Source organism: Muscardinus avellanarius, assembly GCF_963383645.1.
Source record: "Muscardinus avellanarius genome assembly, chromosome: 9".
NCBI lineage: Eukaryota > Metazoa > Chordata > Mammalia > Rodentia > Gliridae > Muscardinus > Muscardinus avellanarius.
The window spans coordinates 103,080,950-103,153,038 of NC_137795.1; the positions used below are offsets into that span (position 1 = coordinate 103,080,950).

At 42.5% G+C, this 72,089-nt stretch overlaps 2 protein-coding genes across 2 annotated transcripts; both read right to left on the bottom strand.

Annotated features, from left to right (window-relative positions):
- Window positions 1-17,678: 17,678 nt before the first annotated feature.
- On the bottom strand, window positions 17,679-34,991 carry TCAF2 (TRPM8 channel associated factor 2; the record flags this gene model as incomplete). Its single annotated transcript, XM_080701127.1, has 6 exons — window positions 17,679-18,034; window positions 19,293-19,532; window positions 19,962-20,175; window positions 21,597-21,694; window positions 21,993-22,984; window positions 34,369-34,991. 6 exons carry the CDS (start codon window positions 34,989-34,991, stop codon window positions 17,679-17,681), a joined length of 2,523 nt encoding a protein of 840 aa, XP_080557253.1.
- Window positions 34,992-51,495: 16,504 nt separating this feature from the next.
- On the bottom strand, window positions 51,496-71,097 carry TCAF1 (TRPM8 channel associated factor 1; the record flags this gene model as incomplete). The annotated part of the gene is made up of 7 exons (XM_080700997.1): window positions 51,496-51,750; window positions 53,459-53,796; window positions 55,184-55,423; window positions 55,730-55,943; window positions 57,268-57,365; window positions 57,640-58,634; window positions 70,478-71,097. 7 exons carry the CDS (start codon window positions 71,095-71,097, stop codon window positions 51,496-51,498), a joined length of 2,760 nt encoding a protein of 919 aa, XP_080557123.1.
- Between the last annotated feature and the right edge of the window lie 992 nt (window positions 71,098-72,089).

Here is a 72,089-nt window from a genome sequence, read left to right on the forward strand (position 1 = left end):
TTGGTGAGGTTGTGGCATGAATAAAAAATATTATTAAAAGAAGGAGTGTGAGCACTAAGGAAGTGTCAAAAGTTCACTTAATACAGAGCTGGATGCTCTACCTTCAGTAACACTTCAGCCCTTCAGGAACATTTTTGTGCTGCTCTTCAAACTGCAGTTGTCTAAGAGCCACAAGGAAGCCTGAGAAACTCCCACTTTGCCATGACCCCACCTTTACATGGTTCTTCCCAAAGGTCTTTGCTCTCCCAGGGGGTCCTTAACTCACTCAGCCTGTCCTGGCTCTGAGCAAGGTCTCCTACACCTTGCTTAGAATTATTAACCTCCATCTCCTTCAGATTTCATGGGAGAGAATGGAGATGGCTTTTCCAGAGGGAAAGGACCCTGGGATGTACCAAAGCTGGCCAATCCATTTCCCCAGGCACTGAGAGCTGGGTGCTGGTCCCTATCTTCATTCCACACCTGAACTCATCTCAGTAGTGATGGGGGATGCCATAGGAGGTAGAAACAAGGGAGACCTTCCACATATATTCTTGAGACCTGAATCACAGGACAATAATAGTGCATTTGATCCAATTCTATGGTTATGAGAAAGCTCATCACTTGTCACTGGTGGGGGGAGGTACCCTAGGACTTTCTCTGGTGTCCTCACTACACTGCTGTTATATTCTCAACCCAGACATAGGCCTGTACCCAGGGTCCCACTCTGCTCCTGGGGAGACAAGACTTGGATGTAAGGCTACATGACTGACTCATATTCCATTTTCCTGCTATCCCTGGAATACAGTGACCCTCAGTTTCATCCAATCATCCATTCATTAATCTATTCAATGCTGATTTAGCACTTAATATGCCTAGTATTGCATAATTTATTCATGACATAATGGTAAACAAATGAGACATAATTTTGATATCCCATGGACTTTGTAGATATTGTCTCTATTTACCAACTACTTCTTTCTAATGTTTCATAATTGGAAGACACAACAGTAAATAAAACAGAAAAAATATCCTGTCCTTAAAGTACTTAGTACTCAGTCTATAGTAGAGAACAGTACAGTATATTGCCTCTTAACTAACACAGTTTTTAATTGCATATGTGATTTTTAATAATTCAACTCTATAATGACCAGTTAGTTCCTCCTTCACTAGATTAGAAAATCCTTAAAATGTTGGCAAGGATGTGGAAAAAAAAAGAACTGATACACTTTTGGTAGGAATGTAAATTAGTAGAGCCACTATGGAAATCAGTATGGAGGTTCCTCAAAAGACTAGGGATGGAACCATCATATGATCTAGCTGTATCACTCCTTGGTATTTACTCAAAATAATTAAAGTCAACATACTATGGAGATATGTGTGCACTATACTCATAATAGCACAATTCACAATAAACAAGTTATGAAACCAGCCTAGGAACCTGTCAACAGATGAATGGATAAAGAAAATATGGCATATAAACACAGAGGAATTTTCTTCAGCCATATAAAAGAACAAAATGTATGTTATCTGTAGAAAAATGAATAGGACAGGAGCATCAAGTTGAACAAAATAGTTCAGTTTTTAAAAATAAATGTAGTATGTTCTCTATGTCATGTGAAAGCTAAAGAAAACAATGGACAAAAGGAATCTCAGAAAAATAAAATAAAGTTCAGTAGGGTAAAGAATGGGAGTGGAGAGAGGAAGGAAGAGACGGCAAAGGATGGAACTGGAGAAGAAAATCAAACTATGTTATATGCATGTATAAATATGCCTCAATGAAACCCACTATTCTGTAGGATTCTTATGCCCCAATGTATATATTTTTAAATGGAGAACAGGGCTGCTATTTAACATGGATCAGATTCCCCCTAGGGAAACATCTGATGTGGAGTGAAATCTTGGGCACCTTCTCAGAGACCTTGAAATTGCCTCTTTCTCCACAGATGTCTGCAAAGTACACATTAGCCATGATTGCCACCTGGTTTCAAGGAATATTGGACAGCATCTTGTCATGGCTGTGCTGACTGGCTCAATATCAGGCTGGCCCCCAATAAGCAGGTGGACCTCTTTCCACGTTTCACAAACTGGATCATCTCACAACTCAGAATTGATGTAGGAACCTTTCACTGGCTCCCTGGGTTCTGGCTCAGTCTGGACTTCAATCCCAGAGTCCTGCAGGAGGTTGACTAGTGATGCCAGACATGGGTGCACTCCAATGGGAGTCTCTGGGGAGGAAGAGAGCCAGTCCACTGCATTGAGAAGAAACAGAGCCAGAAGAAATGTAGCCCACATGAGATACAACCCTAAGGCAGCCTCGGTTGCAGAAGGCAGCAATGAGCACCTGGCCTTGTCACATAGTAATTCCTGGGAAGGCGGTGGTGAACCATCCCAGCTCATTCAAAACCGCCGTGGTTCTATCAGCTTCTTCAGAGGAAAGCAAAAACTAGGTGTGGTGAATGAAGGAGCAAAAACTAAATACATAAAAGCAACGGTTACCTTCTTTCCTATAGAGTCCTGGCCAGCAGAACCTGGAGCCAGACCTACAAAATTGTGGAACTGGGTTCGTTTAGTATCGCTGTGACCAAAATAACTGACAAGAACACAACTTAGGAGGGGGAAAGATTTATTCTGGGCCCTGCTCTGAGAGAAGTCAGTCCATGGCTGGCTGTCTCACGTGTTTTGGTCCTGGAGTGAGAGAAAGGGCTGCCTGTCTGATTCTCAGGGCCTCGGAATGTCAAGATGCTGAGGACATGTTGCTTGGCTTCTTCCCTGGGTCATGGGTGGGTGTGCAGGGCTTCCTGTCTGATTCCCAGGGCTTCTGTAGGCCATGCCAACCAGTGCTTGCTTCTCACGTCCTTTGTAGGTGGGATGTAGGTGGGCGAGTAGAGCTACCCGAAGGCATCTTTAGGCAGAGGGGTGGTCAGTGGGGCTACCCGTCTGCTTTCCTTGGGTCTCAGCAGGTGGAGATGCTATGGAAAAGCTCCCAGTCTTCCTGGGACCATGGCAGAGGGGTCAGGCTACTCAGCTAGTTCACAGGGCTGGGTCAGCAGAGCTGGTGGCTGGGATTAGCTGACAAGCTGGCTCATAGGACCACAGGCAGTTCAAGCATCACAATGGCAGTGTGGCCCAGACACCTGAGTAGAGAGAATACAACACTAGCTGGGGTTTTTCTTTGATCACTAGTATTATACAGCCTGAAAACTTCCTAAAGCTGGCTCAGGCCCCATGGGAGCTGCAGAATTATTATGCAGCAAATGTTGCAGGTATGTGTGGTGTGAGTGGGTCCTCCTGAGCACCCTAGGCCTGCCTAGTGAAGTCCCTCTGGGTTCAGAATGAATCTTATGAGATAGGATGGAAGATTTGCTTAAGTCCCTTTATTATGAGGCCATCACACATCTCTGTGCTCTGTGATGTCTCTGCCACATCCTCACTGTATTCTCAAGCTGTGCCTCAAACTGCCCAATGAAATGTCTGCTGTTTTGGTTCTTTATTGTGGAGGGAAGTGTGCCAGGAACCTGGAGTCAGCCATTTTGCTGACTAAATCGTATATATGCACATATTTGGCTAGTATCAACATAGGACTAAAATTTTCTTTATGTGTACATTTGGCCAGTTTTGTATTGATTGGTCTATATTTGCATGCAATATTATAGATGTCTTGGATGTGATCCCAGGACCAGATCATTGGAAGTGGCAAAGGAATTCTCTGTGTACCTAATTCTTTGACTTTGCAGCCTCTCAAGATCTCCAGGGAGAACACAAATGTTACATTTGGTACTGCCAACATAGATGAGGGCTCTTGGCTTTTAGTGAAAGAGAGGGCCAAAGCAGTCTATACATTATGCTTTGGTATGAAGTTTGAAACCAGAAATTCAGAAGTAAGTAAGTAAGCCCCATGAGGTGAGAAGCTTTGGATTTAAGGGCAGGGTCAGAATTCTCTGATTATGGCTCCTATGGACTGAGGTAAATATTGACCCAGGTGTGGATTAATTCATGATGAATTGAGGTTTATTGTATTTCCTAATATACTTTTTGCATTGTTTGGCAGAGCTTTTGTTAGGCTTAACCACTTTGTGGCTAGAGAACCTGTCATAACTCCTCTGTTTTTGATGAGTAAATTGTAGCACTTGGCTATGGTTTGGATACGGTTTATCTCTCTCCCAAAGCTTCATGTGTTGAAATTTAATCCCCATCCTAAGGTATTAAGAAGATAGAATCTTCATTCAATTATGATATCTAAAGGTGGGGACTTTGGGAGGTGATTATGATTAGATAAGGTCTTAGGATAGAGCCCCCAAGGTTGAATCCTACTGGCTTTATAAACAGAAGGAGAGCGCGCATGCGTGCGTGCACACACACACATACATACACACACACACACGCAGCTGGAATACCAGTAAGAATGCCATCACCACATCATCAGATGTAGTCCCTTGACCTTGCATCTCCAGAACTATGGTCCAATTAACATCTTTTCTTTTGAAAGTAGCTGTCTCTAGTATTTTAGTAGAAAAACAGACTACTACACACTTGATATTATTCTGTGAGTGGAATTGTTTTGTTTTGTTTTAAACAAGTGCTAGAGGCATGTGGGTCAGCCCAAAAGAAAGTTTCAAGTGGCCAAATGGCTTGAGCCAAATGGAAAGGCAGTCAATATGGTGGCCTGAACAGTTTCTGGGCATATTATTAGTTCTTTTATTCAATAGAAGTTAGCTAACTTATGCATGTGCCAAATGGTTAGATTGTAGAAGTCTTTTAAAATATTAGATGAGGTACCTTTAGTACTTAAAAATACAAATGACTTTCTGTATCTCTTTTTTTAGAAGAGGAATTTAATTCTTTATCTTAAAACAGGGTCTCACTAAGTTTCAGAGGACCTTATTAAGTAGCTGAAGCTGGCTGAGAACCTGAAATCCTCCTGTTTCAGCCTTCCAAGTACTGGGATTACAAGCATGTGCCACCACTCCTTGCAAAGAATGAAAAATAGGGCTGGGGATGTAGTTCAGAGGAACAATGCCCCTGGGTTGAAGGAGAAGAAGAAGAAGAAGAAGAAGAAGAAGAAGAAGAAGAAGAAGAAGAAGAAGAAGAAGAAGAAGAAGAAGAAGAAGAAGAAGAAGAGAACGAAGAGGAAGAGGAGGAAAAGGTGGAGGAGGAGGAGGAGGAGGAGGAAGAGGAGGAGGAGGAGGAAGATGTTTAAATGAGAAAGGTAATGTCTGCTTGGGGGATATTTCGCAGTAGTCTAAATATCTCTGTGACTGAAAGTTGTTAGCTTCTGAAGGTTCAATAATTTACTTTATAGAAGTCATAAATATAATAAGGTGTTAATTAAGACTCTATATATGTAATTGGTAAAGTCAAAATTCTGCAGTTAGCCAAGAATCTAAGTTCATTTTAGCATGGTATTATGACCTAAAGAATGGTTTAATGTTCCCTCCAACTAAAGGAAGATTGATTTGGGAGATTTTTATGGCAAACAAAAAATAAGAACACATTAGAAGATCAGTTGCTTCAAGGTAAGGGCAGCGTAGATATATCTTTTTCACTAAAACTAGGGCAAGAGACTGACTTTGCCATGATGGGAACGATTTTCCTGTTAGAGTGTATATGCAGAAGCTCTAAGGTTTTTCTAAGTGGCCACAAGGGAGAGACAAAGAGCAACCTAGGTGACACAGAATGTATTCAGTCTGGGCTTCCTTCAAAGTAGAAATTACTTTGATCCCCTTTAATAGTGTTTGTTATTTCATTTTGACAACATTTTCCAGCAGTAGGAGCTTTGATGGGCCATTTAGTGTGATCAGCCAGTAATGTTCTTTTTTTTTTTTTTAACTAATGGTCCATTCTTCTGACAAGTTAGTGGCTATATTGCATTCAGGGAAAGAAATAGAGACAGGTTTTTTTTTCTCTTCCTTTAAAGTAACCATTATTACTTCCCTGGGGTGATTTCTTTCCCTGAAATTGTATCCAATTTCCTAGGAATATAGGTTTTTTTAGATATTGGGTTTAATATTCTCTAAGAAGGTATGTGTTTCCTGTTCCAATCCTCTGATGTGATGATAAGAATCAAAGTATCCTTAAGAAAGATAAAAGCTACAAGCTTAATTTGAGACTAACTTCCTCCAGGACTTCACCAAGCTCTTACTTTGAAGAATGGAGTCTTTAAAATCCTGTAATCCATATTGGACAGGGTCTTGGAATCAGAAATCATTTATGTAATCGGAAATTAGTTATGTAGTCAGAGATCAATGTATCTGAAATATGTTACCCTTTATCATTAAACAATTGGTTTTAAGTAATTAGGAATGAACTGACTTTCAGCAATTTGCACCTGGTCATTCTATGAAATCTTATCTATACACAGTTCAATGCAAGTAGAGCTATGGGCCATGGCATAGCCCAGAACCATGTAGCATTAATGAGAAATCTAAGAATAGCTGTATAATCTTAGCAGAGGTTGGTCAAGAGCATAGGGTACAGCTTCCAGGGATAGAAATGTGGCTTCATGATTTACTAGCTCTGTATCTCTGTTTTCTTTTCTGAAAAATAGGACAGTAATAATACTTAGTAGAACTATCGTGGGCATGAATTAAAAGCACTTGAAATAGTTCCTGGCAAACATCAGCTTATTGATAATTACCTGATCTGTGGTGGTGTCTTGGGAGGGAAAGTACTGTGCTATATACATTTTTAGGTTTTTTGCTTTGAACTGGATTATATAAATTCACAATACTTTTTTTTTATAACTCTCCTATTTTGATCGTTTGCTGACTTCTCCCATATATAACAAATTCAATTTTGAGTAATTCTCAGTGGGCATATATTTTAACTATCTGTTCAAATTCTGGGGGTTATTCAAGATAAATAAAAGTACTGTGGTTGAGGGCAGACTGCACAGGCATAGTCAAGAAAGTAAGGCAGCTCAAGTACACAACTCGTGTTTATATAACTGAGGCACATGTGTCACCGTCAGGTATAGAATCCCTGCTAAAGAACTCATGTGAGGGTTGTAATCTTATCAGCAGATAAATCCATTATGAGAGATTCACCACAGCTGGAGAAGGTGTGTCCTTGGGGATGTGGCCTTAGGAATGGTGCTTGTGTCTTTAAATCACCTTGCTTACTTGTTTTCTCTGCTTCTTGCCTCCATGATGTGAGAGCAGAACCTGTGCACTCTCCTTCTCTCTGCTTCTTGCCTCCATGATGTGAGAGCAGAGGCTGTTTGCTCTTTCTTTTTCTGCTCCCTGCCACCATGCCTTGAGATTCATAGACCCTGGTCTTATATGGACTGACCCCAGAATCTCCAAGAAACAGTGAGCAAATACATCTTACTTCCTCTAAATTGTGTGGTTGTCTTTGGATTATAGCAGGGAGAATGTTGACTGAGACAACATAGCACCTTAGCTCCCAGTCTGCAGGCCCAGAAAGATCAATTTGCTTGAATCTGTTGGTGAGGACAATTTGTTCGTAATCATTGTGACTGTCCTCACATGACTTGATTTTCCTTAGAGGAATCAGTTATGTTGGACTAATCTCTAGAACTCCACTAAGATTTTTTTTTGTAATAGAGAATTAGTAGACTAAGGACTTTTAAGGGACTAGATATAAAAGGCAGTAGCTTTTTGATGTTGTTGTTATTTTGGGGAAGTATGTGGGGGGTACTGGGGATTAAATCCAGCAACATTCTACCTCTGAGCTACATCTACAGCTCTATTTTACTTATTTTTTATTTTTGAAACAGGGTCTTACTAAGTTGCAGAGGGTCTCATTAAGTTGCCAAGGCTGGTTTTGACCTGTTATTCTCCTCTCTCAGCCTCCCAAGTACTGGGATTACAGGCATATGCCATTATGCTCAGCTGTTGTTGTTATTTATAAATAATTTTCTTCTACCTGTGACCTTCAAGAAAAAGGATGGACTTTTTTTGGGGGGAAGTTATTCTTCATGAAAGGACAATAAATTAAAGTAGTGTTCACAAATTTGTTGTTAGACTAGAAAAATATGGGTCCTTCTTAATGACTTCTAAGATAGAAATGGCTTATCTAAGTGTTGTCTCGGTGACTTTGGGCTGTTTTCCCCTTGATATAAGGCAGTTTGACACCTGAAGTAGCCATTGGGCAGTTGGCCCCTCAGATGGGCTCTTGATTCCTCCCCAAGGTGAGGAATTTTTTCTCTCCGCTGATCTGTGGCACTTCCCATTCAGCTTTATTCCCTAGATATCTGAATTTAGAGATGGGTTTCAGTTTCAATTCTAATCATTATTTCTCAATCCCTTACCTCCCAACCTAATGCTTAATATTTTACAATAAATGTTACCTCCTTTCATCCTCTTTAGGAATTTATAGAGATGTCATTTTTATTTTTTATGATGAAAAGTTTCTCTCCCAATCAGAAAGTGAATTAATACAATTTCATATAAAAGGCAATGTTATGGTTTAGATTTAGAATGTTTCTTAGAGACTCATGTGTTGAAAGGTGGATACTCAAATGTAGCAGTGTTCAAAGTGGGGCTCCTGAGAGGTGACAGGGTCACAGGACTCTGAACTCATTAGTGGATTAATCTGCAAGTGGATTAATCTTAATTAGTGGATTAATCAAGATTAGCATTTCTTGAGACTATTGGGAGGTGGTGGAAAGCATAGTAAGTGAGCCCTAGTAGAAGGGAATGGGTCCTTAGTGACATGTCCTTGGAGAATATTCTTGTCCCTGGCTCCTCTCTCTGTGTTCTGACTACCATGATCTTCCAGGTATGCTTTGCCTCAGGCCCAAAGTAATAGAGGCAGCCACTCTGGACTGGAGCCTCTGACATCATGAGCCAACGTAAGTCTTTCCAGCTTGTAAGTTGTTCATGTCAAGTCCTTTGGTAACTGTGGTAGAAAGTTGACTAACGTGTAGGTTTTCCTTATCAGAATCAGAAAGTATTCCACAGCTGTGCAAGAGGCCTTTTCTAAAGGGAAGCCAGGCATAGTATCAAACACTTTATATCAGGGACATATAATGAAAAGATTATTCCAAGTATGAGAGAAATCAGGCCATCTTGTTAGCAAATAGCATCAACTGAAAAGTATCTGTCCTTTTTTAGAAACCTTGAGCACATCTAACACCTTGACTGACTGCTTGTGGTTGCACAGGCTGTGAACTGCTGAGATGGCCGGGGGTCTCGGATCTCAGTAGAACAAGCTTCCCGGGGGTGTATCTTAGCTATACTCAAAGAGATCCGGCTTCTATTTAAAAGCTCATGATTAAGATATCCCTGAGGCAGAAGAAATAACTTCTTATCATAGGAATCTATATATCCAGTGAATGGGACAAAAATTGGATGCAGGCTAACAGAATCATTTTGTTTTCTTTTATAGAAACAGAGATGAACAGATTAGAACAGAGGTACCTGCGTGGAACTGCTATGGATAGGAGCCTTAGTTGTCTTGCTTTGGAGCTGGGAAGCCATGTAAAAGTTACCTATTTTTTTCTCTCTATTAATTTGGCAGAATTCTTATCCTTGTCACAAAACCTTGCAATATGACATAATCGGGAAAAAGTTACTTCAAAATAAAGTATCTGTTTTAGAATTAACTTTGGCTAGAAATATTAACTAGAATAGGAGATGATTGACATAGAAATGTGGTCAAGTCATAGAAATATGGTCAAACATAGCTCAGGAAATTTCAGGCTCTGGAAGTTTGAGAAAAATAACTTTCTCAGGCCGGGCGTGGTGGCGCACGCTTGTAATCCCCGCGCTTGGGAGGCGGAGACAGGAGGACCACGCAGGTTCGAAGCCAGCTGCGCTGGCTTAAGAGACCCTGTTTCCAAATAAAAATATAAAATAGGTCTGGGAGTGTAGCCCGGAAGTAGAAGGGTTTCCAGGAAACCCAGTACCACCAAAAAATAAAAACAACTTTCTCAAAACTACTGAATGACTTGGCGTGGTGGTGCACGCCTGTAATCCTAGCGCTTGAGAGGCTGAGACAGGAGGATCGAGGCCAGTGAAGACCTTCAGCAACTTAGTGAGACCCTTTGGCCGGGCGTGGTGGCACACGCTTGTAATCCCCACGCTTAAAATAGTTTAAGTTCATTGTGTTCTCTGAACTAGGTTTCTGGGAAAAGAGGAAACAAGACTTAATGGAAAATTTACCCTCACTGTGCAGACTGTATTCAGAAAATGAGAGAGAGAGAGAGAAGAGAGAGAGAGAGAGAGAGAGAGAGAGAGAGAGAGTGTTTTTTATCATCCAGCTAAATGTCTGTGAAAATAGAAAGTAATTTTCTTCATAGAGAAAGAGATAATTGAAGTATTTTTAAGATCCTGAACTGATAAGGCAGTTGGCCACTCTCTTCTGGTCTTTTCCTACGGTGATTCAGTCTTGTTAGCAATGTGTTAATGCAAGAAATGCCCACTGCAACTGATGTGGGACAGGCCCGCGCTTGTAAGACAGATATGGGAGTATGACACCTGTAACAGTGAGGAAGAGGCACACAGTAACCTCAACATGATGGCTGACCAGCAAGGGGAATGGCAGTGTGTGTGGGAGCAGAGCACGATGGCATAGGATCTGTAGGCTAAGATCTGAAGATTAAGGGAAAACCCTTTAAGGATATTGACACACCAGTCAACATTAATACAGAGTCTTTTTCCCAAAGCCTTCATTAGTTGAGCATGTCTTTGTGTCATTTAGGAGAAACTGCTCTTGCAGCCCGATGGCTAGACGGCGCCATCTAGTGGCCTTTTAGTTTGGCACATTTGTGTGGAGTCCAAATGGCGCAAGCAGTGCCCACTCCTTCACAGGGAAGGCTTTCATTTTATTAAACGCAGCATAAACAGTACTGATTACTTCACTGACAGTTGGGTAGCAGATAAGATATGTTGTAATTATTTACATTTCATAAAGATTACAGACCATTCATGTTTAAGGTCTGGTTAAAGTTCACAGAATGCTTAACTGAAAAAAAAATATGAAAATGTTCCAATGTCCTGTGGTCAATAGAAAGGGTACACTATAATTCTTCACATCTGGAAATATAATTTTAAATAACACTATTGTTTAGTTGATTTGCTATTGTTCTCCCAGGAAAGCAGCCCAAGCACGGGCAACTTCTTTACCCTTTTGTGGAGTGGAGGGGAGCCCAGACAGAGGCAAAGAATGATACAGGTGCTCAGAGCAGTCTCCGGGGATGAAAAGAGGTGCATCTGAGAACTGAAGGATGCACTCAATGGCTGGAGAAAGAAAAGCAAGGGAAAGGGCAATAAGACACACGGTAGAAAAATACACAGGGATCAAACCCTGGAGACCACGTCCACGAGTAAGCTGGATAAACATTTGAGTATAATTTAAATTTATTTTATTTAAAAAAGTATGAGGGCCGGGCATGGTGGCACATGCTTGCAATCCCAGCATTTGGGAGGCTGAGACAGGAGGATCGCGGTTTGCAGACAGCCTCAGCTACTTAGTGAGGCCCTTTGCAACTCAGTGAGATCCTGTTTCAAAATAAAGAATAAAAATAGGGCTGGGGTGTCGCTCAGAGGTAGAATGCCCCAGAGTTCCATCCCCAGTACTGCAAAATAAATAAATAAATAAATAAATAAATAAATAAATAAATAAATGTATGAGGGTAGTACATGGTAGAAATAAAATAATGAAATACTAATGAAGAGCTTAAAAGAAAAGCAATAGGAGTCTGTCCAAACTCTTTATCTCCCTTCTCCCCCACCCACTGCTCCACTCTTTTGGTACCATTCTTCTTAAGAGATAAACCTTTGAAATTTTCTTTTACTGCATAGATACAAATACTTCTATCATTACACTTTGATTATAAAATTCATAAACATATTCAAAAGTTGAGCAATGATCCTTGTTATAGTTAGATATAGGATAGCTCCTTGAAGAGCTCATAAATCGGTGGTTGAAGTTGACGTAGTTAAGTCTTGAGAGCTGTAATCCCAGCAGTGGAGAAATCCATTGTAAGGGGCTTATCTGGGTGGTGGCCTAGGCCAGAAGGTGGGTCCCTGGGGTGCAGCCTTGGGGAGTATATATGTTTCCTCCTCCCCTTGCCCCTTCTCTTGCTTCTGGCCTCCGTGATGTGAGGCGCTCAGCCCACGTCCTCTCCTTCTCTTCCTGCCACTATGCCCTGAGATTCTGTGTCCCCAACCTCACTTGGACCGAACCCCAGGATCTTTATGGAAAAATGTGAATTAATAAATCTTTCTTCCTTTAAGTTTATAATCTAAGTCAAGTCTTTATATTTTAGCTGTGAAAGTGCAGACTAATACAATCCCTTTAGTGTTTTCCGAGGTGGAATAATTGACATCTGATTACATTATACCTTCCCCTCTGATTCTCCAGGGCCAAAGGTAATATGTGTCTTCTAGGATATCCAGTGAAAACCTATGTGCACTTCATTAGCCTGGAAGGTACCCCCTTCACGTCATCACTCAAACCACAGAGGTCAGAAGACAGAAATGATCAAATGAACCAGGCCTGGATTCTGTGCCCTCTTCTGCTACCAGTGTGGGTTAAACCCTTCTAAAACAAGGGGGCTCTTTGTACTAAGGTTGGTGGCCACAAAGGAACACTGATGGGGCTTTTACCAAAGTAATAAAGTGTCTTATGAGAGTGAAAAGCAAACCAAACCAATGTCCTTTTTTGCCTAAAGACTGGGCAAAAAGGATATAAGAGAAACCAGGAGAAGAAGTTCTAAAGTTAGACAAGCTTAGACAAGCTAGATTCAGTATTTATCCTGTTATTCAGAAGAACTTTTCTTCTAATAAATTTTCTAAGATTTAGTACTATAAAATTATGAAAGTAAACAACAATCATGGATTATCCCACCATAGGCAGCAAATTAGTTATTGCATTTTTAAGAATAACCTGTGGGGCTGGGCATAGTGGTGTAAACCTGTAATCCCAGTACTTGGGAGGCTAAGATAAGAGGATTGCAGGTTCAAAGCCAGCCTCAGCAACTTAGCAAGATCCTGTTTCAAAATAAAAAATCAAAAGAGCTGGGAGTGTAGCTTAGAGGTAAAATGCCTCTGGGTTCCATCCGTAGCACCAAAATAAATAAGTAAATAACCTGTGAGAGTTGCAGTTATAATTAACTTTGAACTTAAAAACAGAGAAAAAGCTACAGTCTCTTTGGATTAGAGAAAAGGAACCATAGGACCCTACCTCCTATGAAAGAGGGTGAGGACAAACTTAGGTTTAGTCTTTGTCTCTTGCGCAACCTATTAAACCCAGCATTTTCCAGCCATTTAACCCTCCGTAGAATCATGGCTATTAAGAACCAGTTCTGGAATTGAATTGCCTGGGTCCAGTTCCAGAATCGTTTCTCTGTCCAAGGATAAATTACCCAATTATCACATGCAGAAGCAAACGGAAATCAGATACCAATACCATTTGGGAGGTTAGATTTGATATTTAATCAAAAGTCTATAGTGAACACAGAAAAATCAGAACTTTACTGAACCGCTTTTCATCCATTTTCATTTTATTTATTTATTTATTTATTTATTTATTTATTTATTTATTTTTTGGTGTACTGGGGTTCCTGGAAGCCCTTCTACCTCCGGGCTACACTCCCAGACCTATTTTTACACTTTTTATTTGGAAACAGGGTCTCCTAAGCTAGCAAACGTGGCTAGCTTTGAACCTGCGCCATCCTCCTGTCTCCGCCTCCCAAGCGCGGGGATTACAAGCGTGCGCCACCAAGCCTGGCTTTTTCATCCATTTTCTAGGTAATTTTTTTTAATTGAAAAGATCATTCATGGATGATAAGTCCCACAATTGGTCACAGATATTGGCTTCAGACAAGCCCTGACTTTTCCTCGTGTTGTCTTTAGGGCTTCAGAAAAGTTTTTAAAAATATCCCTAAGTGTTAGTTTTCTCATCTATGAAATGAAAACGATAATAACACCTACCTAAGAGGTTTGATGGAAGATTATGGCGATTGTGGTGCATACAGAACTCTTCACACAATGCCTGGGACATACTGACTGCTTATTAGGTGTCAGGGGTCATTACTGTTCTTTCCCTTACCAAATGTTGCCCGAGCACCTTGCATGCACAAAGCACTAGTCAAGGGACACAAGTGAAATAAAAGGAAATTATCTTAGAATGAAGAAGGATGTGCTGATGGGATTCATGAGACATCCTCTAGCTCAGTCTCCTCACAAGGAGCCTTCTACTCTCTTCAGAGCTTTTGGAATGACTTATAAAACAAGAACAAGTATGGTTGAGAAAAATCCCCAGGCATACATCCATTAATCCTGGTGGCAAGTCTCCAGTGAAACCCCCAACTAAACAGGGCACGGTGGCGTTTGTAATCCCAGCACTTGGGAGGCTGAGACAGGAGGATTGCACAGGTTTGAAGCCAGCCTCAGCTACTTAGTGAGGCTCTCAGCAACTTAGTGAGACCCTGTTTCCAAATAAAATATAAAAACAGGTCGGGGATGTAGCCCGGGTGTAGAGGCCCCTGAGTTCTATGCCCAGAACCGAAAAACAAAAACAATCTGATCAGAGGGTCTGGAAAGGTACAAATAGATTATGAGAAAGAGTGGGTGAGGATCTGTTCTGCTGCCCCCGATCCTCTCATGCCAAGGTGAAGCCTCCATGACTGTGAGCCTCTCACATCAAGACAGTGCCTTGATTCCATGTAACCACAGGACTCTGACACGTGTTTTGTGCTAAGAACAAATAGGCTTAGACATGGGAGGGATGGCTAAAATGACATTTCTCTTTGGTTGAAAAAGAAAAAGTGCTGGAATATGAAACTAACCCAAAAGACTAAAGCCCAGCAGCTCTGTACCATTTGAGTGTATATCATTTCCTTTGGATTAGGTGATACCTGAGAACCCTTCCAGAGGTAGGAGAAAAAAAAATATAGGCTGGGCTAGGATTCTAACAACAGCTATCTTGATTGACCTGGGAACAGCAATGATGTTCTCTAAATATCCTTATACAAGAACCTAATGCTTACTCCAGGGGTTCAACATGGATGTGAGAACCTGTTCAGGATGTCCACACTGAACAGGACCCTCAGGCTACTGTGAGACCCAGACAAAGCCAGGGGCTACTCTTACATGTGTGGCTTGTATTGGTGCACAAGCACAGCCACCACCGTTACACAGCACCCTTGCAAGGAAGGCATTTTTATTTTCCCATCATGGATAAGAATATAAAAACACAGAACCAGTAAGGAACTACCCAGAAAAGAAGGCTAGCTCAGGGCTCTCTCCACCATACCCACCTATCTCTCCTGCTGTTAGGAAACTTCTCAAAGTGATTTCAGTTTATTACGGTAACCCATGATCATTAGAACCACTGTAGTAAAGTAGAAGCCCTCAGGATGCCAAGATAAAAGCCCTCTGCTGCAGGTTGGTGCAGCAAGCTCATTGCTGAGAGCAAGAGTAGAGGGAAGAAAAAAAAAACTATAAAAAGAAGCACATCCCTGAGAAAGTTGGTCCCATTCTGTCCATCATTCTAAAGGCAGGCTGGGAAACAGGGTGCCAGCTGAAGGCACTGAGCCTCCCAGGCTGAACACAAGGGTGGAGGTAGAAGTGCCACCCTCCTTCTTCCTCCCCGTCCGCTATAGTTCCCTCACTTCTGGGCACTCATGTACATTCGCAGGGGATGTTCCCGCCACTCTGGCAGGCAGGCCAGGCTATCAGCCACTTCCTTCTGAACTGGCCAGCCCCAGGCTTCAAAGAAAGGGACCAGGTTCTTCTGCACTGCTTCAGAGAATTTCTTTACCCATAGATTCATCTTGCTGGCCTTGTCCTTGGGGAGGCCGGAGAAGGTCTGGTAGTCAGCAAAGAGCTGGGTGAACGGCTCCCACCCAAAGGCCTCCTGGAGCTGGAAAGAGAAACATGGGATGGGATGGGTGTCACGTTCTCCAAAGCACCTGAAACGTGTGTGTTTATAAGTGTCTTGCACTTACAGGGATTTCTTCCCTTTCCTCATTAGCTTTATCCTTTTTTTTTTTTTTGGATACTGGGGATGGAACCTGGAACCCAGGGGCATTATGCCTTCGAGCTACACCCCATCCCTATTTTTAATTTTGAAACAGGGTCTCACTGAGTTGCGAAGGGCCTCACTAAGTAGCTGAGGCTGTCCGCAAACCTTGATCCTCCGGTCTCAGCCTCCCAGTGCTGGGATCACAAGCGTGTGCCACCACGCCCGGCTGAGTGGCATCCTTTTGATTTGCCCCTGTCTCCCCACCATTTCCTACACATTCATGCAACTTTATTAGCCACAGAGATACCCCATAATTTCAGTAGATGGGCTCACAGAAAAGTTAATGTCTGAAAAGAGGTAAATATTAAACAAAGAACAGTTACTATTATTATCACGTGTGTGTGTGTGTGTGTGTGTGTGTGTGTGTGTGTGTGTGTGTGTGCTGGGAATTGAACCCAGGAACATTCTACCTGCAAGCTATAACACCAGCCTGATTTTGTTTTTAATTTTGAAACAGTCTCACTAAATTGCTAGAAGCCTTGCTAAGCTGCTGAGTCTGGCCATGAACCTGCAGTTCTGTCTCGACCTTCCAAATATTGGCTTTAAGGGCAGGTGCCAGCATGTTCTGTCTTATCGTTAAATTTAAAAACATTATTTCCATAGATATTAAGGATTTTTCTAGGCATCAGGACACGTTTGGGCCTGACTAAGATGAGAAATGATCCTAGCCTACCTATTTGGTCTACTGAGCTCCCAGAGCTGGAGATCTCCAAAACTTACCACACATGACAATAATATATATATTAAATAGTCATCTCAGACTTGTGGCTATCTAAGGCACAGGAGCCTGAACCAGTAAGATGTACTTGTAACTGTAAGTGGTTTGGCATACCAGAGGATAAATATGGAGGTGAGAGCATTGGGAGACACTGGCAAAAAACCGACCATGAAAGGCCTTCTAAACTCTGCCAGGCAGATTTGACTTTATCCTGAACATAACAGAATATATATATATATATACACATACATACATACATATATATCCTATTATCTATTATCCTGAACATAAAAGAAATATATATATATATATATATATATATATATATTTATGTATGTATGTATGTACATATGTATATATATATATATATATGTAGTACCAGGGATTGAATCTAGAGGTATTCAACCATTGAACTACTGGGGATTGAACCCAGGGGTATCTTACCTTCTAGCTACACCCCAGCCCCTTAAATTTGTTATTTTGAAACAGGGTCATACTAAGTTGATGAGGCTGGTCTTAAACCTTCAATCCTCCTGTCTCAGTCTCCCAAGTACCAATATTACAGATGTGTGCCACTCCACCTGGCTTAAAAACAAAACAAAACAACACCAAACCCCAATAAAACAACATTTATGATAGAACACGTTTTTAGGGGCCAAGAACAAAACCAGTGAGTGGAAGAGCTGTGATTCCATCTCAGAAATGTCTAAGAGCTTCTGCTCTTAACCAATATGCCATATAACGTAGATAAATGGGTTATTTTTAATAATGCTTTTCATTTCCTATTATACTGCAGAATCTCGGGGGGTAGTGAGACAGGTGCCACTCTCACCGCACAGGTGTACCATCTGAGAAGCACCACCATGCAGCCCGTCACCCATGTCCAGAGCTGGTGGTGATCTCAGACTGGCTGGAGCCATGAAGGCCTTGGAGATCTTCCAGGAGCCAACGTATTACGTGACTGAGGGCTCTGGCTAACCTATCTCCCTCAATTTCTGCTCAGTACCTGCAGATATGTTTCAAGAGCTGTCCACACGTTCCAGTTACGCAGAGGAGCTCCTTGCTCCAGATACGTCTTGATTCTCTTCTCTCTTTCTGAGGGGCTCAGAGCAGGGTGGGCCTGGGCCCTGGGGATGCCCAGGACCGTCTCATGCACGTAGACTGACCAGAGGTTGCAGGTGGCCTCCGTGGTGTGCGGAGGGAATTCCCACCCTTGCTGCTGCTGGTTGTGGCCGAGCTCGTGGATGGGCCCCCACAGGCCTTTGCGTCTCATGTTGGTCTCGCTGATGAGCCCCTGCGCTGACTCCAGGTGACACATGACGGGGTATCCTGAGTGCATCCAGCCTGGGGACACAGAGGCAGAGACGGAGTAGGAAGGGTGGGGCAGCACCAACCTCCTTCCTTCACTCCATCTCCCCGTGGAGCTCCTTCTCACCAGCCCACTGATTTCTGAATTTCAGAATCTCTGCACTGGTTGGAAATAGATCGCTTCACTGTAGAACCTGCTACTGTAGCCAGGTTCTCCTACTCAGGGGCCTGAATTGCTCCTCACTCTGGCCCAAGCCCGGGGATACACTTTATAGAGCTGTCTCTGCTGAAGTTCCATGCTTTGTCAGTCTTTTAACCCCATATAAATTCTGTGGCCCAGATTTGCATCTAGGACAGAAAATTTTGTCTGTATTTAATTATTTAATTAATTAATTGATTAATTAATTAATTTTGCAGCACTGGGAGTGGAACCCAGGGGCATTCTAGCTCCAAGCTATACCCCAGCCCTGATTTTTATTCTTTATTTTGAAACAGAGTCTCACTTAGTTGCAAAGGGCCTCACTATGTAGTAGCTGAGGCTGTCCTCAAACGGCCTGTCTCAGCCTCCCAAATGCTAGGATTACCAGTGTGCACCGCCATGCTCGACTCATTTTTGTCCTTTTTAAAGATAAGAGCCGGGCGTGGTGGCGCACGCTTGTAATCCCCGCGCTTGGGAGGCGGAGACAGGAGGATCGTGCAGGTTCGAAGCCAGCCGCGCTGGCGTAAGAGACCCTGTTTCAAAAATATAAAATAGGTCTGGGAGTGTAGCCCAGAGGTAGAAGGGCTTCCAGGAACCCCAGTACCACCAAAAAAAAAAAAAAATAAATAAATAAATAAATAAATAAATAAATAAATAAAATAAAGATAAGAAAACTGAGGTCCAAAGGAACCTTCCCCAAGTGAAAACCCAAGTTCCTGATTTCCTGTCCTACATTTCTCTTTCCTCTGAACCACTCAATACCAGACACAAGCCAGTCTGCTCATTTCCCCTCTTAATTTTCAACTCTGTCTTATGTTTGGAAGAAATAATTTTTGCTTGCTCTCTCTGAAATGTCCCTCAGTGACGCCTGTAAACTCCTGGCACCAATTTGCCCAGATTGTTACACCATCCTACGTCATCTCACCTTGGAGATGTCAATGGTTGACCATTTACCTGAAAACAACATCTTTCATCTCTGTCATGGCCCATATCTCCTAATGCCTTTTCCCCCTTACTTTCCACTAATTTTTAATAAAATTATGTTTCCCACATCTTGTACATTAAAAGAAAGGCAAAATAATAGTGTCCACCCACCGACTGAGATCTGCACATCAGTGACAATCCTCTCAGGTCTGCGGAAAGGGAAGGGCTGGGCAGCCAGCCTGGCTATAGCCTGCATCATCTCATCCCAGAGGCGGAGCACAGGCGCGGGGTCCTCCAGGGCCTGGAGGTTTGCAGTGGGCACCGTCAGGATAATGTTGTCTGTGGCCAGCTCTCCCCAGGGAGCCGGGTTTTCCTGGACACGGCTCCTCCATTCCTCCGTGGAAGTTTGTCCTGGGAACATGAGACCTGCCAGCCACTTCCCCAATCTCTCTTTGAGCTAAAAAATACAACTTGAACTCTAAAAGAAGAATACTGAAATAATGTGATACGATCAAGGGTTCTACAGCCTGTGAGGTGAAGGACAGTCTTCTAGACCTCTCCCTCTGTACTGCCTTGAAGTCTCCATGGATTCACAGGATGCTTGTTCTGAATCTCCTGTCTCCACGTTTACCTCTGATAGTTCTCCCCTCTTCTCTCTACTGACCCTTTTCCTTCTCCCCCCTTAGCAGCCAGCCCCTCTCTTGCATCTGCAGGTCTCTCTCTCTCTCTCTCTCTCTCTCTCTCTCTCTCTCTCTCTCTCCCTCTCCCTCTCCCTCTCCCTCTCCCTCTTCCTCTCCCTCTCCCTCTCCCTCTCTCTTTTTGAATATCCAATCTACTTACCCAGCTTGTAGTAGGGGGCAGGCACGGCTCTCTTGATGGTGACAGACACAGGGCCAAGCTGACTGCCCTTGGGCACAATGATGTAGATGAGGCCACCCCAGAGGCAGGAGACTGACCGCTGGGTCCTGTCCATGCAGCACTGGTGAGTCACCACAGGGGCTCGGGAGAGCTTGTTGGCCTTGGTCAGGTCATCGGTGTGGCAGCCAATCTGCACCTGGACAGGCAATTCTACCATGTGTCAGGGGGACTAGAGACCCTGTGGTGTGGGTGTGGCATTGGGGGGGGATCGTGTGGATGGAGGGCACGAGGCATGAAACTCCAACTTCCTTTTTCCATATGACACCTGTGAAATTGTAGTGCTCCCAATCATACAAACTAAAAAGTACATGTAATCAGTTTTCTAGGGGTGTTAATGGCCCCACGGTGGCTCTTCATCAGATCTGAGGCACAACCTCAAGGCTGAGACTGAGCAGGGGCTCATGGTGTCTTACCAGACCAAGTCCTGGGCTGTTCTAGCAGGTCCAGGCAGTGTGGAGGTTCCAATGTGGGGTCCCACTCTGCCCCTTGTGAGCAGACAGGAGACCCAACTGGAAGTGGCCTATCTGTCCTGGGGGCAGAGGATTGATTCTCTCCCTTTGGGGCTTTCCTTCCTGTTTTGTCTGGAATCCTGGGCTTGATTTTCTTAGTTCTAATATAAGTGAGTTCTAGGGAGGATACAGACAAAAAAGAGATCCTAACTCTGTTGGGAAAGTGAGGAGGAAGAATTTTTTTTTGTGTGTGTGTGGTACTGGGGTTCCTGGAAACCCTTCTACCTCCGGGCTACACTCCCAGACACCTATTTTTTATATTTTTATTTGGAAACAGAGTCTCCTAAGCCAGCGCGGCTGGCTTTCAACCTGCACGATCCTCCTGTCTCTGCCTCCCAAGGGTGGGGATTACAAGCGTGCGCCACCATGCCCGGCTGAGAAGGCAGAATTTAAACTTCGAATGAAGGGCATAATTTTATGGATTAAGCAAACCCTTCAAGAACAAGGCAAAGAAGTAAAACTCAGGTCTGTGCCATCAGAAAAATAGGTGAGTGTTGACAAGTCATTGATGCCCCTTCCCACCACCATCCTCGTCCACAAGTAAAATCACCATGAGTATCAATCAGAAGGCTCAGGGGCCAGGTCCAGATTTGGGATCAGCAGCTGGGACCTTCAGTCACTCCTGTAGGCTCCCTCAAATTGAGCTGTTTCACCTGTACAATCTAGGATGGGCAGAATGACCCCCCTCCCCCAAGTCATGCTGCTGGCGGGATTGCAGAGGCCGGATCAAAACAGGCGAGAATGAACTAGGTACAGTGATGCAAACCTGCAATCCCAGTATCTGAGGGGCTGAGACAGGAAGGTCCCAGGTTCAAGGCTTTGACAACTTAGCGAGGCCCTCAGTAACTTAGGGAGACCCAGTTTCCAAAAAAAAAAAAAAAAAAAATAGGGTTGAAGGTATAGCTTAGAAGTAGAATACCCCTGGGTCCAATCCCCAGTACAAAAACCCCATCCAACCAAACAAAAACAATGACAAAACCAGGTGTGGATGGGGCAGCTCCAGGTGGGCAGTGTGCACAAGCATCGACAGCAAGGGTTCAGTCTTTACCTTGAGGCCAGCAGAGGTAGCAGCTTCAGACAGACAGACTTCTGTGCTCTGTCCTTCCAGGAGGTAGAGCCCAGTGCTCACCCAGGAATCGCCTTTGCCTGATAAGCCACAGAGAAGCCTGAGTTCCTTGCCCCTATCCGACTCCCTTCTCCACCTGGAGCCTCCCAGTCCTCCCACAGGTACAGCCCTCCCCAGTGAGCCCCAAGTCATCCATGCTCTCTGAATCCATCCCTCTTAAACCTCAAGCAGACCCCAATCCCTATCTTTTTGACAGTACCCAATAAAGCATGGTGGTGGCTCTCCTGAGAGTCAATAGCGGCCAGCTCCTGAGAAACAGGCCTAGTCCACCTGCCCCCTGGCCTAGGATGCTCTGGCGGTTCCCTGCTCACTCCATACCTGGATTGTTCCCATTAATCTCCACGGTGATGGGGTCTTCCGAGGGTTGCAGACTGGCGGGGCAGGTCTGGGAGCCCTGCCTCTGGGCCAGCTGGGAGCAGTCTGTTCCAGAGTGCGCCAGCTCTGTGGCCAGACAAAGCACTGTAGCCTCACAAGAGTCGCTGGCGACTGGATTCTCCCTGCTCACAGCAGGGAGACCTGACTGTCTCAGCATCTTCTTCAGGAGCCGGTGCAGGGATATATAAGCGGGAACTCCCTGTGCAGGAATCTGTAGGAAGGCCGCGCCATCTACTCCCAACTTTGCCAGACAGCCCTTTTCCAAGTGCCCATCCCCATGGCTTAACACCGCCTGGAATTCAGACAGTGCCTTGCGGAAGTGGTAGCTCCTCATCTCCGGAGTGGGGATAGGGAAACAGCCTGGGCTGAGAGTCCGAGGCAGGATGCTGAGGCCAAAGCAGTTGAGGATGACGTTTCCAGGGAAACCAGCCAAAGCAGAGCAGCCCGGGTTCTGGGAGGCCCACCACCAGGCCTGTCCACCGATCAGCAAACCCCCACCCTCGGCCACAAACTCCCGTAGCGTGACGGCCTCCTGGTCTCTGTAAGCTGAGCAGCAGTACACTTGCAAGTCACTGGCCAGATGGGACTCTAGGCTGCTCCCCACGCCCTGTTTCAACAGTAGGGGACACAGGTTTTTCAGACTCGTATTCACCCCAATTTTGCCGTTCTGACCTCTGTCCAGCCAGCGCAGGGCATTAAGCAAAAAGGGTGTCATCTTGGGGGCACAGAGCATGCCCTCATGGGCAGCCAGGACCACCCGGCCTCGGCCATAGTGGGCGGCGGCTAGGAAGCAGCCGAGGGAGGCGTCCAACCCCAGAGGGAAGGCCAGGGCCCCGTGCACCAGCAGCTGCGAGGGGATTCCTCCTGTCATGATATCCAGCTCAGAGAGTCCATCCAGGAGCTGCTGCTGGTCCTGCTTGAGCTCCTCCCCACACCTGGAGAGAGATCAGACACAAAGGTGCGGTGATGTTACAGAGCCACTAATTAGTACTTACCCGACACAGAAGTACTGGACCACATGGTTCGTGCCAATCTTTGTTTTTTTTTTAAAGTGGCCCAGGATGCAAGAGGGGTTCATCCCTCCTGTGCCCAAAGCAATCATTTGCTTCATAGAAAAGCCTGTGTGACTCACCAATCCATCTCCATGTTTAGTACCTGGATTGTATTATACAGGTTTTTTTTTTCTTTTTAGGCACTGGAGACTGAACCCAGGGGCATTTGACCTCCGAGCTACACCCTCTGCCCTATTTTTTTTTATTATTTATTTTGAAACAGGGTCTAAGTTGCAGAGGGTCTTGCTAAGAAGCTAAGGCTAGCCATGAACCTGAAACCCTCCTGTCTCAGCCTCCCATGCACTGGGAGCACAAGCATGGGCCATCACGCCCGGCTCTCAAATGTGTTTTACAAACAAAAATAGTTTACCAGCCACATTGTCGCCGACTAATCTCAGTTGGGTCCTTATTGTCAGCTCCCGGTCAAATCCTCAGAAAGATGGGGCAAAAGGCAGGTGGTGTCCTGCAGAAACTTATCTGCAGCGATTCCTTTCCCTCTATGAATTCCCTAAGTTTTTGGGTACGACGCTTGGGAAAGAAATCTGAGGTGGACAAAGGCTTCTTGAGCCAATGACACTTTATTACAAAAACTCCAAGAAATTTATACCTTTCACCAGTAAAGTTAATAGTAAGAGGAGAGGGAGGTGGGTGTAATCATTGTGAAGTAATAATGAATGACATGTAAACAAAGGTAATAAAACTAGTCCTTCAGCTGACTGTTGATCTTCGAGAGATATTGACTTCTGACTCCTGATTCTTTTCCAAGGTCTTTGCAGATAAGCAGTCCCAGGGGGCCACTTCCCAAAATAAACAAGCATGGCCAAGGCTTGAGGGTTTCTCGGGGAATCTTCTTTGGCTTTCTTGGAACTTTCCATCTTTTGGGCTCAGTTCATATAGCAAGTGTGGGGAGATGTGGTGATTCAGGTGGATGTGATAAAGTTTCTCCAGGTGTTGGCATTTTATCTCCTACATCTGAAAGCTTAAGCAAACTCACAACACAGTTTTGCAGACAAAATACCACAAACAACACCACAAAGTTCTTGGTTTTAATTGTCAGATATATTTCCTCAACTGCTGAACACTCTTCTTTAGACAATAAGCCTATTAAAAGTCTAACCATCTTTAATAATCCATTTCTCTGTCACAAACCCTCTGCAACTTGCTTCTAACTTTCTAATTCCTTTCTTTCCCAGTTGGGACTTTCTTATGATAAGCTCTTCTTCATGCAAAAATGCTTTTCTTACTCTTACACGGTATTTCCTTTCCTTCATACATATATATTTAGAACGTCTGTCCTTTATTTTGTCATATTCATTAACCATGCGATCAGCCTCTCTGTCTTCAGGAATATTTACACTGGGCGTAAAAGTCACCAATCTTTCTCCTTGAGTCTATTGTATTTGGGCAACTAAGTTGTTTATCAACTAAATTGCTTTAAGGTCACACACAAGGTTTTTATCTTCTCTGTCTCTAGGCAGGATCTCAAGGGTAAACAAAGTTTCCTTAAACTGAACTACCTTACCTGAGTTAATAGCTTAACCTAAGTTAGTGATAGTGAGGGTCAGAGACCCTTTGTAATTGCTGCAGCTGGAATGCTTATCACAGCATCTGAATTCTGGCCAGTTTTTATTATTATTGAACAAAGCCAAGGACGTTTATTTCCACGGACTCAGTTTCTATTTATAGTCCTAATTTCACATCACTGGAGCAATTCGTGTAGAAAGTTAAAGGAAATATTAATAGTCATGAAGGGTAAAAGTGGGGGATATTTTGGCCAGAGACGATACCTCTTTCTCGGGGCGTTCTGCCAATAACTATGTGGAGTGGGGTCTCAACACATAGATGCCGAGGCAGCAGGATGTCTTGGCACCACATGCTTGTAATCCCAGTTCTTGGTAGGCCAAGAGTTCTTAGTGAGACCCTCTTTCAAAATAAAGAATAAAAAATTGAGTTGGGGGTGTAGCTCAGAGGTAGGATGCCCCTGGTTTCCATCTTCAGCACCACAATAAAATAAAATAAAATAAAAAGTTTACTCATTCAAGTAGCATTGAATAAAAGTGCCTCTTGTACCGATAATTTCTTCTTAATTTCTTTTCAGCATGAAAATGAATAGATGTCATATTTTGATTTTTTCATTCCATTTTTCAAGCAAATATGGCAAATAGAGTACAAGTATCAGCCGGGTGGTGGCACGTGCCTGTAATCCCAGTATTTAGGAGGCTGAGACAGGAGGATCGAGGGTTTGAGACCAGCCTCAGCAACCTACCAAGACTCTGTTTCAAAACAAAACATAAAAAGGAATGAGGTATAGCTTGGAGGTAGAAAGACCCCGGGTTCATTTTCCAGTGCTATCGAAACAGTAATCCCAGCACCTGAGAGACAGACAGGAGGATCGCAGGTTCGTTGCCAGCCTCAGCTACTTAGTGAGGCCCTATGAAACTTAGTGAGATCCTTTTTCAAAATAAAGTATATGAATAGGACTGGGGGTGTAGCTTGGTGGTAGAAGGTCCCTTGGGTTTTACCCCAATTACCACACACACACACACACACACACACACACACACACACACACAAATTCACTAAGACTCCAGGCAGGCCCCTGGCAAATCTCAGCTGATGGTAGAAAACTTCAAGTGTGGAGAGCGGTAGTTGAAGCAATCTGTCACCTGGGCTTCATGCTCCAGTGCTTGTAAACACACAGACCTGTATTATCCAGGGAGAGGATCCCACCTGTGCTGTGGTTTTGACTGGCCAGGATGTGAGCCCGCAGCTTCTGGTAGCAAAGCAGCCAGATAATTCTGTGGAAATGATTTTCCCTCTCAAAGTCACCATTTGCTCACTTATTAAATAAAGTAACAGTAACAAACTGGCTAATACAGTTAGAATCTGATAGTTACATTTTTAACATGGTGATTTTTTTGAACATATAATAATATCTGATGACTGAGACCTTTATTGTCCCCCCCCCCCAATTCATTTGTTGAAGCTTTAACTCTCAGTATCTCACAGTGTGATATTTTTTGGAAATAGGATCATAGCTAAATTAAGATAAAGCCACATTGGAATAATGTGAGCCCCCTGAATCATCATAACTAGTCTTTATAAAAAGGGGAGACTTGGACACAGACGTGCACACAGGGAGAACAACACCAAGAGAAGGTAAGAGCAAAGATTAGTGATGTGCCCACAAGCCCAGGAATGCCAAATCCTCCAGCAAAATGCAAGAGGCCAGAAGAGGGGAGCCATGGGACAAACCAATTCTGTTGATGCCTTTGCCCCCAATTTCTGTTTTCCAGAACATAGGAGATGCCAAAACTTCTATTATTAAGCCACTGGTGCTTTGTTACAGCAGCCGTAGGAAGCTAATACTGTCTCTGGCCAGGGCTTAGCAATGTGTAGCATCACCATAAAAATCCTCCATGTCCAGTTGTTTTTCATTCATTTTATCAGACTTGGAGATAACAATGGTAGAATCTTATTCATTTCAGTCTTCACCTGGGAATTCTCTATGTTTATGGATCCTATGAAAACAGAACTATGTTTCTTAAAACCTGAAAGTCCTTGGACAAAGACCTTCCTACTGACCAGGGCTACAGTGAGGGTAGAATGAGATAATATACAATATTTAAGAGGTTCATCCATACAAGCTACTTGTTTTTGTATGCATAGCTTCTATTATGTTCTAGAAATGATAGATTATATCACCTGTAAACTTAAGGAGCTGTGGATGATATGAGGATTTTTACCCCCAGACTCCTGTCTTGGTATAAAAGCAACCAGTGCCTTCGGATAGCCTTTGAATATCAAAGTCAAGTCACTGCTGTGCTTGCCTCAGTTCTGTAGACACAGGTGTACAGCCAGGTGTCAGCCTTCTGGACCGGATTCGAGAAGATCTCTTGGTGAGTAGAGACTGTCCCTCCTTTTGGCGGACAAAGCTGGGGTGGTACAAAGGACAATCACTTAAGGAGTTTGGGGCCTCTCAGGAAGGATTTGACATAAGGAACCTGCTAGGTCAGTTCATGGGCCCTTAGCCAGGCGGTTGGCAGGAAAGTTCCTTGAAAACCTCCGGGGAACTTCCTTATGAAGGAGGAGAGATGTGAGCGGGGGCCCTTCGTGATCAGATTGGTTGGTCAGCTCCGGCTCTGTTGGTGACCATGAGTTACCAGATTCCATAATATGAAGTTGTCTTTGGGTAGAACCCTAGGATAATCAGCCACCCTTTCTCTCGTCAGGGTTTTGGACAGGTATTCATTCATATTTTTTCATTTATTTACACAGTTTACAAATATTTGTTGATCTCTACTGCTTCATTTACCCAGGACTGAGGATAAAGGAGTCACACACATCCCAAAGTCCAAAGCTCTGCCTTCCGGTGGGGTCGACAGCATTAGCAAGTGGAGAGATGAGATATTTACACATCCTGAGAGTCAATATACAGGGAACAGATGGAAAATGTCACACAGTTAAATAGGCAGCATTGTTGGAGTCTTAGTAGGGCCATGGGTGGAGACTCCTTGGAGGAGATATGTTTGAGTTGAAAATGCGTAAGGAGAGTAATCTGGCCTTTCAAGAACTCAGAGAAAATCCAGACTAGAAATAGGTATTTGCAAAATGAGTTTTCTGATATTAGACTGCCAGAGATTTTTTTAAATCCCCAGTACTGCAAAAAAGGGTAGATTTCCAAATATCTTGATATCTTATAAAACAATAAATCTAATGTTACATGTTGTAATCTTTGCATTAAGGAAGAGTTTGTAAATACTTTCAAGATATATTGGGCTGATGTATCCATGATAGGCTGCTTCCCTCAAAATCTCCCAAACTAGACAATATCCAAATATTCAACCAACAGGTAATAGTTAAAGCAAAGTTATGAAACTTATATTATGACTAAAAATTCTCATTAAGATTATTTGTAAAAATGGAAAAATGTTTTTAAACAGCATACAAAATAGGAGTATACAGTCACGGCTAGCAAAATAAAGTATGGTGATAGAAGTCATATAAAAGTAAATATTTTGTTAGGGACATTATGGAAATTACAGATATTCCATTAATGTCATTTCCTTTTGTGTTTTTTTCAATAAAAGTTTAATAAGTAATAAGAACTAGCAATGTGGAAAATTAGTTTTGTGTGCTATCACCTGGACGGTCACCACACTTCTATTAGCTATACAGTATATAGATGAAAGTTAGATATTCTAGTAATCCCTGTATCTAGAATAGTGTGTAGAACTTAATATGCACTCAATACATTTTAGATGAGTGAAAGAGCAGATACTGGGTACTAGAAACATGGGGAATGAATATCTTATGAAAATTCATTTATTTTTTATTGAAGGACCAATTAAAACAATATAAATGACATTAGGTTGAAAGCAAATAATTTTAATGTAATCTGGAGATCATTTTCCTATTATTTGAGGGCTTTACGAAGGCAAAAAAAAGTAATGCAAAGACATCTGTTTTTCAAGTTATGATTACAGAAAATTTGCAGAGGATAGAAATATTTGAGGATTAAAATACTCATTATCAAGTTCTAGCTATACACTGTCAATGTATTTTTCATCTAGTGTTTTGTATTGCTACCTATATATGCATTGTTTTAATGAATTTGGCATCATTTGACAGCTTTATGTCATACATACGAATCTATACTGTCATGGTGCCTTGCAGTCTCACAGAATGTCGCTCAGTGTGAGAGGACATACACGCACACGGCACTTGGGGAACTTTCCCCCACCTCCTCCTCACTTCCTCCCTCCTCACACGTGATATTGAGGTTGGTATTGATAAGTTCACATATGCACTGAACGTCAATGGAAGTGCTTCCTGCATTAATTCTCCATCACAGCTTCCCCCAAACCCCCTCCATCCCTCCACTGGGGGTTTTCCTTTACCTAAAGTCCCTCTTGTTTTTGAAAAGACCAACAGATAGACAAACCTTCAAGTAAATAAAGAAAAAAGTAAAAGTAAAAATTACTAAAATTAGAAATGAAGGCAATATTGCCAGTTTAAAGAAATAAGAAAGGCAAAGAGAATCATGCAAACAATTGTATACCCCCCAAAACTGGATAACATAGAGGAAGTAAATAAATTCACAGAAACAGAAGAACAAGACCAGATTGTATTAAATAAGAAAAATAAAGTCCTTCTTGTATCCTGATTATTCCCTAGGTCCCACATAGGAGAGAAAACGCCTGACTCTTGACTTTCTCATTCTACTCTCTTATCTAAGCCACTCGTTTGCTGATGGACACCAAGGTTGGTTTCACAATTAGGCTATTGTGAACTACACATGTATTTCCCATCATTCCGATCAATTCCATTTCCAGTGATATGGCAAAAGTACAAAGTACACTAAGGTATTCATTGCAATTTATCTGTAATTACAAAAATACTGGAAAAATAAAAAGCACATACTGGAAACTCAAATGTCTGTCAATAGGTACTTGTGAAAAAACTATATTATATCCATAGACTGTAGTATAATAGATTATGTGGCACATCTCTATGTACTATTAAGGAGCCATATTCAGGAAAAATTGTTGAGTGGAAAAAGAAAAGTGGAGAAAAATGTATAGAGCATGCTACTCTTTTATCCAAAAAGAGAAGTCTATTCATAGTTGTGTATATGTCTGCTAATATATGAATCAATAATTGAGCTTTAGTCCATAAAAAGGTAGAGAGGGGATTGTATGAATGGAAGAGGAATAGAATATAAGTTTAAAATTTTTACTTTGGATCCATATAACTATTTTGCATAATTGCAAAACAAAACGCAAAGCAATTCTCTAAATCAACAAATGAATTAGTATTTATATCCACTTAGTGTTATAATCACAAAAAGAAAAACTATTCTAAGGACTTTAAAGGATGGTAATTTGACTTTATAAATACTTAATAAAATATGTCATAAGGACACAAATCACTGAAAATTACCTTTAATTATTACAGTAGTTATGTCGCTAGTAGTAGGAGTAGTATTTGAATCTTACAACTGTTGTATGTATATTTTAGGACAAAGCAAAGGGTTCATCATGCTGGTATCTTACAAAACCACAACTTTTAATAGTGAGAATAAAGGAGAATTTAAGATTGTTGAAATTAAATAAAAACCCATTAGCCCTGAATTAGAATGAATTGCATCAGTATGCGCTCTGCATGAGCTCTTAGTAGTATATTTAGCTTAAAATATAAATAACCTGTTTCTTAGTTTTGCCCACTCAAAAAGCATAGAAACCATGACCAACCCATTGACAGTAAACACCTCTAACACTGAGACTGTGGTTTCTACATAGCACTTCCACTAAAAGAAAGAGATCTCTAGGGAAATGACTGATCCTCAGCCTGGGACAGGAAACGTCCAGACAAGACTGGAGCCTCTTATTATACCAAAAACACAAGGAAGTCTACCAAGGGTGGGGTAAAAATATTCAGGAGTTAATGTGAAATGCCTCATAATGCCCAAACATTTGAAAGTTTTAGCATTAATAAAGATAACAAATGAAGTGCACTGTGTTTCAATCATGAAAAGAACAGAACAAATTAAAGCTCTTAAGTGATCTTTGGAAATATGAAGAAATCGATATTTTGAAAACTGATTTTAATATGGGAAATAACAGTACTTATCTTCCTCTTTTCTATGTAAACTATACCTCAGAGTAAGCAAACTGTTGATGAATTCAAATTTACTTTATAGAGTACTAAGTAATAAATGCTAGAAGTTTGAATCAATTATTTTCTAATTATTAGTGAATTAATAGATCTAAAGGATTAAGAAATTATTATTAAAGGCTATTAACATGAGAGAAAAAATTAGACATCGTGTTTTACCAGTGGAAGTACACACTGTCATCTATAGAGTTAGCCCCAAATTCAAACATGAATCTGATCAGGCCTCCAGGTCAGCAGTAGGGAACCTTTTCTTAAAGAGCCAGATGAACATTTTCATGTGTCAGCCTTATTGTATCTGCTGAAATGATTCTGCCACTGGACTTTGAAAACAACCACAGAACAACTGGAAATTAATGGACATGGTTGTGTTCCAATAAAACTTAAAAAAAAAATAGAGGGCTGGGCCACAATCATTAGGTTATCAATCCTACTGTGGATTCTAGATTTAACTTCCAATTATAGGAAGTAGAGGGGGAAAAAATGTATTAAAGAACAGTATAGGAATTCAGTCAGTAAAGTGTAGACTAAAGGAAACTGTTCATGGCAGATTATCTAGTGTCTTGAAAATACTCCAAGAAATCAAAGTTGGAAAGTTGATATGCCTTTTTTTAAGAGGCATAAATTTTTGATCAAGACATCAAAATGTTTGATTTTTATTTAAATACCAATTTCAACACATTTTAAAAAAAATAAAAGACAATCATAACATTAATAGTGATATTGAGAAAGTTTTATTTTAGATGTGATAATGGTGCCTGGTAGTTATGTGTTCTGGAGCTCATATCTTTAGAGATATGTATTGAAATACAGATGAAATTATATGATGCCTGCTATTTGCTTTAAAATAATCTAGGGTGTGGAAGGGTGGCGCCGTGAATGAAATGTAAGATTGACTACGAGTTGACTATAATTGGTGTATAATAGCTTTCCAGAGGTTCAGCGTACAATTCTACTTTTGTGAATTTTTGAAGTTTTTCATAATTAAGAGCTTAAAAATCCCACAAAACACATCTCAGATTCCGTGGCAGAAATGGAAAATGTAGGTTAGACGAAGAAAAACAGGTTTAGTTTGTCGAGAAGAAAAGTCCCTTGTAGCAATTAAGAGAAATTAAGTTGATGGCATTTAATCTGCTCCTTAATATTAGAATCAATAACAAGTTAGAGCAAATCGGATCCACCCAGTGTCCCTGGTAACCATTTCACCTCCAACTCCCTCAGAAGGGAAGGAATTCCAAGTGTGCCAGGGCTTGGCGCTGAGTGCCTGGGTACTGCCAGTGCTCACTCAGTATTGAGTCACCCCTTCTTTGTGGTAGGATCTTGATTTCTTCAGATACCTATGCCCATTTAGAAACAGGACCTCAGATTCCCTGATAGTTCTGGCCACTAGAATATAAATGGAAGTCTAATAGTCAGGGCTTCCAAAAAAGATATGATTTGCTGAACAAGACAGACCCAGCAGGTGTGTCTCTTCTAACTTGGTATTGCTTGGGTGTAATTGTAATGCCTGGAGTAGATCCAGCCATCCTGTAGTCATAAGAACAAAAGAAAAATCCTGAAAGAAGTGTGAAATATTCAGGGGGATACAGAGAATGAACCTAGGACATCATGAAGTCTCTGCCACAGGCCTAGACTGTATACACAGACTTCATGTTACAGGGGAAAAATTTCTCTTTCATGGTTAATCCATGCAGTAAGGCGTTTGCCACATACAGATAAACATAGTCACTAATATCTTGAACTCCAAATACCCAAAATTCAACTTTCAATCTCCTCCAATCTGTCTTCTTTGTCTTTCTCAGTTCAATGAAGGGTGACACTCAATGTAAGTCACTTAGATTAACATGTCATCTCCTCTTCTGCCCATATTCACGCCATCAGCCAAGACCGCTGGGCCTTACCTTTGAGGTGCATCCACAATTTGACCTCTTCCCAGCGGCCCCACTGTCAGCTGTTCCCTGGTTGGGTCGGCACCGCCTCTCCTGTGGTCTCTTTCAGGGCCCCTTGAGATCAGTTTCCTGCTTCAGCCTTCCTACAGTCCATTCACTCTCTGTCGGGGGTTTCTTTTGAAACGTCAGTCAAATCATGGCAAGCAATCCCCTGTATGAATTCCAAATAGTCTTCCCCGCCCAAGATAAATACTATTTATAGCTAGCTATGGGCTGTCCATTGGTACTCACCTCCTATCCACTCAGCCCTCATTTGCTCAGCTCCAATCATTCTGGCCTACCCCATGTTGCTGAAACCTACTGAGCTGGCCTGTTTCTGGTTTTTGCCCTGGCTCCAGGCTCTGCCTGACAGGTGTCCACAGGGCTCATTTCCTCCCTCTCTTCAGGTGTCTTTTCAAATATTAACCTTCCCCAGTCGCGTCCCCAGGGGACCAGCCACTTGCCTTCACTCACGCCCTTCACCCACTCTCATGGGTCACCCTCCGCACTTCACTTCCTGGGCTCCTGACCCTCAGATCCTGGTGGGTTCAGCCCAAGCAAGGCAGAGGTTGTTGGCTGAACGCAGGAAGGAAGAAGGACCCAAGGTGTGTTTCCTCTTCCGGTTGTATCTATGGTAACCACTGGGACTTCTGAGATTCCAGTTCCCACCAGACCTCACCTTTGTGATCCCAGACCTGCCAGATGGATGTCAATTCAGGTGGCCACCACATCTGGGCTCCAGTGACACTACCACCCCCCTCTGCCTATCCCGCTGTTGCTAATGTCCTGGGTTTCGATTTTTCTACTACCTGTATGATCAATCCTGTATCCTTAATCTCTTCTGTTTGAAACACCGTGGAATCCTGACTCAGCCTGACTGATATGCCTTCCCCAAAGACCCTAAATAAAAGAGCCTCCACTCCCCTCCTTGACTCATTATCTACAAGCCCTGCTCCATTTCCCCTTGTATCCCCTATCGATACCTGAGAGAGAACTTGTCTCCTCGTTTCCTTAATTGCCTAATTCTCCACTGGAATCAAATCTTCATGACAACATGGTTTGACTGTTTTGATCTCTGCTAGACATGTACTGTCCAGAATGGGGCCTGGTCAATGGCAGGTGCTCACGCCAATGGATATTTTTTTCATTGACTTAAATACTGCAAGCCAGGCGTGATGGTGCATGCTTGTAATCCCATCATTCGGGAGGCTGAGACAGGAGGACCTCGGTTTGTGGACAGCCTCAGCTACTTAGTAAGGCCCTTTGAAACTCAGTGAGACCCTGTTTCAAAACAAAGAATAAAAAATAGGGCTGGCAGTGTAGCTCAGAGGTAGAATGCCTTTGGGTTCCAGCCCTAGTACCACACAGACACACAAAAGAAATAGTGTATAATACCATCTGCGTTCCAGGTACTAGACATGGAGATGGACTGGTGAATCACACAGGCTTTTCTATTAAGCAAATGATTGCTTTGGACATGAGAGAGATGAATTTCCAGGAACCCCTCTTGCATCCTGGCCCACTTTAATGATCCTATATATTTTTTAATATTCTACTGTTCCAAAACTACATGGAAATCACTTCTATGGAAATGGAAGCCCATTGAAAAGGGAAGGTCAACTCTCCATCATGAACTAGATTCCCTAACGGGAAAGACACACTCACCTGACGTGGAGTGGGATCTTGGGCACCTTCTTAGAAACCTTGAACTTGCCTCGGTCCCCACAGATGTCTGTGAAGTACACTCCGGCCACACTTGTCACCTGATTCCCAGGGAAACTGGACAGCACCTTGTCACGACCATGCTGACTGGCCCAATACCAGGCCTGGCCCCCGATGAGCAGGCCCCCTCCGCGTTTCACAAACTGGATCAGCTTCGCGGCCAGGCTACCACTGTAGGCATTGACGCAGTAAACCCCAGGAGGATCCCTGGGCTCTGGTTCGGCCTGGGCCTCAACCCCAAAGCCCTGTAGGAGGCTGGCTAGTGATGCCAGGCATGGGTGCACTCCAACGGGAGCCCCCGGGGAGGGACGGAGCCAGCCCACTGCATTGAGAAGAAACGGAGCCAAGCCTGCATGCATCAGGTAGCCCTCATGGGACAGGACCACCAGGCGGCCTCGGCCATAGGAGGAGGCAGCGATGAGCACCTGGCCCTTGTCGTTCACCATCACCGGGAAGGCAGCCTCCCCCACGAGAAGGAGTTCACTGGGGATGGGGCCTGTGGGGACATCCCAGCTTGTCACTCCATTCATGAGGGCCTCGAAAGCCGCAGCAGGTGTTGTTGGCATGGTTCTATCAGCGGCTGCAGAGGAAAGCAAAGTCACGGGTTGCTCAGAACAGATGGAAGAATGAGCGAAAACACTAAACAACTAAGAACATTCACTTGAGAAACCGTGCGGGGCATCCCGCTGCGTGCTCAAGCCCTGTAAAGCCAGGGGAAAAAAAAAACGGGCAAGGACCCTGCTTTCATGACTTGAATATTTTATTTTATTCATTTTTTTTTTTTTGCAGTACTAGGGATTAAACCCAGGGGCATTCTACCTCTCAGATACATCCAGCTCTATTTTTATTCTTTATTTTGAAACAGGGTCTCGTTTAGTTGTAGAGGGCCTCCCGAGTTGCTGAGGCTGGCTGCAAGCCTGTGATCCTCCTGTGTCAGCCTCCCAAGGACTGGGATTACAGGTGTGTAACACCACACCAGGCTCTTCCAACCTTCCAACCACCTCTGTGCCAATACTGCCTCCAGGTAAGTGAATTCCCAGGAGGGCATGTGGGTGGTTTTAGCTTAGGCTATAGATGGAGGAAGAGCAGCAGAGAGTGATTCTGCTAATTACCTATGAGAAGATAAGCAGTCTTTCACTTCTCCCTAGTGTGGAGGGAAAAATAAAGAAAAATCCAGATGAGTAATCTGTTCCAAATGTCAGCACCACCACTCCAAAGCTAAGGACAACACCGTGCCACAGGCATATCTGTCAAATTCACAACTTAATTCAAAGTGGGGAGACAACTAGCAAATAGTACCAGACTAACGAAAAACAACAACAACAAAAACAACCAAAAAAAAAAAAAATCCTACACCTTGGGTGAAAAACTACACCTAGTAAAGTGCTTGGCGCAAGATCCCTGGTTCGATCCCCAGCACTGACAAAAAAAAAAAAAGAAGGAAAGAAAGAAAGAAAAGAAAAAAGAAAGAAATGAAAAAAAGCTTGAAAAAGCTACACCCAAGACAAGAGACACCCCTCCAAATGCCAGTATTACGACTAGCATCCTTCTGGCCCCTTAAGGCTCCTCCTCGGAGACTTTCAGGGGCTCGGCCACCGCCCCCACCCAAGGAGGTCGTTGATCTGAAATACTCACGTCTCAGAGGCTAGGATTTCTGGGGAGTGGCGCTGAGGAGATCCGGCCGGCCAGGCTTTCCGGAGGTGGAGCGGTCCGGAGACTGGACTCTGCCGAAACCCAGCCTTCCAGAGGCGGGGCTCCCCAGGGGCGGGACTTTCCTGGGATGGGACTCCCGTGTGGCTGTCCAGGAGCGAGGCTGTCCGGGAGGCGGGCTTTCCTGGGGCCAGCAGGGCCTCTGGAGCGGGGCCTTCCAGAGGCTCGCAGTTCAGAGGCGGCTCCGTCTTGGGGCGGGGCTGCCCTGAGGCTGTGCTGGGATGGAGGTGTCCAGGGTTGGGGCTGTCCATGGACGGGGTTGTCCAGGGTTGGGGTTGTCCAACGGCGGGATTGTCCCGGGGTTGGTTTTCCAGGGGCAGGGTTGTCTAGGGACGGGGTTGTACAGATGTGAGCTGTTGTCCAGGGGCGGTTGGTACAGGGGCTGTGCTGGGTGCTGTCCAGGGAAGGAGCTGTTGGAGGTGGGTCTGTCCTGGGCCGGGGCTGTCCTGCAGGCGAGGCGGTGATGGAGACCGTCTGTTCAGAAGTCGGCCGTCCAGCGGCGGGATTGTCCCGGAAGGGGCCGTCCAGAGGCCGGGCTGTCAGTCCGGGGACAAGCTGTTCTGGGAAGGGCTGTCAGGGAAGCAGGCCCTTGACAGTGCAGGATTCTCCCTGCACTGGGGCCGTCTTGTAAGCCGGATCATCCCGGCGTGTGAGCTGAGCCCCGGCCAGGCGTGCACTCTCTCCCCAGCGGCCAGCCTCTCCTGGGGCGGTGCTGCTGCGGGTGGAGGCCCTGCCCGGTGCGCGGCCTCAGAGTACCGGGGGAGAAGGAACTGCGCAAATTCACGGCTGCACTTTATGACAAAAGAAAAGTCGGATTCTCCAATCACACCACATCCGGGCCAACAAACCCCAAGCGCAGCGTAACCCACCTCCGCGAGTCTGCTGCGTTGGGCGTGGAACCTGGCTCTGGCCCCTGGGTCCTGGGTGTAGCGTCGAGGGCCCGCGACTTCCCTCTGGTGGTCAGCACCGGCAGCGCACCCCAGGGAACTCGACCAAGGGGATGGAGAACTTTCATTCAGATCTGCAAGTTTAGACAAAAATATTGTCCAGCGACAACAGTTGCTGGGGAAAAAACACCCATTACTGTGACGTCACCAAAGCAGACCCGACCAAGAATGGAGAAAGAAGCTGACCTTATAGGCTGGCTGCCGCTAGAGTTTCTCCCTCAGCGTGAAACTGGAGAAGGATGGGTGTGGCCAGGAGGTTTGCAGCGAATCTGCTTTTGATCAGCTTTGCAAAGCAGACAGTTTTACTTTGCTTTGTTTGAGGAGAAGAGAAAATACAGGAAGAGGTGGAGAGGTATTATGACTTATACCAGGGTTGGAACCCAGGGACTTTCTCCCTCCCAGCATCTTGTTGGATTGCTGACGGTCTTGCTGCTGACTTGACTTCCGAACTAGCCATGTGCGTTGGTTCAGTACTCTTTCCTGCTTCTGTATGTACGCGGGTCATTTTTCCTTACATTTCACACTCTGCTCTGCTAGGGATGCCAGTCAAACTTGGAAGCAAGCCTCTACCTACACCACTCCATTTATTCCCCTGGCCACCAAGAAATGGACTCCTTCCCTACCTAGGCTCCAGCTCCCCCGTTGGCTTCAAGGCCGCTGGCTGGTCAGACTTGCTCCCTAAGTCCAGGGCCTCATCACCCAGTGGTCAGAGGCTGCGCTCTGGGCTTTCTGTCTATAAACATGGCCTGCCCACATTGCTGGGTGGAGCTCTCTGAACCTATCCTGCCTCTGAGTGCTGACTGATTCATGAATCATTGTTTTCTAAGATAAACTCGAAGTTTAATTTATGTAAAAGTGTTCACTCTGAAGCAGGGTTTTTTTTTTAACCTTTGAGAATGGGGAAGATGAGGAATGTAATTTTGATACTTTAATACATTGTGAGATGCTTCTTGATAGGGGTTGAACAGAATCTCTCCAAAATCCCTATGTTGAATTCCCAACCCTCAGAACCTCAGAATATAATTGTATTTAGAAAGAATGTCTCTAAAGAGGTGATTAAGTAGCCAGGTGTGGTGGCACACACGTATAATCCCAGTACTTGGGAGGCTGAGACAGGAGGATCACAGGTGCCAGGCTGGCCTCAGCAACTTAGAGGCCCTCAGCAATTTAGCGAGACCCTGTCTCAAAATAAAAAGTAAAATAGGGTTGGAGTGTGGCTCAGAAGTAGTATGTTCCTGAGTTTAATACCCAGTATCACCCCAAGGTGATTAAATTAAAATGAGGCCATTACAGTGGATCCCTGATCTATATGACTGGTGTCTTCATATGAAGGGAGACACCAAGGATTTGCATACACAGAAAGACCACTTGAGGATACAATGAGAAGGGGCCCTTTTGCAAGTCCCAGAGGGAGACCTCAGAAAGCTCCAAACCCTGCTGCACCCTGACCTCAGAATCAAGTCCCCACACTGTGAGAAAATGGATATCTGTGTTGAAGCCACCCAGTGTGCGACACTCATTATGGCTGGCCTAGAAAATGAATACTATATGTCCCTTATTCCTTTCCTATAAGCAAGTTATAGAACTTCAAAGAGATGTTGCTTAGGGAATCCAGGTAAGTCGCTTAGAGAGAATATTATGGTCTAGGTTTGTACAGACCCAGATACTTAAAAAAAAAAAAATGTGTCCATTTATGGGTTTGTTTTTAGAGTTAGAAACACATTTGGGAAAGTGACTTTCATAACAAGCCTTATTTTCTTTTCATTTCTTGTCAGGCAAAACCAGTAAATAAATAAAGCCTAAAAGAGTAAATAGTATTGGTAGTAAAAATGTGAAAGGGTATAAGCTCTCCAGAAGATAAACTGGGGGGAGTGGTATTCATAAAATTTAAATATATCTCTATCTATCATCTATTATCTATCTATCTAGCCATTTTCTTTATGACCAAGCAATCTTGATTTTTAGAAATTTATTCTACATAAAAGTATAAATGGTTACATATCAGATGTTCAGTGCGGAAACTCTTTTTGTATGTGTTTTGCTGCAGATCGAAACCAACAAGGGCATTCTATTTCTGAGCTACACTCCCAGCCCTATTTTATTTTATTGTTTTTATTTTAAAACAAGATCTCACTAAGTTGCTTTGGGCCTCACTGAATTTCTGAGACTGGCCTTGAACCTTTGATCCTCTTGTCTCAGGCTCCCAAGTGCTGTGATTACAGGTGTGTGCCACCATACTCAGCTCAGAATTATTTTACATAGATGATTCAAAACTACTTAATACAGCCAGGCGTGGTGGCGCACGCTTGTCATCCCCACGTTTGGGAGGCGGAGACAGGAGGATGGCGCACGTTCGAAGCCAGCCTCGCTGGCTTAAGAGACCCTATTTCCAAATAAAAAAATATATATAAAAATAGGTCTGGGAGTGTAGCCCAGAGGTAGAAGGGCTTCCAGGAACCGCAGTACCACCACCACCAAAAACAAAAACAAAAAATGACTTAGTAAGTTCAATCCACCAACAAGTTAAGAATTGCATTAAGATATAACATGCAACGAAGCACTTTTAAATTGTTTAAAATTTAAGCACATCTGTAAGCAATAACATGGAGATGTTTACATTTATTGGTGAATATATGTTGATTTGAATATTATCTTGTTAACATAGGAAAAAAATCTTACATACACTGTGTGTGTGTGTGTGTGTGTGTGTGTGTGTGTGTGTGTGTGTATGTGTGTTGCACAGAAATGAAAGGTGGCAACTCGAAGTCTTTGGTAACCGTGGTTACCTCTGATAAGTGATTCAGAAGTGTTTGAGAGTGAGCAGGAACATTCTTTTCTTTTTGCCCAAGTGTTTTTCAAGAAGCCGCACACTGATAGCTCTAGCAGAGTCAGTCCACACCCACAGGAAGCTTGCGTCCTAGTCTCTCATTGGCTGATTGTCCATTCCTCAATCCGTTCTTAGATTTCAACTACAGCCAGCAAGTCCAACTACCTACCCCTTGACAACCTCTCATCCCCTTCTCTGCAGCTCAGCAGCCCCACCAGACCGTGTTCATTCAAAGCTCGGCACCAATAATGTCAGCCCCCTGTGTGAAGCCACTAAAAGCCTTCCATCTCCTTCACATCCTTCTTAGATACTTGATGCTCCTTCAGTGCCACTGCAGGCCTTTTCTTCCCAGTATGCTAGCCCCAGGGATTTTCTTTTTATTTTCTTTTAAGTTTATGGGATATGCAGCACTCCTTTCTTTCAAAGTACAATTTCCTTCTAGAGAACTACTCTTTTTTCTTAGCTTAGCTCAGTCATCGCTTCCCCAGGAGAGACTTCCCCAGTCTCTTGACTTTACCAAACCTGCCTCCTGAGTACACCAGGCACATCCGCTTCGTAGTTTTTATCCAAGTCATAATTTTAGGTTTGTCGGTAAGATTGGTTGAAGTGGCCTGCTCTGGCCAAGTGGTGCTCCCAGTAGTGAAGGCTACCTGTGTTGTGTCCACCATTGGTTGGGTCCGCATTACCTAATTTTGTTTCTGACAAGTAGGGAGCTTTAGTTCCTTAATAATACATAGTAAGTATATGTATTATTACATAAATAAACACACAATAAATAATACATAAATATATAAATATGAAGTGACTGTCCCAAAGATAGCTGTTGAATTAGTGAATGAGTAATTGACTCTTTGAAGGATTAGTGGAAATCTGTTTAGCAAAGAAATGCATTCAGGTTTTAGAAAGAATGAGTGAGGAGGAATATACGATAAAGATTATTTGTGTGTGTGTGTGTGTGTGTGTGTGTGTGTGTGTGTGTGTGTGTTTTACTGGGGATTGAACCCAGGGAATTCAACCCCTGAGCTACAGTCCCAACTCTTTATTTTATTTATTTATTTATTTATTATTTTGAAACGGTCTTACTATGTTATTAAGAAACTATGCCAGGCATGGTGGCACATGCTTGTAATCCCCGCACTTGGGAGGCGGAGACAGGAGGATCACACACATTCGAAGCCAGCCTTGCTGGCTTAAGAGACCCTGTCTCCAAATAAAAATAGATCTAGGAGTGTAGCCCAGAGGTAGAAGGGTTTCCAGGAATTCCAGTACCACAAAAAAAAAAAAAATAAATAGACCTGTAAAAAAAAAAATAGAACTGGGAGTATAGCTCAAAGGAAGAATGCCCTTGGGTTCAATACCCCGTACCAAAAAAAAAAAAAAAAAAAAAAAAAGTCAATATTCTCATTGGGAACACATGCTTTGAGGTAGACTGGCAAACAGAAATGATGGTATGGTCAATAAGTCTAAAGTCTTTAAGTCAGTCAATCTAAAGAGGAGAGCCGACATAAAAAGAAGTATAATATCAAATCTATTTATCTATTTATCTAAGAACACAAATTGGCCACAAATAAAATGCAAGGAAACAGAAAGAAAGGTGCAGTCATTGCTGATCACAGGATCAGGAAAGAACTTGTAGAGTGGGTGGCATACAACCTTAGCTTTGAAAAACATAAATATTTGTGGGCAGAGAGGAGTAGAAGGCATTATAAAATCAAGCTGTATCATATCCCAGAGGATGGAGATAATACTGTCAAAAGTTTCACTTGAAAGAGACAAAACTCTCCTTGTCACTGAATTTTGTTAACAACACTTGAATAATTATAGCTCTAAAGAGACATTTGAGCCAGGTTTTGAGACTTGTCCTACCAAGGAGTGTGATTTATTCTACAAACTAGAGATACTTAAGAAGTACCTTGTAGCTTACACTGTGGCCCATCCATATTGTCTTAGATCATCAAATTCTTTTTTTGAGGGGGTACTGAGGATTGAATCCAGAGATATTCTACCTTTGACCTACAGCCCCAAACCTATTTTATTTTTTTTATTTTGAAACAGGGTCTCACTAAATTTCTAAGGGCTTCACTAAGTTGCGGAAGCTGGCCTTGAATCTGCAATTCTCCTGTCTCAGTCTCCCAAGTACTGAGATTACAGGTGTGTACCACCATATCCAGCTCAAGTCCCAATTTTGTTCAGACAATCCACCTCTCCTTTAAAAGGATCAAGAAAAAAATGAAGCCATTTTTAGATCCAAGAGTAGATAGATATTAGCATAAGTAGAGGAACAGGCTGTCTACAACCCTTGTTCTGCCATGACTGGTTCTTTCCAGGTTATAGTATATATATCCTTATACTTACTATTATACTTAATAATGGCATCCACAAGAGGCGTACCAAAATCAGAATTCCAATTTTTACCAGTAGTACATTTGTTCATTTTTTTCTTAAATAGAAGCCAATCCTTGCAATAAATCCCATTATCACTAAACTAAATGCAGGGGTTACTTTGTACATATACTTTCTAATTGTGGGATAATATGAATAGACCCCAGCCTCCTTCTTTGGTTATTTTTAGTCATGAGTTTAACTTAATGTGGTCCTGACAGGTGTCAACAGCTGTTTGAAGAAGAAGTACCGCGGTGGCCCCGAAAATGCCACTCTCAGATTTCCAACCTCAGGGTAGCTAAGTGCCAGATGGCCCCAGCTGGTGTGTTCTGGAATCCCTGGCGCCAAGGCCATGCTGCCCAAGGGCTTCTCTAGCCAGTGATTAAGCATGACAGGATCACAAGGCAGGCCTGTTCCCGGGAGACCTGGGACTCTTCTGCTGGGTAATTTTGGCTCAAAGACTCCTCAGTGGCCTTGAAGAAACTTTCTGAGACCTTCACTGCCATGTAAGCAATTCCTTCCTTCTGTCTTTGTAGCCCAGGAGTGAGACCTGCGCTGTAGTTGGACGACTCCCCCAGCCTACCTGGCTCCCACTCCGCCTTCCTTCACAGACATTGGCTCCCCCTCCGCCTTCCTTCACAGACATGTCCCTTAATAAATCTCTTACTTCTTACCTCATCTTGGCTTCTGCCTCTCAGAGGACCAGAATAACACAAGTACCATTATAATTATAACTCCTTACCATTAAAACACTCAAGTGAATTTATTAAAATTATGTTGTAGTGGGAGCACAGAGCAAAGCTATTAACTTGAGAGTACTCATGAGAGACTCCCCCACTATGCATTTCGTTCTTCAGCACATTTATGATAACTCGATTTAATTTATTGCACAGTCTATCACCAGACAAGTTCTGTCTGCTTCTCCATTAAAAGCAGTGAAGCTGGAGTTCTCTCTCTCTCTCTCTCCCTCTCCCCCACATTGGCAAATTAACAGATGTGAGTGACATCAGTGGGAGTGTTTCTTTCATTAATTGTCCCCCACCCCGTCTCTATCCCCCCTTCATCACTCCACTGGGGTTTCTGCTCCTGTATCTGAAGTCCCTCTTATATCCTGATTACAAACTTCTCTCATTACTGGGTCCATTAGGCCATTGACACAGGCCCAGAAATTGGTATATAAAAGCATAGGATCATAGTTTACTTATTGTTTGTGTGTGTGTGTGTGTGTGTGTGTGTGTGTGTGTGTGTGTGTATGTGTGTGCATGTGTGTTACTGAGGATTGAACCCAGTGATATTCTAACTCTGAGCTACATCCCCACCTCTTTTTATTTTTTATCTTGAAAACAGGGACCTCCTTGTGGAGGTCCTAGTAAGTTGTTGGGGCTGGCTGCAAACCTGTGATCCTCCTTCAATGCTCTGGTCTCAGCCTCCCAAACACTTGGATTAAAAGTATGTACTACCATGCTTGGCTTAGAGCCATGTTTTTATTCAATCCTATTGGTAGAGGGCACAACAACCAACAAAATTAGCCCCCTTTGACCTTTATTCATATCAGAGAGGAGAAACTACAAGATTTACTGTGAAATGTCACTGGATTTTGAAGTTTCAAGACAGACACCCCAAAGTTGTGATTTTCCCTTAGGTCTGTGTATTAGTCACTAATAAAATACATGAGATAAGCAACTTAAAAAGGAAACTCTTTATTTTGGCTCATGGTCTTAGTCTACTGTCAGCTGACACCATTGCTTTGGGCCCGTGGGGAGGCAGTGCATCATGGCGAGGAGCACAGGATAGAACAAAGCCACTCACCCTGGGGAAGCCAGAAGCAGAGAGATGCTCGGAGGGGCCAGTGTTCCAACATCCCTTCAAGGGCATGCCCTTCACAGCATCACTTCCTCCCACTAGCTCCAACCTCCTGAAGGTCCCAGTGCCTTCCAGCAGAGCCAGCAACTCAAGACCACAATTCAAATACATGAACTTTTGGGGAGCAATTACGATTCAAACCATAACAGTCAGTGAGTCCTATTATAAGCTCCAACCAGAAATCTGTGATCAAGACTTACATTTGGGAAAGTAGATACTTACTGGAGGGATGAAATTCATAAATGTCTGTCTAGGTATTTCTTCAGCAAGCCTCATATAATTTTACCTCCCTTTGCTTTGAATTATTTCCATGATTTGGTCTAGTTTTCTTTTTAGGTGATCAAATGTCACTTTATCAGAGAGGTTTCCCTGGACTTCATTACATAAAATAGTAACATATCCATTATGTAGTCCCAACCCAGAATGCCTTCTTCTCTATTCTTACCTACTTCTATTTTTCTTCACAGAACTTAGCACACCTGATACATGTTTTCTTGTCGATTTTTTATGTTCAAATTGAAATATAAGCACCATGAGGGCAGGAGCTTTCTTTTATCTTGTATGTCCAGAATCCAGAATAGTGAGTAGCACTGCAATAAATGTATATTGAATGAATCTATAGGTGGCCCGATTGCTAGATTCCAAGAGGATGTTCAAATGTGGCATCTTGCAGAAGCCAAAATTAATTTGTAATGATTTTTGTGAATGTTTAAGAAACATTCCAGTAAATGTTCCTTAAAAGAGTACAGATAAAACAAGAATTCCAATGTATTTTGAGAAGACAGTTTCTCTAGTAGCTTCATCTAGTTTTGTGCTAAAAAAAATATGAGTATCTGGGTGAGGGTGAGGCCACAGATCTTTATTAGCTGAATTTCCTATCACATGGGGATTATAAATTTAATGAGGTGGGTTTGAGCACTACAGAAAATGGTTGCTGCTTTTCTTTTAAGCAAAACAAAATATTCTAGGGCAAAGAAACATTACAGTTTCATTCTCAATTTCGGTTCATTCTTTAAGGCTATATTATAGCAGCTGGAAAGTACATGGATGGCACATAGTCATTTCTCTTAGGTAGAAGCAGATGACTGCCCCGTCACTTTTTCTTTTTCATTCTACCCCAGGAAAGGTAGAAAGGTTATCTTTTAGATATTGACTCAAAGCCAGGTGTGGCAGCACACACTTGTAATCCCAGCCTTTGGGAGGCTGAGACAGGAGGATTGAGGTTCACAGACAGCCTCAGCTACTTAGTGAGGCCCTTTGCAACTTAGTGAGACCTTCTTTCAAAGTAAAGAATAAAAAATAGGGCTGGAGGTATAGCTTGGAGGTAGAAATCCCCTGGGTTCAATCCCCAGTACTGAAAAAAAAAAATATTAATGAGGATGGAGAAGAAACAACTACTAAGAAAGTAAGGATAGCAGCACACAAGAGCCTTGGTAGCCTGAAAATTTCCATTAGTTGTTGACTGTTTCTCCCCCGTATGGAGGAAAACTAGCTGAAAAATAGACTGCAGTGTATAGAAAAAGTGGCAAAGAACACATCACAAGGATTGACGTGGGTAGAAATCCTCTGACGCCACCAGCTGGTCTCAGGCGCGACTAAAGCTTGTTAAATTATCGCACGCATACGAGTGCAGAAAAGTTCACAGCCCCATATGTTTCTTCTTGAAGTGTTTCCCAAAATAGGGGCAAACAGCACAGGCCCCAGGAAGAAACATAAGTTGGCCATCTTCAGCCAGTGCCCTTGTGAGCAGTTGAGCCTTCTTTCATTCAACAAATATTGCAAACCTGCTAGACAGTAGGCTTAATCCCCAGGCATGCTGAGATGGGCAGATGGTTTTTGTATTTGGTGGAATACCTATAGAAACCAGAGTAGGGGGAGGATGCTTGAATTGTTGGCAGATATTCCCAGCGGCTAGACCTACAGAACAATGATGAGAATAACCTGGACATATCATACGCCAGGTTAAGGATTTTGATTCAGTTACACCTCAGGCAATGTGTGAAGTCACCGAAGGATTTTTATTTGCATTTATTAAAAACTTTTCAAAGTGATACATGCACAAGGTAAAAAATTAAATAGTACAGAAGGACTTAAAATGAAAGTCAGTTTCCCACCCCACCCCTTTGAACCCTAACCCCATTCCTTAGATGCTTTTTAACAATATTTATTTTTGAATCTTCTGGTAGCTAACTTCCTACTTTTAAATAATATGTTTGAACGATAATTTCTCCATGTATTAACTTTAGACAGTCTTTGATAATTCACCATTATAAAAGATAAGGATTTAGCTTACACTATCTTCACTTTTCCATTGCCCATCCTTCTCCAAATATTTGAAAGATGTGTCATTTTTAATATCTCCACTGGTTTAATTTATAGCTTTGATCAATGCACTAATCATCTGGTTCTCTTTTTGTTAACTGAAGATCTTATCTTTTCATCTTCATTTTAAAGTATAAGTTACCTTACACTTCCTTCCACTTCTCTTCCACCAACTAATTCTCTACCACTTTCTCATTTCTTTTTGTTCTTAACCTTGTCAGCATTGCTTTAAATTTCAGTTCTGGATAAAAAAAAAATGCTTTTAAGCTTAGTTGATAGGTTGACCAGAATGATGAAAACCAACAAATGGCATTTACATTATTTTGGCTATGAACATAATTTTGACTAAGATCCAAGTAGAAACTAGGGTGTTTTCTTCACTACAGATCCAATGTCATGATGTCTGGATCACTGAAAAGAAAATATACCTACCGTCAATGTCAAATCCAGTCTCCTTGTACTCTATGCGTGATCAAATCATGCCCCACTTCATTTTGCTTCACAACTGGACCTGCATTTCATTACTTATTTTTAGTTTGTTTTTCTTTTTTGTTGACGAGAGATTTTGTGTCTTCTCAAACATCCCAACTTCTCACTGACACTATCTATAGCACTAAATGCACATTCTTGAGAACCTCCCAAGGTTGAGGGACCGAGTGTTCTCATCCAAAATGGGTCTGCCAGATGACCATCACTCTAGATAGAATGAGACATCGTTTTGGATAGCCATTACTCTAGAGTAAGACATCGTTTTAGATAGCAGTCACTCTACAGTGAGGCAGCTTGGATAAGGTCTGTTGTTTTCTGGGTCCCATTTCTTTCTCTTTCCTGGTTTTCATTCTCCTTTCTCTTGAGAACTTCTCCAAGGTACTTTCTCAGCAACGATACAAAGGAGAGGGACTTCCTGAAACTTGCATGTCAGACATGTCTTTCCTGTGACATTACTCTTGACCATGTGCCTTCGATGGCGTTCTGGGAACAGGTTTTCCAGAAGTTTTGTGAACACATTGCTCTCTCAACTTCTAGCATTTGGTGTCACTGAAGAAAAATCTGCTGCCAATCTCTTTCTCATCCTTCTTTAGTTGAACTAATTGCGAAGACCTATTTTTTCTCCTAGACACTTTTAATATCTTCCTTCTATCCTAACATTCCAAAATATCACAAGAATGCCTACAAGTAGGTAGCTTGGGTGCCCTCAATCTGAAACCGACTTCTTTCTGTTCTTTAACCCTTTCTCTTTTCATTTCTTCACCTGTGTTTTCTATTCTCTCTTCTAGGAATTCCTAACAGTTAGATATTACTTGTCTATGTCTCTTTCATATTTTATAGTTTTTTTTTTTTGTATATCTGGGGAGATTCCTGCAACTTTGCTTTCTAGACTGTCAACTGAATGCTTTTGGCATCACATAAGGCTCATGTTATTCTCACAGTTCCCCTTTCTTTGTAGTATCCTGTTATCACTTTACAAACACACCTCAAATCTCTCTGAAGAGAATTAGAATCTTAAGTCTTGACTTTGTTTCTTCCAGGCTTTACAGTATTTTTCAAATGCCCTCATTCTACATAGTTACTTTTCTTATGTTTTTCCCTGGCTCTCCTCTCCTTCCTTCTGTGTCTGAGAATTTCTAGCTGAAAATTCATATTTAAGAATCAAGGTTAACTGCTGACTTTTATAGGAGTTGGCATGGGCTTCCAGTGCAGTTGTATGAATAGGTGTGTTTCTCTAGCATGCCTCTTCTGTGCATGAAAGCACTGGGCACGTGGGTCTCAACTCTCGGTAGAGAATTAGCTGATAGACTAGGGGGCTACTTCTTCCACAAAAAGAGGAATTTTATTTGGAGCACCAACTCTTACCTTTCCTCAGGCAGTTTATTCAATTTCTTTATACAAACAACAACAACAACAACAACATCAACAATATCAACAACAACAACGAATTTTTAACTGGTACCAATAATAGACTGCCTGCGTTCTGTGCACAAAGGTGGGGGTAAGACCAGGAAGGGGTCAATTTACAATGGGTACAATTCTTTAGTTGATAGACTTCTTTTCTGTGCTCAAGTCTCTTTGGGGTTATGTTGCTCAGATCAGCTTATGTTCTGTCTGAAAGGTACCTTCATTCTTTGAATTCATTATCATGCTTCATCCACTTTTTCTCTTCCAGAAATTTGTTGAGATCTTCTCCACTGATAACCAAATGCCTTCAGCTTTCTTTGCCGAGATGTGCCAATTCTCTATCATATTTCTTGACTTCAAATTCAGTGGGGCCTGGGGAGGAAGGGGAGATAAACTTATATGTTCAGTCCATCATCTTAAATTGGAAGTCCCACTGAAGGCTTTTGACAGGGGAGTACCATGGATAACTACATTTTAAAAAAGACCCCAGGGCTTCATTGTTAAAAAGAAATTACAGAAGACAAGAATTGATCAAATCTTATTCTAAAAGACCGAAGATCTAATTTCCTCTCTGAGACTATACAGTGTCTGAGACTTTTGGGATTCAGGCACTTTACCAAAATAGTGCAATCATTTAAAATCTAATAAACTAGAGAATGCTTTCACAGTGCCTGGAGAGAATGTCTGTCACTTGAATAACCCAGAATTTAATAGACCTTCCTGATGCTAAAGATCTCGCCCCAGCACTGTCTGTTGTGAGGCACATCCATAGCCTACCTTAAATTCTTCCTTTGTACTGGCATTTGGGCTCAACAAAGGGACTTTTTGTTTTGGTACAATTAGATAAGGAGTAAATATAAGGAGCCAAAGTTCTGGCAGTAGGGACATAAACATTCTTTTGTTTGCTGGTTGGTTTCCTTACTCATGTATTCGGTCATTCAAAGCACTGTAGTTATGGACACCTATTCTGTAATCAGAACTCCTGGTTTCAAATCCCAGATCTACTATTTGTTGACAATATAGCCTTAAACAATTTACTTCACATGCATAAAATTCAGTTCTCTCATTCACAAAATAGGAGTGGTTATAGTTTCCATCTAATAAGATTATTGTGAAGATGAAGTGAAACGATTTCTATAAAGGAACCAATGCAATATCTGGCTAGCAATTATCTTATGAAATGTTGAATGAATATTCAACATATATGTCCAAAGGATCCAGGCAATGGTTATTCATAAAATATGGGGAAATAATTCTAGGGCTGAGAAATGACATGAAGACGAAATTAGAAGAATTAACATCTTCGATTCTCATTGTCCACACATCTGCCTAGTTAGCAATTAAGTAAATAAAATGGTATGTTAAAATGAATTAATAAGTAAGAAGTGGACTGGAGGAACTAGATGTACACTACATCAATTCTAGAGACCCAGCTCTGGTGAAAGCTATACAGGACGGGGAAGTTCCTAATAAAATTAGAAACTCAGGAGAGTCTTTGAATGTGGGATGTTAAATGAACTTGGTCTAGCTCTATTTAGTTGTCTTATTCCAAAGTAAAGGTTTTTATATGTGTTTGCTCAGTAATTCTTAGCAATGTCTATCTACTCTGTGCTATTGGATGTCTGCCTCTGCTAAGGACAAACACCATCATCGAATTGTTATTTTTTTCAAGACTTCCACTCTGACTTAATCAGAGGAGGCATTTAACCTGGAAGATGGAACTGAGTAAAGAGACCAATTCATCACAGGTTTTGAAAACCCTATTGTGAACTTAGAGTCCTTTCTTTGGATTCAAAACAACGTACCAAAATCCTTTCAGAGTTTGGTATACAAAGTAGAGGATGGCTTAAGATAGATAACTATGTGCTGTAAATGTCAAAAAGCTAGATATAAGTATTTTAAATGTTTTCAACACAAAGAAATGATGGATGTTTGAAGCAATTGATATTTTTAACCCGATTTATACATATCATTTGTACATTATATGTACACAATGTACATATAATTGAAACATCATAGTGTATAGCATTTATGTATATAATTTCTATATTTTTTATGAATCAGTGAAAAATTATGAAACTATCTACAGAAAACACCTAAAACTGAAGTCTGGTTCTAAAATGATGTTGAATTAATTACATAATAGTCATGATAGTTGACATTTTCTCAGTAGCTACTAACTGCCAAGTACTATTCTAGTCCACTTCTAGAGGTAGTGCAAAACTGAATCCTCACAACAAATCTATGAAATAGATCCAATTTATAGAATGAGAGAACTGATCACAATGAAGGTAAGAAACTTGTCAGGGCCAGACATATAGGGGAAAGACCCAGGATTTGGTCATAAGGATTCAACTGGTTGAAATGACTATTTTAACCTTGAAGCTATGGGAAGAAAATAGCTGGAGGTAATGAATTCATTATTTTGCAGATCAGCATAAAATACAATAATCCCTTAAATGGCATTCTCTATAGAGTAAACAAATTTTTCAATTATCACTCTGAATTTTAATGATAACCCTGTAAAACAAAAGTTTTATTCTCATTTTAAACACAAGAAAACAGAAGTACAGGATCCACTGACTTTCCCAAGAGCACACCCTAGTTCTGGGCTCTTCCCACCATACCAAACTGCTTTCCAAGTGCTTTGAAAACTACTCAAGACACACAATATATGTATCATCAGGGAGCTGGCTGGCTAGCATGGTAACTAGTACTCCAGTTGAATTCTATGGTCAAAACCAAAAGCCCAGAGAGTCCTCATCAGAATGTCAAGTTAAGAACCACCCTCCCTCAATGGGCTTTGGCCCAGATAAACCTAGGGCAGGCATATAAACTGGTGCTCAGGCTCTCAGAACCGGGCCAATCCAGGGTCAGGAGGGATCTGACATCTGAGCGCAAAGGAGCAGGACTCATAAACAGCAGGCCTTGTTCCTGGGATTCTGACTTCACCTTTGGCTGTGTTCTTAACCCACTTCCTAGAGGCTGAAGTCAGTAATAAGATATAGGATCAGTGAATTATGAGGACAAGGCCGGAACCCTAGACGACAGAGGTAGAGGTCTGAACCCCCACCTCTGCCTACCTCCCCAAACCTCTCTACCTGCCACCTCGATGGGCACTCCTTACATCTGTGTGAGGAGGTATAATTTCATAATATTTTCCTTCCATTCAGGCAGATAGGCCAGGCTGGTAGCCACTTCCTTCTGGATGGGCCAGGCCCAGGCCTCAAAGAACGGAGCCAGGTTCTTCTGCACTTGGTGGGAGAACATCTTGACCCACAGGTTCATCTTGTCCACATTGTCTGTGGGCAGGTTGGTCTGGTTTCTGTACTCAGTGAAAAGACGGATGAATGGCTCCCAGCCAAAGGCTTCCTGGAGCTGGAAAGAGAAAGATGAAACCAGGTGAGGCATCGAACCAAAGAGGGCCCAGGAAGCACTGTCATTCACTGTATTTAGTTCTCTAAATATAAACTTCACACCCATCATAGACTTTCATTTCTCTATTGCATCCAGCCCCCCCCCACTCTAACACTTTCTCATTTTGTTTTTGTTTATTGGTACAGAGAATTAAACTTAGGGGCATTCTATCTCTCAGAGACACCCTCTGAGTGTGTGTGTGTGTGTGTGTGTGTGTGTGTGTGTGTGTGTGTGTGTGTGTTTAAACTCTTATTAGGTTACTGAGGTTGGTCTTGAACCTGCAACCCTCCTGTGTCAACGTCCCCAGTATTGGGATTACAGGAATTCCATGCCCTTTTCATACTTTCTTATCTTAAGAAGGCCCTTGAAGCTTATGCTTAGAACAAAACAGACAATCAGTGACAGGCGTTGTGATAACTGCAATGGTTAATAGCAATATTCTCTGCAATTTCACCTATCTCATGATTTCATGAAAGTAACGACGGGATCTCACACAAGGATTTAAAATTGGCCAAAGTGGAACAATCCCTGTTATCGTTTATGATTACCAAGTTAAACTCTCATAACTGGGGACCTCCCCCCTCAAACGCTCATTAGCCGGAGTCCACGCTAGCCGGGGTTTCAGAGTGTCTGAGTTAAGAGGCGCTTGGACGTTTCCTGAGATCAACGTAACTGGACTTCGTGGGTGAGGAACGTTTGCTCCCGGGGCAGAGGAGCCCAGCAACAAGGTGAAAGCAGAGCCTCCCTGATAATTTCACACCATTCTCGGGGCAGTGAGAACGAGCAGAGAGGAACTCGAGCAGGTGGAAGAACCAGAATAGAGCAGGCCTGGCCCGAGCCCAAGGCGCCACCTCTCCCAGGGAGCTCGGCGCTGACCTCGGGCCAGGGCAGGGAACTGGGGCAGTGAACGGCAGCTCACCAGCCAAGCCAGCCTCCATGTCAGGGGCAGCGAGGAGGAATGGGGCTGCTTACATAAGGTGGGACCCGAGGCTCAGCCAAGTCACAATGGGGAGATGGTATTCTTAAGAGAAGAGCAGGTTACACCTGGGTGTTGTGCATGTGGGTTTTAGATGGCTATTCATTAGGTATTTGTCTTCAATCACAGGTATTCCTGGATTTAAATCCAGAGAGACAGAGTACGTATATATAATACTGTAACTGCCTCTGTTGGGTTTTCTTCTTTCTTGTGTGTGGTACTGGGGATGGAACCCAGGGGCTTTGTACCTCCAGGCCACACCCCGAGCCTATTTTTATTCTTTATTCTGAAACAGGGTCTCACTGAGTTGCAAAGTTGCCTAACTAAGTAGCTGAGGCTGTCTGCGAATCGTGATCCTCCTGTCTCAGCTTCCTAAATGCTGGGATTACAAGCCTGCGCCACCATGCCCGGCTCTCTGCTGGTTTTAAGACTTCTCAGTGCCTTCCTCCTTTCACACATCTCTACGGGGTGCAGATGAGGCTAGCTGTACCCCCATATTGCATCATGCAAAGTGATGAACTGAGAGGCATCATCAAATAAGACTCATACACTCCACCCCTTCAGAGTGTCCAGATGCCGAGTGTGGGAGATGCGTGCAGTGGGGGCCTCCTGGGCCCCTGGACTATCATCTAACAACTTGGCCCTATGGGTCCCCGCGGTGGGGTTCCCACCACCTCCACTCTCGCCTAGTACCTGTAAATACGTTTCCAGTGCGGTCCACGCATTCCAGTTTTTCACATTGGGCCCCTTGCCCAGGTAGATTCGGACTCTCTTCTCCCGAACCGGGGGCCACAGGGCGATGTTGGCGCGGCCTCGAGGAATACCCAGCACGGTCTCGTGCACGTAAACACACCACAGGTTGCAGGTGGCCTCGGTGGTGTGCGGTGGGAATTCCCACTCCTGCCGCTGCTGGTTGCGGCCGAGCTCGTGCACCGGGCCCCACAGCCCCTTGGTTCTGATGAGTTTCTCATTGATGAGCTCCTGCACCGACTCCAGATGGCACATGATGGGGTACCCTGCGTGCATCCAGCCTGGGAAACACAGGAAGGAAGAGGAAAGGGTTAGGGGCCATCTCATGGAATTCTTCTCCCAACTGTTTCTCTTTCCCAAAAAGCTCAGTAGCCCCCAGGGAACTTCCAGCACCCCTGATGCTCAGAAGGACATTCCAGACCCAGACCCCCACCCCAGGCTTTCTGTCCATGCCCTCATTCTCTAATTCTGCTTCATCTGCACCCTGACTTGAAGCAGGATGGCGTGGGAGGGGTGCGGCTGCAGACAGCCATTCACACCACCATTCCAGTTTTCTGTTTCTACCAGGGTGCCCCATCCACGTGAACCTATGTCACTACAGCATTTTCTCAAAAGTCAGGACCCTTCTGTGGAGGTGGTGACGCCTCTCCTTACCACATTTTTCAAATAGACTCTACAACGATTATCTATGCAACACAAGAAAACGAGGGTCTAGGGAAAGTTCCATGGTTCTTTAATGTCTATGTATCCTCTATTCTATTTTTTACTTTTTTAAGGCTTTTAAACTCACAGGCAAAGGGCTCCCTCTTTATCCAGTGTCTTCCTTTTTTTATTTTTGTGGTACTGAGGGTGGGACCCAGGGGCCTTCTACTTCTGTGCTATGCCCCCAGACATATTTTTATATTTTATTTAGAAACAGGGTCTCACTGAGCTGCTGAGGCTAGCTTCGAACCTGAGCAATCCTCCTGTTTCAGCCTCCCAAGTATTGGGATTACAAGCATGTGCCACCATGCCTGGCTTATTCAGTGTCCTTCAATGACTGAGCTAGGACGAGGCTCTCTGCTACCCCCTCCTTCTTTCCTTCCTTCTTTGCTTTCTTCCTCCCTCCCAATGTGTGTGTGTGTGTGTGTGTGTGTGTGTGTGTGTGTGTGTGTGTGTGTTTGTGTGTGTGTGTGTGTGTGTGTTACTGGAGACTGATCCCAGGGGTGTTCTTTCATCCAAACTACAAGCTACACCCTTTTTTATTATTTTTTTTGGTATTTTTTTATTTGGTATTTTTATTTTTTGGTATTTTGAAACAGGGTCTCTCTTAAGTTGCTGAGGGCCTTGCCAAGGCTGGTTTAAACCTACAATCCTCCTATCTCTGCCTCCCAAGTCCTGGGACTACAGGTGTACTGCCACACCAGCCTTCTCTGCTTTCTTTAACTCCTTGATATTTCCTTTGCAAAAACTAAGGTAGCATCCCCCGATGTCTTTGATGGTGTCTCTGCTTTTGACCTGCTGACTTCAACTGTTATTTAGTTCTACTATAACTTTTCCCATTTCTATGTCAATAGCAAGGAAGACATCTACATGTCTTGCTGGCAAATGTTTCTACCCTCCTGTCTGCCGGCTGCAAGGCGGCTGAAAGACAGAAAGGCACTTGGGGCGTTCTCTCAGTGTACTCACCAACTGAGATCTGCACGTCGGCCACAATCCTCTGAGGCAGACGCAAGGGGAAGGGCTCGGCTCCCAGCCGGGCCACAGCCTGCATCACCTCGTCCCAGAGGCGGAGCAGGGGCTCGGGGTTCTCCAGCGCACGCAGGTTTGCGGTTGGCACTGTCAGGATGATATTGTCTGTGGCCAGCTCCCCCCAGGGACCCGGATGCTCCTGGATACGCCTCTTCCACTCCTCCTGGGAGGTCTCCCCTAGAAAGAGAAGCCAAGGGGCTTGAAGTATGCTTCCCTGAATCCCTTAGGTTAAAATATACAACTTAAACCCCAGAAGGGGAATGCCACAATTGTGAATGACCACTTCTCTCTCTCTATTCTGTTATGAAGTCCTTGGGTGTGACATGATCTTGATCTCCTTGGCCCCAGAGCAGAACCTAAGGCTGCACCCTCCTTCCCTCCAACATTCTGTGTCTCTGTCCTCCTGTGCCACACGGCTCCCAAGCACCCCCTCATCCTAGGCTCTTCCCCTTCCTTCAGGGTGCAGCGCCCTAATCCGCTCACCAAGCTTGTAGTATGGAGCGTGCACAGCTCCCTTAACGGTGATGGGCACAGAACCCAGCTTGCTGCTCTGAGGCACGATGATGTAGAGGAGGCCGCCCCACAGGCAGGTGATGGATTTCGTGGGTTTGTCCAAGCAGCAGCGGTTGATCACCAGTGGGCCTCGGAACAGCTTGCTGGCCCTGGTCAGGTCATCCGTGTGGCAGCCAATCTGAATCTAGAGAAGAAAAAAGTCCTCCAGTGGTCACCATGGGGTATGTGTTGGTGGAACAAGAGAGCCAGAGCCCAGGAGGCGAGGGCTCAGGAAGGGTCACTGGGTCTCCTGCCCTTTGGAGGAGTTGTGTGGGATAGACCCACGAAGCCACAGCATTCCTCAAGGTGATATGCACTGAATTTGGTGAATGTTCTGGAAGGATCTGAACAGCTCTACATTGGGTCACATGGAGACCTTACAGGGAGCAGCCAGTACAACCAGCAAGGCTAATTCCTAGGAGTGCCAACTCCCCAAATGGTCCCATGATGCCTCTGTAACAGAGTCCTGGGCTGCCTTATTCTGTAGTGGAGATTTTGTCACTGGGACAGGAGCAGAGGGAACCTGACCCTTGCGGAGTAGAGAGCCCAGTGAGGTCTCCAGCTGATGCTGTGGCGGGCTGATTTGATCCTATCCCCTACTCCACGGCTCTCCTTCCTGGAAGGTGGACTGATCCTTGTATTTGGTAGTCTTGGGACTGTTTTCCCTTGTTGATGCCAAACAATGCCAGGATAGATACAGAATGGACCCTCACCCACACAAGGACCCCCTGGGAGGATAGAGCAGGTTCATGAATTAATTTTAAAAATAGGGTGTTTGAAGCCAGGCGTGGTGGTGCATGCTTGTAATCCCAGCATTTGGGAGGCTGAGACAAGGAGGATTGTGGTTTGCGGACAGCCTCAGCTACTTAGTGAGGCCTTTTGCAACCAGTGAGACCCCATTTCAAAACATAAAGAATAAAACACCATGCTGGGGGATGTAGCTTGGAGGTAGAATGCCCCTGGGTAACATCCCCAGTACCGCAAAAAAAAAAAAAAAAGAAAGAAAGAAAATAGGGTGTTTGTATGTGGAAGTTACAAAGCAGAGGGTAGACCTGAGCAATCAAGGAAGCCTCCAGTGTGATGGGGAAGAGGCCAGAGTCAGAAAGACCTCGCGCTACAGTGGCAGGTGTGCACAGGACTGGAAAGTACTGTAAGATTTAGTGAGTACTGCTGAGGGTAGAAAAACTTCCGTTTTATGCCTCCCTTATTTATCACTCTGTGACACTCTAGGATTCAAAAGCTCAACGCGTGAGAGCTGGAAGCTGGGGGTTTAGAGTCCTGGGCTTTGAAATGTATCAGCGCTATTCATTTAGATTTTCTACCATGGAGCTGCCCGATCCTTAATAGGTGGATAAAAACGCCTGCCCCCTATGGTCAGGAGGTTGTATGAGGACCAAATAAAATACCAGCTAGGAAGACAGTAATGTTTGGGTTCCAGGTTATGTGGGTGAGGCAGGGCATGGTCTTACCTTCAGATCAGCAGAGGCAGCGGATTCAGGCAAGGAGACTTCTATTATTTGCCTTCCCGGTATGTAGAGCCCGGTACTCATCCAGCAATATCGGGTGCCTTCCGAAAGTCCAAAAAAAGGCAGTTTATCTCCTCTTCTGGACTCTACCCCACCCAGAGCTTCACAGATCCTTGGCCAACTCTGCACATCTCTTCCCAACTCTGTGCTACCCTGACAGACCCTTTCAAACAGCACCCAAACCCTCATCCTCTGTTTTCTTGAAAACATATGATGAAGGATGTAGACAGCCCTGGGTAGGTGGTCGGACCCTCAAAATGGAGTATCCCTGTTCCCCAGTAGCCAGGACACTGACATCCCACCCGCCTCCCCTACCTGGATTGGTGCAGTTGACCTCCACGGTGATGGGAGACTCCGAAGGGCGCAGATAGGGGCTGCTGTACACATCTTCAATTTCTGGGACTAACAGAGACAGGTCACTTCCAGAGTGGGCCAGGCCCGTGGCCAGGGAAAGCATAGCCCCCCTGCAGCAGTCATTGATGACGGGGTTCTCTCGGGTCGCTACGGGAAGCCGGTAGCGACTAAGCAGCTTCCTCAGGAGCCGGTGCACGGACGTGTAGGCTGGGATATCGTCTGCGGGGATCTGGAGGAAGGCTGCCCCATCTGGTCCCAGCTTGGCCAGCCAGCCCTTTTCCACATTCCCTCTCTTCCTGCCCATTATAACCTGGAACTCGGCCAGGGTGGAGCGGAAGTGATAGGTCCTGATCCCTGCCTTGGGGGTACGGAAGGGCCCTGGGTTAAGGCTCTGGCTGGTGATGCTGATTCCAAAGGGGTTGAGGAGAAGGTTTCCTGGGAACTGAGCCAGAGGGGACACTCCTGGGTTCTTGAAAGCCCACCACCAGGCCTGGGCTCCAACAAACAGCCCACCGCCCTCTGCTACAAACTCCTGCAGCTCCTTGACCCCTACATCGCTCACGGGCTCAAAGCAATACACGCTGGCATCGCTGGTCAGCTGGGGCTCAATGCTGGTGTCTATGCCCCCCACAGCCAGCAGACCCGCCATGGTTCTCAGCTCGGTCTGCACCACAATCTTGCCTCTGCGGCCCCCATCCAGCCAACGAACGGCATTGAGCAGAAAGGGGCCCAGTTTCCCCACGGTGAACAAAACCTTATGGCCTGTCACAACCACCCTGCCCCGGCCGTAGCGGGCGGCCGCTATGACGCAGCCGTGGTAGGAATCTAAGCCCAGGGGGAAGGCTAAGGCCCCGTGCACTAGCAGCTGGGATGGGAAGCAGTCCGAGTTGCTGATGTCCAGCTCTGAAATCCCATGCAGGAGCTCCTCCCTGTCCTCGGAGAGGTCATCTTCACAACTGCAAAAGACACATGCATTCTCGATTAGAGAACGGCTCTAGAGACACGCTGGCGCGAGGCAAGGGCTAGCGATGTTTCTGCTTTACAAACGTTGTTGTTTTTAGGTCCTACAGGAGGGTTTGGAGGATGGAGTGGGCAGATCTGAGTTCACTGGGTGCGGAGGTATGTACAAGGGAAGACGGAAGGACTGGACTCCACGTGTTCCTAGAGCTCTTAAGGAAAGGACTCTTAGAGTTCTCTAAGGAAACTGCCAAGAAAGCCTTGCTGTGTTTACTCAATACTCTATCTTAAATAATCTAGATTTGAGTTCATATTTATTCAGCCCTTTATACATCATAATCATGTTTTTATACCCTTTTTGGTGCAATATAATTACATATTACAGCGAGATTAAAAGTTATGTGAAATGCCAGACACAGCACTTGTTTATAGATTTCATGCAAATAATTTTCTGTAGATTAAATCTACTGACAGCCCCGTTAGCAGAGCTATTAACAACTCATTATTATCTCAAAAGGTAGAGCAGCAGAGCTGACTGGCTTCAACTCAGGTGAGACTCTCTAGTTACAAGAGAACTTGACTACCAATATCAGAACTCTGCTCACTCATTTCCTGTCCAACAGGAGGAATGCATGCTATGGGGACTGCTCAACACCATGTGTTTATTTTCTATGGGTAGCCCATGCCTATAGCATGTCAGGACACCCATAATCCCAAACTGAGAGCTGGGGTCCTGGATCCCTACTGGGTTTGGGGGAGGTAAAATGACCTCTAGAAGCTCAAGATTCCAGACCTGATTCTGCCACTTTTGCTAGGTCAAGCTGCGCAATTGTGTTGTTGAAAGTAGCTTTGAGGAAACATCAAAAGATGGTGGTTGGTAGATATATTCACAGTGTTTGTGCCATACATTCTGTAGATGGATGAGTTCTAAATAACAGGTGGGAATCTGTGGTCCTCACTGCAAACCCTTTCCTGAAGATAAAGATATCACCCTGCAATTTGAAATGATTCTCCCTCTCTTTGACATATCAGTCATGAAAATCATTGAACTATCTGTTCCTGCTCCGATTCTAGGTTTATTAAACATCCTTATGATTATAATCTTTTTTCCCATAACCATTTTCAAGAAGCCATTGGCCAGAATATCCTGGTTTTATGACCTTTTTTTTTTCTCTAGCAATATCTTAGATAGTCTATCTTTAATTTGGCTTATCTAATTTAGCAATATCTTAGATAGTCTATCTTTAATGATTATGATGTATAAAAATGAGGTTTTAAAAATCTTTTTAGTACTTTAAATATGTATGCCAAATTACCTAGAAAATGTTTTCATATATAGAGGATTTCTGCTTATAAATTTCATGCAGTTAAGTTCTTTAATAAGTGAAGTCAGTGAAAAGGGAGATTACTGTGTTCTAAATTAATAAATCAGTGTTAGGATTCCTATGCTACCCTACTATGACAAGATGAGGGATATCAAACCTGAAAGCTGACTCAGACCCCAAGTCCACAGAACTTCATCTAGATAATGACACTGTCTGAGGGAGCTTCTGTTCAGTGCCAAACCAGGGGCTATTCTGCAAGACATCTGTCTGTTCGTTCCAATAGCCATGCCTTATATACAAGAGGAATTACAGTATAAATTTATAAATTGAAAAAAAAAGCAATTGGCTTTTCTTCTCTTTTTCACCTTCTTTAGAAATGAAACAAAAGTTATTAAAATAAAAATGAATCCACAATAGCAATGTATTTTGAAGAGTCTAATCAGCATACCAGGACCATGGTGGTAATTAGAATGAATATAAAGTGAATAGAATCAGATGTATCCCAGAAATCCATGGGAACAGAAGACTCCAGAATGGCATGTGTGTGAAAGGGAAGATCAAGAAAATGAAATACCAGGTTTAGCCTTTGTCCTGAAAAACTATCTCACAGAAACCAATAATGATCGAACTAGAATTTCAATGCAATTTAAGATTTAAATAGAAAAGAATTTAAACATTTGAATGAGAAGGAGCAGCATAAATTAAAGTACAAAACCAAACTGAGAGAAAACCAACTTCCAAGGAAATAATAGCGATACACAGAGAGGAAAACTCTAAATATGGTATAGTTTGTCACTGGTGAGCTTTTAAAGAAGATACATTATTTAAAAATGGGACATTCTAGTATAAAAATGTTAATTACAATAAAATTGTAAATGCCAAAGGGATAATCCCAATATTATCACATGGGAAGAAAATAAGTCTTGTCCTAGCTTAATAGAGTGAATGAGTGAACAGCAAAGTGGAGTGAAGTGATTCTTCAGAGAGTAGTGTTAAAGGTCAAAAAAAAAATCTTATCAGAAAAAAGTAAAGAGATTTTTTTAAAAAAGTACAAATCAGAAGATCTAAAATCTAGTTAGCAGGAATGCCAAAAGAAAAAATCAGAGAGAAAAAAGAAGAAACAAACACAAAATGCTATAAACATTTTCTTGGATTGCAAACAGATTTTTTTTTTATATTCAGAGTAAAATCACATTCAAATGCAAAACAGGGTAAATATAATAAAAAGTCATATATTTAGTCAATTAGTGGTACATTTACAAACTCCAAATATAAAGAAAACAATCTTAAAGATCCTGGGAAGAAAAGAAAGATTAGCTACAAAGAAATAAATATTTTAGCAATGCAAGACTTTCCCCAGCACATGAAAATACTAAAATTTACCACATAGGAAATTTTGCCAAAAACATGATTTGAAATTAGTAAGCCTAGAAAAACTAAATGATTACAACAAAGGAACGAATTGGCTGTGTGAAGATGTGATGGGCAAAAATAGCAATAAGATTCATAAGGAATGTTAAAAACTGCTGATCAAAGTCCTAAGACATTTAATGCAACCAGTAAGATGGAATTACAAATGCCGGGTGTGGTGGGGCACACTTGTGATCCCAGCACTTGGGAAGCTGAGACAGGAAGATCACAGGTTTGAGGCAAGCCTCAGCAATGTACTGAGGCTCTCCTTAACTAGTAAGACCCTATTTTAGCTCAGTAGTAGAAGCTCTTGAATTCAATCCCCAGTACTAACTCCAAAACATACCCGCTGTGATGTTAAAAACAAAACAAATAAATATTAGTCAAAATACAAGTTGAAGTAAAAACATCAGATAATTTCACCAAAATCTGTGAAGGAGGGTATGGGACAAATGAAGGGTCTCATCTTAGAAGGATAAGGTAAAACTAATTAATCTCAAATATGTAGAAAAATAGTTTTCTTTAAAAATTAAAAGCAGGGCTGGGGGTGGTGGCGCACGCTTGTAATCCCTGTGCTTGGGAGGCAGAGACAGGAAGATCATGCAGGTTCGAAGCCAGCCTTGCTGGCTTAAGAGACCCTGTTTAAAAAAAAAAAAAAAAAAAAATATATATATATATATATATATATATATATATATATATATATATAAATTAAAAGAACAAAAAACCTATATTTGTTTATAATAAAGGTACATCATACATTATTGAGGAAAAGATACACTTTTTTTTCACTTAGGACTAGCCATTTGAAAGAAGATGAACTAGACCCATACATCACACAATACACAAGAAAAAACTCTAGAGATACCAGAAATGTGAATTAAAAAAAGAAAACACATACAAGTTCTATAAGAAAATAGAGACAATTTTTAAAATATTCTGGGTGTAGGGAAAAACTTGCGAACTATGACTCAAAATCAGATGTAATAATAAGATAACTGATAAAATCAATTAAACCTAAACATTTCTGGTACAAATATTAAGCACATTCAATACTCAAATGCAATGTGAATCATAGATATAGGGCTAATATTCTTAGACTAAAGAAGTCTTCAAATAGAATAGCAAAAACCAAATAGGAAAGAGGAATAAAACATATGAACCGGTCATTCACAAATAACAGTAAGTGGCCTCTGAACACACAAAAAAGTAACTGATCAAATTACTCATTAGAAGAATAATTCAAATTAAAACTATATCAGAATACTCTTTCTTGGCTATCAAATTGGAAAATATATTTGAAAAGTCAGTCATTGGCTCTGTTGGACATCTCTAAAGTCAAAGGTGAATTCTCTCTACAGCTGGTGGAAATGGTAAATGGTACATGCCTGTGTAAAGACGATGCTGGAAGTTTCTAGCAAAATTATACATATATTTCTTGCACCACCAGAAACTCCTTCAAAGGTACAACTCCCAACTGAGCCAGAAAAAACATTCACAGCATTCTTCACCATTATTTATCACAGCAAAATGTCGAAAAGAACATAAATGTCCACACATTAGAGACTGGGTGAATAAGCTCTTTGCAGAGTGGAATACAATAATGCTGTATTAAGGAATAAGGGAAATTTCTGTGTTGTGTGACTACCAGAGTATGAAAAGAAAAAAGCAGCTGCACATGGTGGTGCACTATAGGATGGGCAAAGCACTGGAATAGACATCCTTCCAGACATACAAATGGTGGGCACATCTATGAAAAGATGGTTGGCATCACTCGTCACCAAGAAAGTGGAAACCAAAACCACACCGAGGTATCTCCTCACACCTGTCAGACTGGCTTTTATCAAAAGTCAAAAGATAACAAGTGCTGTCTAAGGGAATTCTTGTAGTATGCTGCTGGTGAGAATGTAACTTGGCATAGCCTTTATAGAAAACAGCTTGGAGTTTCCTTAAGAAATTAAAAATAGAACCACCATATGACCCAGCAATCCCTCTGCTGGGTGTGTACCAAAGAAAGTAGAATCAGCAACTCTTTTTGTCACAACAGCCAACACACAGAAACGGTTCATGTGCTCACCAGTAGAGGAATGAATTAAAAAAAAAACAAACAAAACTATGATGTATTCTATGTATTAGGCATTCTAAACCTCAATTTTAAAAAATCAACTTAAGTGCCACGTGATAAAATCCACTCATTTTAAGTGTCCATCTTGATGAATTTTTGTTAAATTTATACACTTAAATAATCATCCCAATTTTATACGGGTCTGCACACATATGTACATACACACCATTTTCATGATCCTCAAAATCTACCTTTTGCTCTATTACGGACAATTGAGCCCCCTACCCTACAGCATAGGTAACCACTGATATGCTTTCCACACAAATAGATTATATGTGTCTTTTCTAACATTGTGTATAATGTAATCATAAAGTTCTCTTGAGTTTGACTTCTTTCATTAAGAATAATTTGTGTGCACGTTTGGGGAGAGGAGTGCTAGGGACTAAACTGAAAGGGATTCTACCTTGGAGCTATACTTCAGCCTTATTTATTTACTTATTTATTTATTTATTTATTTATTTTTGAAACAGGGTCTTGCTAAGTTGCCGAGGCTGGCCACAAACCCATAATCCTCCAGCCTTAGCCTCCCAAGTAATGGGATTACAGGTGTGTGCCACCATGCCTGGCTCCAAATAATTTTTTTGAGAATCGCCCAGGACGTTGAGCCTACTGGTAATCCAGCCCATTTCGCTACTGAGTATTTTGCCGTTCTGTGGCTACTTCACATTTTGCTTATCCATTTTTCTGCCGATGTGCATCTGGGTGGTCTCCAGTTTGATATTAGCTGGCATGGACATCCAGGCACCAGTTTTTGTGTGGGAATGTTTTAATTTCTCTGGGATAAATACTTAGGGGTGAGATGACTGAGGTCTATGCTAAAAGAGTTGTATGCTCAATGTCTGTTAACTTTATAAGAAATTATTAAATCATTCTTCAAAGTCATTGTGGCATTATACATTCCCACTGGCAATATATGAAAGTTCCTGCTGCTCCACATTCTTGCCAGTATTTCAAGTGAGTCTTTAATTTTAGCCATTCTTTAATTTTAGGGGACATAGGATATTTCTCTGTGACTTTTATTTGCATTTTCTTAATGACTAATGATATTGAGAATCATTTCATGGGCTTTTGGCTCCTCATATACTATCTTTTGTGAATTAAGATATCCTATCTTTAACTTGTAATCTTTGTTGTTATTGGGATGTTAGAGTTCTCTATGTATTCTGAATGCAAATCCACTGTCAGGCATGAGTTTAGTAATTTTTTTCCAGTATGTGGTGTATATAATTTTGGTTTTCTTAATGCTGTCTATTAAACTACAACAGTTACTTAAATTATTTATTTATTTATTTTGGTGGTACTGGGATTCCTGGAAACCCTTCTACCTCTGGGCTACACTCCCAGACCTATTTTATATTTTTATTTGGAAACAGAGTCTCTTAAGCCAGCGCGGCTGGCTTCGAACCTGCGCAATCCTCCTGTCTCCACCTCGCCAGCATGAGAATTACAAGCGTGCACCACCACGCCAGGCTTACTTAAATAATTTCTTTATAAAGGTCAAGTTATCAGTCTTTTTCTTTCATCTTTCATGGCAATACTCTTTTTTTCTTTTGTCTTATACAAACATTCTTTGCCTCATGCTTGCAAATATTTTCTTCTATGCTTTCATCTGGAAGTTTTTATTTTTTGCTTTGGAATTCAGGTCTAGATCTATTATGAAGCGTTTGTCTTGTATGAAAAGTGGTAAGGGCAGCAATTCACCTTTTTTTTTTTTAGACTATCCAATTGTTCCATAGCGAGACGTTGAAAATATTGTCCTTTCCTCATTGACTTACCTTGAATTATCTTGTCTATTTCTTTGATGTCTGTCTATTCTTATGCCAATACCAGTGTTTTATTTCAGACTGGTAGTTTTAAAAATAGGTAGGATCATCTTTGTTTTTTTTTTTTTGTTGTTGTTTTCAAAGCAGGTTTGGTTCTTTTAGTTCTTTTTCATTGTATGATAATTCTGAGATCGATTTGCACTGGTTGAGACTGCACTGAGATTATAAGTCATTTTTGGAAAAGCTAACATCTTGAAAACAGTGGATGTTCTGACGTGTCAACACAGTTAACTTTTCTACGTCTTTAGGTTTCACTTACTTTTAGTGACATTTTGTAGTTTTCAGCATGCAGGTATTGTATTTCACAATTTTAGTTTTTATTTTCAATGATGGTGTATTTCAATACAAGTGATTTTTTTTTGTCTAGAAACCTTGTTAAAGCTCATTGTATAATAGCTATTTTCTAATTAAAAACAATGTTTTACATAAATGATCATGTTTTTTGCAAATATTTTGGGATAAAATAATTCTACTCTAAGAAATGCTCTGGTGATTTTATAGTCAAATAGATTTTGTCACTCGAACATCTTCTATCTAAATTTTTTTGTGTGTTTTATGTTGTTTCTGTAATTTGTTTTCTAACAGCAAGTTTCAAATTTTCACTGTGTCTTTCATTTGGTGTTCTAGAATATATATGTACAATGCCCCCTCCCTTATCCATGATTTTGTTTTCTGAAGTTTCAATTACCTGTAGGTAATTTCAGTCCAAAAATATTACACTGAAAATTCCAGAAACAAACAATTCATTAATATTCAGTTGTGGACCATTTTGAGTAGCGTGATGAAATATCCTACCATCCTTCCCTGAATGGAACATGAATCATCACTTTGCCCAGTGTTCACACTCTGCCCACCTGTTAGTCCCTCAGTAGCCCTCTCGGTTGTCAGATCCACTGCTGAGGTACAACAGTGCAAGGGCACAGCACTGGGCATCACAGTGCAAGTCACCCTTATGCAGCAAAGCTGTACACTGATGGCTACTCACTTTATCTCATCACACAGGCTCTGTATCATCTCACTCACCATAAGAAGAGAGGTGAGCACAATGCAAAAAGATATTCTGAGAGGGAGAGAAAAAGACAGCATTGACATAACTTTCATTACAATATATTGTATACTTGTCTTACTATTGTTACTTTCTTGTTATTATTGTTACTTTCTATTGTTACTATGCCCAATTTACAAATGAAACTTTATTGAAGGTATTTATATATAAAAAAGGTATTTATAGGATTCAGTACTATATGGTGTTTTAGGAATCTGCTTGTGGTCTTGGGATGTAAGCTCCATGGATATGGAGTGTAAAATAAAACAATCAAAGTTTTCTGAAAACTTTGATTTACACTTGAAGTGTAAAATAAAACAATCAAAAATACATGTGAGTTTATTTCTTAATTTCCAACCTCTAAACCTTCCTAATCTTGTCTTATTGCACTAGCTAGTATCTTTAATATAACACCGAATAGATGGGATAAGAGCAGATATTCTTCCTTGTCATCGTCTTATTTCTAGAAGGAAAATATTTAGTACTTCACCATCTAGGATAGTTTTTGCTAGCCGTGTCTTATCAGATTAAAGAAGTTCCTTGTTATTTACAGCATGCTAAAACATTGCCTTAATTTTATATTAAATTTTGTCAATTTTTATATCTCCTGGATGATAGGGTTTCCTGTTAATATAGTAAATTAACTTGATTTTGAATATTGAACCAGTTATGCATGTACAGTATAGCCGTGGTTGGTCATGATGGACTATTCTTTTTACATACTACTACATTTCACTTGCTAGTTTTTATTAGGAACTTTGCATTCATGTTCATGGGGGATATTGTTCTGTAGTTTTACTTTTGTATATTGTCTTTCTCTAGTTAGAGTACCAAAGAAATGCTAGTATAATAAATCAAAGACAGATATTTTCCTCCTCTTATGTTTTTCAGAAAAGCTTATATGTAGGATGCTTATTATTTGTTTCCTGATTTTTTTTTTTTTTTTTTTTTTTGGTGGTACTGGGGTCCCTGGAAGCCCTTCTACCTCCGGGCTACACTCCCAGACCTATTTTATACTTTTTATTTGGAAACAGGGTCTCTTAAGCCAGCGCGGCTGGCTTCGAATCTGCGCGATCCTCCTGTCTCTGCCTCCCAAGCGTGGGGATTACAAGCGTGCGCCACCACGCCCGGCCTTCCAGAACGTTTGATAAACTCATCAGTAAAACTATCCGGGCCTGAGCTGGGTGTGGTGGTGCATGCTTATAATTTCAGTACTTAGGAGGCTGAGGCAGGAGGATTGCAGGTTCAAAGCCAGCCTCGGAAACTTAGCAAGGCTTTCAACAACTCAGAGAGACCCTGTTTTAAAATAAAAATATAATAGGGCAGGGAGTTTGGCTCTGAGGTAAAATATGCCTGGGTTCCATGTCCTGCACCACACAAAAAATAAATAAATAAAATTTTAAAACTACTAGGGCCCAGAGTTTTTATATTGTTGCTTATTTAAATAAGTTTTTATTTTGAAATTTTAAAGGTTACAAAGTTGCAAGTAGAGTACAAAGGATTTCTATACTCTTTTGACACAATTTTCCCTAATGTTAACACATACAACCATTATATAGGTCTTAAAACTAAAAAGTTAACACTGGTCAAAGACTAGTAACTCAATTCCAGACTTTCTATTTTCCACTAATGTCTTATGGAATCCAATCTAAGATACCACACTGAATTTAGGATTGGAGTGTTTTAATTAAAATTCAATTTATTTTCATATATTTAATGTTTTACTTGTATTTGTCTTGGTAATTTCTGACTGTTGTGCAATCTATTTCATTCAAGTTATACAACCTATTGGCATAAAGTTGTAATAGTCCCTGATTATTCTTTTAATGTCTGTAGGATCTGTATTAATGTCCTATCCTCCATTCCTGAAATTCATAATTTGTGTTATCTCTTTTTTTGTCATGATCAGTTTATCTAGAAGGAGTTTATCAGTTTTACTGATTGTTTTTTAACTAATCAACTTTGTGTTTTACATGTACATGCATTTAACACATAAGGAATAAGAATTTCCAGTGGTGTACAGATCCTAAATAAACTTACCAATATCTGCTCAGATACTGTTTTCCAGACTACCTGGGAAGTCGTACTCATGCTTATCTATGGTAATTCAGTAGTTTTCTTGAGGCTATTTCATGTAGAGTTATGGTCTCCTGCGACAGACTGGCTCAATCGGGATGGCCACTGAGTCCGTTCGGGACCGAATTATCTCAGAAAGGTGGACAAAGGTTTAGGTGGTAGTTCTGCAGCCACTTATCTGCAGCGATTCTTTCCCTTTTATGAAATAAACTCCTTTAAGTTCCTATTCACGGCGCTAAATGTGGAGATTCCTCTCCGGGAAAGAATCTGACATGGACCCATGCTTCTAATCGCTGCAGATAAGTGGCTGCAGTCTCCAAAACTCTGCAATCTCTTTAGTAACACGGAAATCAAAAGACTCTTTTTGTGGCTACTATCATTTCACCATTTTTTTTTCAAATGGAAAGGCACATACATTGCATCAATTTAATAAAATGTTAGTTAATTCAGGTTTCATATAGGTGTTTTCAGGTCAAGGTCTTGGAGCACACAAACATTCAGAAGATTACTATTTGTAGTAGATTTTTTGTTTGTTTGTTTTTGCTTTTATGAATCCCTGGTGACTTTGTGAACATACAGAATTCACTATAGATGGAAAATCCACAGTCTCAAGAAGTAAGAGTTAAATGGAGGACTGGGTGTTTCTACTACAATGCCTTCCTATTAGAAGGCAAAAGAGTTGAAAGGACATGCTAGGACCACACTGCAGGTGCTGGCCATGGATCCCAGGTTTTCAGTTCTCCTGAACTATAACAGCATGATGCCCTTCCTACAGCAATTGACATTTCTTCCAAATCTTGTTATCTGAGGTATTTCTGATCTCTTCAATCTCAGACCTAAGTTTTATTCTTAAAATGAGAACTAATGTCTGAAATATACAATATACCCAATAAACTGACTTAGTGAGCAGACTGAATAATCATAGACTTTGAACCCCCTCATAGAAGACCAATATTTGTGTTAAAAAAAAGACAAGGTACCTTCGTATGTGCAAGACAGAAAACAAACTGTTCTGGCTGAACTTCCTGAAACCTCACTAAGAGTTTCATTCCAAGGAGAGGTCGTATCTCATCCCGACACCTCTAACTGCCCCAGTAGATCTTCTTTGCCCATGCCTACTTTACCCTTTCCCCATCACTCAGGAATATCATATCTTGTTCTGCAAATGCCAAGAATTTTAATGTATAATAGGGAGTGGCCTGGTGTTCTTTTTTTAGATTCCCAGGACTACTCCAATTTCTAATCCCCCTCACTCATCCATCTAATTATACATCCAGCAAATGTCCACCGAGTATCTATTAATCCACTACGTGAACAGGACTGCATGGAAACAGAGAGGACTGGGCAATGTTCCCAAAGACCTTTCGGTGCAGCCTGTGTCTGTACTCATCGCCCGTATCCTTTACTCTCAGTTATCTGCTCTTTTGCCCCCAGAGATAAAACTACTATCTTAAATGAAAGATTTAGCACATATCACTTGTCCCATCTTTTCTTTTCTTGGTACTAGGATTGAACCCTGGGATGTTTGACCTCTGAGCTATATTCCCAGCCCTTTTTGTGTTTTATTAACATTTGAATCCTCTACACTTTCTGTTCCCATTCTATCCACATCTGGCTGGGTATTTCAAAGCTATCCCCATAGTTCCCCAGTCTTTGGCCAATGGGGTTTTTCAAGTTATCTTTTTTTTTTTCTTCTTCATGTTTCAGTTGAAATAATATTTTCTTATCAACCTTCTTGGATAACTCATGCTAACATTTAGGGTTCTTCTGTATGTTTGCTAAGTTACACACTGTGGGATATGAGAGTCAATAAGAAATTGCTTCCATCAAAGAGTTAAATGTTCTGGTCTGGGAAGACAGTAGCAATGAGGATCTTGCCCCTTTTCTGTCTCGGCTTATTTAAAAAACCTAGTTGATTCATGGGGAATCCATATCTGAGTACCAAATTCTCTTCTGTTAGCCTGGAAGTAGCCCAAAGGTAGGAACCAAGCCTGATGATTAACCTGGGGCCAAGTCTCCACTGGGGTAGGGTACTTACCTCACCAAGACTGGGATCTTGGGCATCTTCTTGGACACTTTAAAGAAGCTCGTGTCCCCTTTGTTGTCAGTGAAGTACACGCCAGCCACGCTGGTCACCAGGTTCCCGGGGAACGTGAACAGAACCCTCTCCTCATCACCCTGGTTGGCCCAGTCCCAGGCTTGCCCTCCGATGAGCAAGCCCCCTCCGTGCTTCACGAATTTCATCAGCTTCTCGGTCATGGTTTCGTTGTAGGCATCGATGCAATAAACCCCCAGGGAGTCATTCACCTCTGGCTCAATCTTTGCCTCCACTCCGGAGCCCTCGAGGATTTTGACCAAAGGTGCCAGGGATGGGTGTACACCAACGGGGGACCCAGGGGAAGACCTAAGCCACCCCACAGCATTGAGGAGAAAGGTTGTGAGCTGGGCTTCCACCAAGTAGTCCTCGTGGGATAGGACCACCAGGCGGCCTCGCCCGTAGGAGGAGCCAGCAATGAGGACCTGGCCCATGTCGTTCACCATTACGGGGAATGAGGCCTCTCCAATGAGGAGCAGTTCACATGGGGTGGCATCTTCGGGGAGATTCCAGCTTGTCACCCCATTCATGAGGGCCTCGAAGGCAGCAGAGGGAGTCGCCATGGCTCTGTGGGTTTCTGCAGAGAAGAAAGCAAAGACTCGGCTTAGTGAAAAATAGGTAAAGAGGGAAAAACCAGGAAGAGTGGTCCACGGTCCCACTAGGATGGGGCCACGGCTCCCTCTGAGAGGATACCGTGACATGATCTGAGCGCTCAGCATCTGCTTCCAGGGGAGCCTGCTGTACCTTGTGCTCTTAACCTCTCACAGTCAAACTTAAGGACAATGATCCTTTTCCACCACAGAAGGGAACAAAGGAAAGGGAGGAATGAAGGTGAAATTGTCTCCCCCAAAGAGAGAGTTTGAAGTCCTGACCCTTAGTATCTGTGCACCTGACCTTACCTGGAAGTCAGGTCTCTACAGATATACTCAAGTTAAGATGAGGTCATACTAGATTTAGCAGAGTATAATTTCTTATGTAATGGAAGAGGAAGAAGAAATCTGAACACAGAGAGACACAGATAGGAGGAGAGAATGCTATTAGAAGATGAAGGTGGAGACTAGAGAGGTGTGTTCACGAGCCAAGAACACCAGGATTGTCGGCCAAACCCCGTGGCTAAGAGAACAGCTTGGACCAGATCTGCCTCTCAACCTTCAGAAATAACCAAAAACCTGCATTATGAACTAAAAACCTCCAGTGAATAAAATCTTGTCATCTTAAGTCACCCTATTTGTGGTCATTTGAATTATTCTGGAAAATAATAAAATAGAGAATAACACAGAATGGAGTCCTTCTGACATATGTCTCGGAGAACATAGAACCTCAGTCTGAACCATGTGGGATCTCAGAGAAAGTCTCTGGTCAAAGCCATAAGCTGAATAAGACGAAAGCAGAAACCCTCTATGGCTTCAACTCAAGTCCCAGACAACCAGGCACGGAAGGCAAGCGAGTATAAAATGGCAGATTCTTGCCTGCATGAGACACAGCTGAGGTGGGCACATGTCTGTGGATGTGGACACGCAGATGACCCCGCTCCTGCACCAAGAGTTCCCCGAGG